Consider the following 63,813-nt stretch of genomic DNA (forward strand, 5'->3'; position numbering starts at 1 on the left):
TAGTGTCTACAAAGGAGTGTTACCAACCACCAAAGCAGAAGTTGCTGTCAAGAAAGTGTCCCATGAATCAAGGCAAGGAATTAGGGAATTTGTTGCAGAGGTTGTGAGCCTTGGCCAGCTCCGGCACCGAAATTTGGTAAATCTCTTAGGCTATTGCCGCCGCAAAACAGAACTAATCTTAGTCTATGAATTCATGCCCAATGGCAGTCTAGACAAGTATCTATTCAGCCAGACAACACCATGTCTGGACTGGAATCACAGATTCAGAATCATCAAAGGAGTGGCTACAGGCCTTCTTTACTTGCATGAAGAGTGGGTGAAGGTGGTAATTCACAGAGATATCAAGGCTAGCAATGTGTTGCTTGACAGTGAGTTCAATGCCAGGCTTGGGGACTTTGGCCTTGCTAGATTATATGACCATGGAACTGATTTTCAGACAACTCATGTTATGGGGACAATGGGGTATATTGCTCCAGAGCTCACAAGGAGAGGCAGAGCAACAACAAGCAGTGATGTGTTTGCGTTTGGAGTGTTCCTTCTTGAAGTTGCATGTGGCCGGAGGCCGATAGAACCCAATGTAGATGGAGATGGAGAGGATGTTGTTTTGGCTGAATGGGTGTTGGATAATTGGAGAAGGGGAGACATTCTTGCTTCCAGTGATGGCAGTCTAGATAAGCAGTATGTGGTGGAAGAGATGGAGCTGGTGCTGAAGCTGGGATTGCTCTGTTGTCATCCTATGCCCACTTCCCGGCCAAGCATGAGGCAAGCCATGCAGAACCTCAATGGGGATTCTCCTTTTATTGAATTTTCACCATTTTCATTGAGTGCTGATATCTTGGATTCCCATGCAGATGAAGGTTTTGATAACTACCTGGTTTCTTTTCCATCTTCAATGTTTTCTCTTCTTTCTCGTGGTCGGTAATGACAGTTTAATCCTGGACAAGAAAGTGTTGTTATTCTCTTGTATTCTAGATGAAGAGTTTGTATTGCCGGGCCACCCGAACTATTAAACTAGTGTGAATATTACCACCCATGTAGCAGGGGAATTAGTATTTTTTTTTCTAACTCAAAAATTGAATATTACCACCCATCTAGAGTAGAGTTCTCCACTGTCAACTTTGTTGACCTGTACCCCTTGTTGGTGGCTTTCGTCTTCATAGCTGTTTTATCTTCTCGATTTTTGTTTTCCTTATTATGTATCTTGTAGTACTTGTGCCTCACCTCCCGGTGAGAGTTTCATCTTCACTTTCTATCTGATCTGTATCTTTTTCGCAGATGTTTTATTTTTCGATAAATTTGTGGTTTATCCAGTTTTTATCAAAAACTTGTACATATTTATCAAAAGATTTTTTTGTGAGTATTTATAATTAATCAATCAAGAGGAAGATTGTGTGAATTTGAATATCCTGTTTGTAAAGAGGAAATCATTATTTTCTGAAGTTGAGTCTGGTTTTACACCGTATTTGTTGTATTGTGCTTTATGGTTTAGTTTAAATTCATATTTTTTTGTTTGTTTTGACCGATGTGGCCTTTTGTTTGAAAAAGTGGATTTTAGACTTTTGTTGCCTTAGCTTTTTAGACATTATCAAGTAAACGAAATTCTAATGCTTAGCACTTTGATAGAATTGAAGCCTTTCGGAAAATTCATAGTCTTTGGTGACACTGACATTATATTTATAAAACTAAACATTCAAGTGACGATTGGAAAATAACCCAACTCAAATAAGAACAAAATCAATCCCAAATTAATATTATATATATTTGTGCATGCATAAATAATGTGTTCCGTTGTGTGGAAACCAACCCAACCCAAAGAAAGAAGTCAAGCCTAAGAAAATGCGAGAATTTGTTATTTTATCATGCATAATAAATGTAAGAAAAATATGTGGTGCCAATGTTGGTATTGCTAGGTCATACATGAGAGTCTCATGCAATGGTCAGCAATTTGAATCCTTCCTCATGCATGGTGTGAATAGTAGCTTATACATTTTGTATCAATTTCCTCTAGTGCAACTTCCTTGTCTTGGACTGATCATTGATAGTCCTAGATGGCGACATATCAGTTAAAAAGACTACATATCTCGGAACCAAGGCCAATGGTGTATACTAAACCTCAAGGATTTCAACAATGCTTTACTCAACAAATGGTGGTAGAAGATAGTGAATAACAATTACTTGTCTAGGGCGCCAACCATCCATTTCAATTATTTCCAAAGTCCCTCCATCTACCACCTTCATCACAATTTCCTCAAGCAAAAGTCTTTCTTTTGGAATGGACTACTAGGCCGTCTTCCGCCTTTCTGCACTTACATTTCTCCTATCATCAAAGATGGATCCTTCACCTTATTCTGACTTGATTGGTGGGTTAACAGACATGCACCCAAGGACATTTGCCCCAACTTTTTTTTTTAATCATCTAACATACCCATGGGTTCTATTCGGTACTTTCTCCCATTTTTCTTCATGTCTCTACCGCCCTCATACGATCCTATTGTTCCTCACATCTGTTCGAGGGTTTCTAGACCTTTCATGGGTAAAGGGGGGCTTGACACCCACCAGGATTTTCTCAATTAAATCTTTCTATTGCTTCCTCAACGATGGTGGGTTATGTAATTATAAAACATTAATCACTTGAGAAAGTCCTTGCCCTTAGACGGTTAACATCTGTAACTGGTATAACTAGATGCTCACTCTTGCGAACCTTGCTACTAAAGGGTGCAACAAACTTCTAACATCTACTTTGGTGCTTTATCACTTAGGGATTAAAACGGTCAACCACCTCATCCTTCACTATACCCTTTTATTGCATGATTATGGAATCATTATGGGCAAATCTTTGGAATCTCATGATTTCCCATGTCTTTGATTGAACTATGGGCTTCCTAGAGGAACAACCTCAACTATGCTTTTAGGCCACTTGGAATACTCTAAGCCAAGCTATTGGTTGGAGCATTTGGCTAAAACAAAATAATTGTATGTCTAATTCCAAATTGCTGGCACTAATTGCAATTATTATTAAAATTAATCACATATTTCTTCTATGAGTTTCTATAATTCCTGAGGCGAAGCAAGCCAAGCTTGAGGACTCCACAACTCTAGTGAAAAGAAGCATGCAATTTACGGGATCCCACACAGTATGATCCTAGGGTCCAGATGATTAATGCCTGTTTCAGCTAAACCCTCATATCTCACCACTACACCTCTCGGTCGTATTGCTTGGATGGATCATGGATGACACCCTTTGTTATGCTCTTGGACGCTGCTAGATTCCACGTTTACTTTTTTTTTTATTTATCTTCCATTGTTGTCTGTTTCATTTGTGTTTTAAGTTGTTGTTGTCATTGCTTCCCTAGTTAGACTCCACTCCTATTGGAGGATGTCCCTCTTATGTTTTTGTTTATTTTTATTAATTGAAGCAGTGGTTTATCCAATAAAAAAGAAAAATGTCAATATATATATATATATATATTATAAATATTTTTTTAATATAAAATATTTTACACATTCCAAATACTTGGACTATTTTATTATTTTTATTTTTACAAAATTGAAAATATTGGGTATGTAGAGCTCTGATTGCGTGACACCCCCTGAGTAGGGATGTATTTGAGCCGAGCCTTTCGTGAGCGGCTCGGTGTTCGGCTCGATAAGTGCTCATTCATGTTCAGCTCATATTGTAAACGAGGCAAGCTTGAACATCATTTCCAAGCTCGATTAATAAACTAGCCAAGCTTGAACAACTGAAAGCTCGGCTCGTTTTGGCTCACGAACACAGTTCATGAACAAGCTTGTTTATAAGCTCGGTTGTGAGCTCGTTTATATATGTATATGTGTGTATGTATATGTGACTATATTGTTGTTGTCAATTTGAGTCACACATATAGGGCTCTAAACTACTATTCGAAGGCTTAGCTCGTTAAAAACTTAAGTCAGCTGGTTCATTAAGTTAAATGAGCTCATAAGACAAACGAGCCAAGCTTGAACATTACCAAGTTCGGCTCATTAAATCTTGTGAACAACTACTTTGTTGTATTATTAAAAGCTCGTTTATAGTATCATTTACAATTTTATTTGTAACAATCATTACTATAATCATTTATAATGTCATGAACAAGCTTATTTACCGGATCGTTAATAATATTACAAAAAATATATATTTATAGATAGTTGCATCACAATGTTTATGTTGTTATTATTGTAATTATTTGTTAACTTATTTAATGAAGATTTTAACAAGCTTGAACTCAAACCTTAATGATTCCAAAAACAAGCTTAAATTATTCTTTTACTAAAATGATCCTCAAACTCAAATCGAGTTGAGTCGCACTTGATAATGATTCATTAAATAAGCTTTAAATGATACTTTACTATATAAAAAAATATAGTCAAGCCTTAATCAAGCTAACAAGCCAAATCTAAGCTTTGAATTTTCTTAACAAGTTGAGCTCGAGCATGAAGCTCGAAATAAGCTTGGTTAGAACTCGAGCTCGGTTAAAATAGTAACGAGCCAAACTTGAACATGAAAAATGAAGCTCGAAGAAAGCTCGGCTCGGCTCGTTTACAGCCCTACCCCTAAGACACGAATCCAACTGATTGGGAGAGTAGGAGTATTTTTGTAATTAAAGTGCCCTAGAATTCTTCAATATATGGGCATTTCCTCGTAAGATGTATTATTCTGATATTGAAAAAGAAAAACCCTAATGCGACTGTAGACGTAGGCAATCTTGCCGAACCATGTGTCTTCTTGTGATTGTTTCTGCTTGTGTTTTTTCTCTCGATCATAGGCGGGAATTTGATTCCAAACAGAACATATTTATATAGTTAGGTTAATATACAATACATCTATGAGGAATTTTTTTTAATAAAATAGAAAAATCATAATTTATTAAAAATATTTTTTTTAAAAAAATAAATTGAAAATATGAGAAATGTAAATAATACAATAAATCTAGGTATAATACTCGAATTGGTCCATCTACTTTTCTCTTTGGTCCCTCTACTCCGAAATGCTCCCAACTAGTCTCTCTACTCTTGAAAATACATGGACTAGTTGGGTTATTTTCAAGCATAGAGGGACTAAGTGGGCCTATTTATAAGAGTAGAGGGACTAGTTGGGAGCATTTCTGAGTAGAGGGACCAAAAAGGAAGAGAGAGAAAAGTAAAAGGACCAATTTGGGTATTATACCATAAATCTGAGTAAGAGAAGAGATAATATATATATATATGGAAAAATCTCTTAGAGAAATCATCTCTCCATGGCAGAACCATCTAAGTAAATGCTTTTTTTTTTCTAGGTTTTCTAATCCAAATTTCATTATGCCCTGCATTGGATTGTTCTTTTTATCAGTACTATATGCAAGTTCATCTTGTTCGTTAATTGTGTTTGTTTTTTTAAAAAAAAATAATTTGTGATTTATCCATTTTATAAAAAAAATTTATCTCTCTCATTATGAAGTATTAAAATGATGGAGCACGGAGGTTTAGGGTTTTTTTTGAGAAAAGTGGATAAACCACATGCATTAAAAAAAACAAAAATAAACTAACCACAATGAGTGGAGAAGGAACAAAACGAAAGCCCAAAAGAAACAACGAGAAAAGAAAAAAAAAACAATACAAAAGCAAAAAGACAAAAAACAAACAGTTACTCAGGCCCAAAAAGGGTAGCTAGAGACCACAATGTCAAGAGAAACCACTCCATCAGAGCTTCAAACATCCCTGTCTGGCTGCCAAGAAACTCCAGGCTATGCCTAGCAGTAGGAACTGATCCTTCCAGTTTGGATCTTTTGGCATCTAGAGCTGCATAAATCTAAGAAAGAACATATGAATAACTTTCGACAGCACAGAACGATGCACAAAGTGAATGTTGTTAAAAATACGAACATTTCTTTCAAGCCAACATTCCATAACAAAGATCTAGCAATTAAGTCAGCATCATCCCTAAATGATTTTGGAAAAAGAGAGCACCAACTACCCCACAAATCATCAATAGAATGAGGCCTGGTATCCTTGTCTCCAAGAATAAAAAAAACATTTGATCAACTTCAATAATAGCTGATAAATATGAGAGAGAATTCTCTTGAAATAAAATTTCACTATTTTTAGTATTTTATTTCTTTCCCTATTTAGGGGTTGAGGATTTTAATCCTGTGTTCAAACAATAGTATGATTGAGGATAATCTTTTTTTAATAATTATATAAAAGATATTTTTTAAATAAAAAATTTTCACATTTTTAAAGAATATATGATCCATTCTAGCTATTAATAATTATAATAGATTTTTTAGATTTTTTTTGTTTTTGTGAAATAACTGATTATTATTTTTAAAAAAAAAGTTGTCAGACTCGGCATGAGCATTGACTCGGCCAAGGCCAGGGGTCAGGTGTCGATGGATTCGATCAGGTTGAATCGGGGTTGAACCGGGGTTAATAATAAAATAATAAAATATATTATAATAATTAATAAATATAAAAAATAATATAATCACTATTTTTCATAACTAAAAAAATATAATTAATCTAATTTAATATTTAAAATTTTAATTTTATATATCATTCTTAACTTTCTAAACCTATAAAATATTTTAAAAAAATAAAAATAAAAAATAATAATTCAAATGCATGTGATATATGTGAGTCCCTAGTGGTCATGCATCTAGAGACTTACATGACCACACACACACACTCTCTCTCTCTCTCTCTTTAAAATGATTTTTTTATTTTTAATCTTCATCTTTTCTTAATTACTCCCTCCATTCCAAAATACATGTCGTTTTAAGAAAAAAAATTTATTCCAAAATAATTGTCATTTTACAATATCAAGGAAATATTTATTTATTTTTTTCCAATTTCACCCATCTTCAATTTCCTAAGTTATATAAATGAAGAGAGTAATATTTATAGTCCCAAGAAATATATCTGGTTTTAAGAGAGGAATAGTTTAGTAATTTGATTGTTTTTTATGTTAAAATCTAAATAATTTAATGCTATCTTTAATTCTTGTGCAACATCCTTAAACGACATGTATTTAGGAACGGAGGGAGTATAATGAAAAGTTTGAGAGGTCAGTCATCTTCTTCCCACTCGAACTGAACCAAAGATTGTACAACGACCATTGTTATAGTTCCTCCTCCGTCACTCATATTCGCCACTTCTCACTGTGTGTTCACCATGGCGTGATAGACGATTCCATATGCCCCTCTCTCGCAATCTCTCCCCACCGTTGCTTCTCCTTCTCTTCTCTCTATTTTCCTCTCCTTCACTCTCTCAGCCTTTCTTTTTTTCAGTCATCTGTTAGAACTGGCCGGTTTAATCGGGTCGATTTAACTGGTTCCTGGTTAAACGGGTCGGGTCGTCCGGTTCTTAAACGGGTCAGTTGAAGCCCGAGTTTAAGGGCATGCTTGGACCAGCCTCATGGCTGGTTCCCGGTTTTTCTGATTGGACCGGTCAGGCCAGTCCAGATCTGACAACCTTGAAAAAAAGGAACATATACAAACTAAATTCTTTCTTACTTACATAAATATTTGAATATGTTATGGATATGCAATCAGTTGTGATTTATCTTTTCTTTTAGTGACAAGTGACGGCCATGAAAATTATTAATGAATAGTACATAAACATTAGTGTTATAATATTTTTATAGTATATTTTCAGTGTTGTATTTAGTATTGAATCAATACTACCTATGCAGAGGTTGCAACATTACTATAGTATGTATATAGTATTTTATAATATTTGTACAATACTTTATAGTATTTATATAGTATAGTCATAGGGGTTGTTTCTATAAAGGGATTCGACTGGATTTATTTATTCATCATTTAAGTAACAATCCACTATATTAGGCATTGGTTGTTTCTATTTTATTTAAGTTTTTTATTTTTAAATTACGGGAAAAGTCATCTTTGAAAGTCAACTTCATTGGATGGAATGTTTTTGCAACTTCTCTTATAAGTTATTACAATGTAGAAGCAACCACGGAACATTAATTCCACTCTTTGAACTTTTAAATATAATCCAACTCTTTTTCCTTTTTTTTTTAATAATAGACGACAAGCGCCCTTTTTATATGAATATAAACAGTACCGAACAGTACTGGAACCCGGATGTACAGTATAAGAATAGTATAAGAATCCCAACAGTATAATGAATAGTACTGTCAGGGGAGGGATTTGAACCCATGACCTCCTTCTTATACTTTGGTGTCATACTATTGGGCTATCCAATGGTTGACTTTTCATTTTTTTTCTTTTAAAAGGGGAATATATATATAATCCAACTTTAGAAAAATGCTATTTTCCCACCTTTCATAAAAAAAATGCTATCTAGACTTGACCACTTGTATAGTTGTATATGTTCTCAGGATCATCATGATACACTCTAAAATTTTCGAGTCAAATCCAACTTTTTTGACAAATGGTTGGTACACTGACCATTTGTGTCAAGGGTTATTTAAATAGGAATAGTACATTTACCGCCCGAACTTCTTCATAAATTACAGCGGTTAGTTTTTAAGGGCATGTATGTCATGTCATTGCAACACGAGGCGCACGTACAACGAATGCAACCAAACGACCAACGTTTGTCGCGGGAGATGGACAGACTACAGTGCAGCGCCACTTGCTATATTAAGTGTACCTGGACTTTTGCACATCATATGCTCGATAAAAAGCCTCAGAGAGAGGAACTCCTTCAATTCTTTGGAGTTGCTCTGCTTTTCTTTGCTATACATGGTATGTCTTCTCTCTCTCTCTTTCCCTCATGCATAGATTAATCTGAGGTGAATTTAATGTTGGTGAATTCTCTATAGTTGTTTTGATTTGTTTTGGATTGCTCTTTTTCCTATTAGCACTGAGTGAATTCTATGGAGTATGATGTAGTTTTTTAATGAGTTTATCCATTTGTGGTTGCTTTAATTTGCCTTCTCTTGGTGCTGTGTTTGTAATTTAACTAAATCTAAGAATTGAAGGAGATGTACATGCATTCATTTGGTTAAGGCATTTGACTCCCATTCTAGAGGTTAAGAGTTCAACTTCCTCCCTCCCAATGTGTGGTTGACGCATAAATAGATGTTGTGTGTGGTGGCTTACCCACATTATCAAAAAAGAAAAAGAAAAAAACACTCATTTTGTTGATGAATTTTGGTTTAACTGGTCTCTTTTCGATATAATAGGATGTTTTGTTAAGAAAAAATGAGAGATTAGAATGTCTTGTTGCGTTATAATAGAGCGTGGTTTATCCATTTTTTTAATAAAAATAGACTAGTTTTTACATTAAATCCTTATTTCATTTTTAATATATTAGATTAGTCTTTATATTATATCTTTATGTTATATAGTTATATCTAAGAATCCATTCTTGTTCATTACTTTATAATTTATATAGTCGTATCCTAACATAGATGCACTAGATACCTCTAGTGCCTTTGTTTCTGTGTCTTGATGTGCTGAACTTAAAGTTGGACTGACTTCCAAGTTGACTTACTTCATATTGAATGCTTAAGGCCATGCTACCTTGTCTACATAGAAGCAGAGTGACTCTTATCCTAAATTTATCTGACTACCCATTGAAGCAACCAACAGACCATACTTTAATTTAAAAGAGTGGGGTCCACAAACTTTCCCCCCTTCAAAAAAGTTTAGTCCTCTAAACTCTCACCTGACCGTCAGAACAGGTACGAGTATTTTTCTCACATCTCTGATTTTTGTGCCTTGGGGTTGTCTTGTTGGGTAGTGTGGGAGTGTTGTTTGGTGATGCATGTTAGAGGTTCTCTGTGTGTAGGTTCTTCTTGTTCTTTTAAGTTAAGAGACCTGGCAAATCTGCCAAAAACAGTAGGCAAACTTTTTTCAGAAGCTTGTCCTCTTGGTTCTTCTAGTCAAGCTTACTCCCTTTGCAGATTAATAGAATATTAATGGGTGCAAGGATGAGACCTTGGCCTCATGATATTTGTTTTCAATAATACATGAGCTCCAAACCGAGGTCTTTCAGCTGGAAAACAAAGGTGTGGTGTTATTCACTGATTTTTCAGGACTGTTGTCTTTAATTCCTACATGTAGTTAGCTCGTTGATTCCCCTATTTATATCCTAACATAACATATAAATACAAAAAAAGCTTTTAGACTATAGTCTTTGTCTGTCAATCCTCTTTAGACCATCAGTTCTAGCTCATATCTTTCTAGTAGGCTGCCTTTTCTTGTGCTGACCCATTGGTTTGATCAATTTCAGCCATTACCCATAAAACTTCAAAGAAGATAACAAACCGTCATCAAAGTGTCGGACAAACTTTTGCAAGATGGCTCTGAAAATTTTCTTCTGCGCTCTCATTTTGAAACTCGCATTCTCAGCAAGTGATCAATTTACTTACAATGGATTCAAAGGTGTAAACCTCAGCTTGGATGGGTTGGCAGGAATCACGTATGATGGTATCCTGAGGCTGACCAATTATACCATGCATGGCATGGGCCATGCTTTCTATTCTGTCCCACTGAGGTTTAAACAGTCTCAGGTTGATAATGTTGTCTCGTTCTCTACCACATTTGTCTTTGCCATCTCCCTTGAGCACCCCATGCTTGGTAGTGCAGGTTTTACTTTTGTTCTCTCACCTTCCAAAGTCTTGACCCATGCCTTATCTAATTATTTCCTTGGCCTAGTTAAGGATTTTTCGCCTTTGCAAACACTTTGCCAAATCGTGGAATTGGGCGGCCATCCCGGCGGATGGTTACTCGGGAGGGATCATAGTCTTATGGCTCAAACACCTTGGCAAAATTTCTCCAGTTGCCCACTCCAGAAGAGTTCTACATCTAATTTTTTTCATCTTCAGGGGATCATCCGTCGATTATTTCGGTGGTGTATAATGCGTTACATATCAAGTTACAGAGCAAGATTTGGAAAAAACTTTCGTGTATTCCTAAGCTGGATCTTCCTTGGATTGTTCTGGGGGATTTCAACGCTATCACTTCTTCGTCGGATCATCGAGGGAGTAACTTTGCTTATTATGCTAGAAAGGCAGATCTTTTCTCTAATTTCATTACTAATAATGCTCTGTTTGATGTCAGCTTCTCGGGGGCCTCTTTTTCGTGGTGCAATGGTCAAAGGGGGCTTGTGAGGCGTTGGGCTCGGATTGACAGATGCCTTGTTAACGACTTCTGGTTAGCTCGTTCTAATTCTATTCACATTAAATATCTTCCGAGTGTTTTCTCTGATCATCTGCCTATGCACATTTCTATTGCCAAAAATCCTCCCAATGCCCGTAAAATTTTTCGTTTTGAGAATTACTGGTTGGAAAATGCCAATTTTATCTTTGAAATCCGTAAATCTATGTCTAATAATGCTCACTCTAATCCTATGCATGCTTTCTATCATGTTTTAGCTCGAATTAGGAGGGGTATTTGTTCCATTAGACAATATGGTTTGGGTGCTCTAGATAAAGAAATTAAAAACATTGAAGTTCAGCTCCAGGCTTTAGAGGTCAATGATATGTTAAGCTCTAATTTTGACCTGGATGCTTTCAGGAGTATACAGAACAGATACAGAGCTTTGTTGAGACAAAATCACATTCGTTGGGCCCAAAAGTCTAGATTTAATTGGATCATTGGTGGGGATATGAATTCTTCCTTCTTTCACAGAAATGTGAGGATTCGTAGACACCATAATTCCATTTCTAGTATCTATGATCAGGATGACAATTGCCACACTGCTTCTCAACAAATAGAACTCACCCTTATGACTCATTTCACTAATCTTTGGAACAACCATGACTCAAGAGATCTTGACTGGTTTCTTGAAGCTCTTCCTACTGATCTTCCTTCTCTATCTTTGGTGCAAAAATCTTATCTAAACAAACCTGTGTCCAAGGATGAAATTTATCTAACACTTCTTTCTTTATCTGAGGGTAAATCTCCTGGTCCAGATGGTATGAATGTTGAGTTTTATAAATTCTTCTGGATGGATATTGAGAAGCATTTGGTACCTGCCATTTTGTATTTTTTTGACAAAGCTGTGATGCCTAAAGCCTGGGGCATAACTTATATCACTTTAATTCCTAAGAAAGAGCACCCAAAATTTGCCTCTGATGGGGCAGAACTTATATCACTTTAATTCCTAAGAAAGAGCACCCAAAATTTGCCTCTGATTTCCGTCCTATATCTCTTTGCAATGTTGCGTATAAGATCATTACCAAAATTCTTGCTAATCGTATTAAGGAGGTAATTACTTTCTTTATTGGGAATGAGCAAAGTGGGTTCGTGCCGGGTCGCTCTCCTGTAGATAACATTATTGTTGTTCAGGAAATTTTTCACTCCATTACTCAGGATAGAACCATCCCCCCTAGGATGATAGTTAAAGTGGATATTGAAAAGGCCTATGACACTCTCAATTGGAATGTTATTTTGGCAACTCTTATCAAAATGAATTTTCTTAGCAACTTGATTTCTTATGTCAGAACCTGCCTTGAAGCCACCTCTTTTTCAATTCTCATTAATGGTAAACCTTCATAGTGGTTTAGATCGTCTAGGGGGGTTAGACAAGATGATCCCTTGTCGCCATATCTCTTCATTTTGGCTGCTCAAAACCTTACTGCCATCTTAAATCAGGCTAAATCTCTTGGGCTTATCCCTGGTTTTTCAATGAATCTAAGACACAATTTTAATCACCTAATGTATGCTGATGACCTCATTCTTGTTACTAATGCTACCAGAAAATCTGCGAGGAATATGTGTCTCTATCTGAATATTTATGCTAACCTTTCTGGCTAACGTCCTAATAAAAATAAATCTGAGGTTTTCTTTCCTAAGTGGTTCAACAGTCGGGCTTCCTCTGGTATCTGCAGGATCTTGAGATTCAGGACTGGCACCTCTCCTTTTACCTACTTAGGGGTTCTGATCTCTCACAAACAGTTAGCCGTATCGCACTTCGATGCCATGATCAACCGCTTTAACTTGGCTGTTGCGGATTGGGGTAAGTCTAACTTAAATAAAGCTGGTAAAACAACTCTCATTAATAGCATTCTTATGGCCACTCCTGTTTATTATCTCTTTGTCTACCCCATTCCTGACTCGGTTCTTACTAAGATGTCCAAAATTGCTAGAAAATTTCTTTGGGCCAACCATGATCATGCTGGTATGCCTTTGGTTAATTGGGATACTGTTACCTCATGCAAATCTGAAGGGGGGGGGGGTTAGGCATTAGACACCTTCCTTTGGTCAAACATTCCTTAATGGCTAAAAAACTCCTGCATTTTCTTAATAATCATAACTCTCTATGGGTAGATATCCTCAACCTCAAATATGGTAATCATAATTTTTGGTCTATGGCAGCTCCACCAAATTGTTCTGCTTTCTTTAGAGGGTTGTGTAACACTGGCAATATTATCAAACCGTTTCTGTGGATCAATTGTCTCAATCCAACAATCACTTCTTTTCTTTATCATCCTTGGATGTTTGAAATTCCAATTGCTTATAAACCTGTCTTCCTTAATATGGATCTTGATGTGACTGATTGTTGTATTAATGATTTCATTGAGAACTCTATGTGGATCATGGATGCTTTGAATACTCTGTTTGGTCCAAACTGGAATTCGCCTATCATTTCTCATGGGAAGATTGTTACTGAGGAGAACAACCATTGGCTGTGGTTCCCAGATTCAAAAGGTAATAAACTCTCTTCTAATGTTTATAAATTTTTAACTAGCAACAAGGTGGAGGCCCAGGATTGGAGTGGGTGGTCTAATATTTGGAAATTAAACATTTCCCCTAAAGCCAAATATTTCATCTGGCTTTTGAACCATGGTAAGATTAAAACGTATGAATACCTCTATCGTCTGAATCTTGGTCCTCCTGATCCATGTGTTTTTCACGTGGCTTAGTTACGGAATCTAGCGATCACTTGTTTAGATTTTGTCCTGTCAGTTTAAGAATCTGGAGAATGGTGGAACACATTGCTAACATCAAGACTAATCTGGTGGATCTTCTCACCAGTGGGTCTTGGTTAGATTTCTTTCATGATGGTAACTCCAAATTTGTGGCTTCAATCATTGCTGCTACTATATGGCAAATTTGGAAATGTCGTTGCAATCTTATTTTTAGACAGGAAAGGCTTGACATTTTCAAAATTGCTAATTGGGCTGTGCTTCATGTGCAAGATTTTTTTATCTCCCCTAACAGTTTCAAAATGCAGAATCATTTCATGAACAACAGGACATCCTGGTTTCATGGGAATTTTCTCAGCAGCAGCATGGAATACGGCTACAGGTAATGGGGGTCTTGGCTTTGTTTTGCTTGATTCTAATGCTACTGTCTGTTGTGCAGGTTTTGATAAAAGTAATTTCACTAGTATTTTGGATATGGAAATAAAGGCTTTAAACCAGGCTCTATCTTACTCCCTGGAGGCAAGGGTCCGTGTCTCAAATGTTTACATTAGTTCGGTTGATTTATGGAATGCTATTCATCACTTGGAAAACTAAGCTGGTTGGCGTCATGCACATTCTGTCCTTCGTCTGTGCGAACTTCTGCAAATCTCAAATCATCCCAGAATTGAAGTCATCCCTCACCAGTGGAATCGCATTGCGGCTGCTTTGGCTGGTCACGGCATCAGATCGCCACATCTGTCTCTCTTTCACAGAGGTTTGGAGAAACCCAAATGGCTCATGAAGATGATCTCTCAAGCTGGCTTTTCTCAAGTTTGGTTGTCTTGTTGTATCTTAGCTTACTCTTCTTTCCTTTCTTTTGTCGTTTTTATTGTGTTTCTGTGTTTGTTTCCTGTTATTCTTTTCAAACGCTCTTGTGAACCTTTATTTTATTTTTAATAAAATTTAGCTACTCCGGTAGCTCTTCCCCCCCCTTCCCCCTAAAAAAACAAATCGAAGGAAGTGGATCATGTGGTTTTTGTGGCGGTTGAAAGAGCTAAAATCTTATACCATTAGTACTTCACATGCTGAAGTAGCACCTTGTTTAACTATTTTTCTTCTTTACTTTTCAAGAAATGTAAGCAAGCCATGAGTAGTATACCAACACTGGACCTTCGAGTCAGAAAGGTTATGAAATGCTCCTAAGAAAAATCTCTTTTATGAGTTTTTTTTTTTTTGAAAAAGTGGATGAACCACATTTATTAAAATAGAAAACATGCAAAATGAGCCAAAGCTCTACAAAAGCACCACCAGGAACGGTAAGAGGAGAAAGACCAAGGTCCTACAAAAGGAGAAAGAAAAAGAGAAAAGAGAGGGAAGACCCTAGAGGAGGAGGAGATCCTTTAGGGGTACATGACAGAAGTGCTAAGTCTTGCCCGGGGAAGGAGGCCTCAGCGGTAGAACAGACTGCTCAGCAACCCTGGGACTCAGAAACTCCAGACTTCTCTTAATCTTGGAAACGGGAACCTCAAGTTTTGCCTTTTTAGGCTCCGGCGCTGCATCAAACCGAGAAATTAACATGCGAATAATCTTCATAATAATGGAAACATACGAGAGACAATTGGAATTAAAAATGCGTGCATTTCTTTCAAGCCATATATTCCAATTAATGGCTCTCACAAGCAAATCCCAAAAAGGAATTAAGGGTTTGGGAATCTTTCTCCTCTAGTCTCCCCAGAGGTCCATGAGAGACCTAGGCGAGTGGCAAACCCCGAAGAGTTGGCCAAAGAAAGTCCAAATATGCAAGGCAAAGGGACAATGAAGAAGGAGGTGATCAGTAGTTGCAACCCCCGCATGGCACAACACACAGGTAGTAGTTTGAAGGAGTTACACCTGCGCAGTGCAAGATTCTCGAGGGTTAAGATTTTGTTATCCCAAGCTAGCCAGTTAAATAGATTAATCTTTTTAGGATAAACACTTTTCAGGATTACAGGAGTTTTGTGACAATGCAAGCCTCCACCATTCAAAAAGTTATAGAATGATTTCACCGAAAATTGACCATTAGTCGAAAAGATCCAAGATTTTCCATCCTTCTCATTGGAGAGGTGCGCTACAGTATTGTTAATAAGCGTGCTCCAATCAGGGAGGTTACTCAAGAGGGCCATAGGAAGTCTGCTCATAAAATCCCGAATTGAATCCTCCTTATACTGGGCAACCTGGAATAGTTGAGGCCAAATGTCTACTGGGGCACGCCCTTCAACCCAGTTATCCAACCAGAATAGTGTATTCGCCCCATTGCGGATCTGAAAAGATAAGTTTTTCCTAAAAGCCGGGAGGGAGTGCAGGACACCATTCCAAAAGAAGGATCACCGTCTACCATGCGTATGGAAAAGGTTCCACATTGGGAAATTTCTGTAGTAGTTGACACGAAGTATGTTCTCACCACACCAGTGTGAGCCTGAGACGATCTTCCACCACCATTTTCCAAGTAGGGCAGTGTTAAAAGTTTGTAAGTTCAGGATTCCCCACCCACCTTGTTCCCTAGAGCGACACAGACGTGCCCAAGAAACAAGCCTAATTTTACTCTGATGGTTATCAGGGCCAGTCCACAGAAAATCCCTGCGAATTTTGTCAATGCTCTTAGTCACCCATGAAGGAAGTCTGTAAATCGACATCCAATAAGTGGGGATGGTCGATAATACAGAGTTTAAAAGGGTGAGCCTTCCACCTAAGGAAAGTAGTTTGGATTTCCAAGAAACAAGCCTAGAACGGATTTTGTTAATGAGGACATCCCAATCTTGCCTTCTTGGTCTACCCCCGAAATAGGTAAACCCAGGTAAGTAATCGGGAGGGTCCCTGAGGAACAGTGAATCGTTTGTGTCAGGGCAGTGTGGGGTACAAGATTTTTTTGGGCAGCAAAAAGGCAAGTTTTATCAGAGTTTACCCTGAGCCCCGAGATACCCTCGAATAGATAGAGGATGAGCTTGATAATCCAAAGATCTTCACCACCACCATTCGTTAAAATAAGGAGATCATCAGCAAATTGCAGGTGGCACATCCTAGTGCCAGATTCTCCAAGCGCCACCCCATGAAGAACACCAGAGTGTAGCGCATTGTTAATCATGGTTCTAAGGACATCAACCACCAGGATGAAGAGGAGAGGGGAGAGGGGATCTCCCTGCCTTAACCCACGGCGATATCTGACATAACCACTTTGACTACCATTGATGAGAAATTTTGCTTTGGTAGAAATAAGAATCGAATTAATCCAACAGATCCATTTTTTGCTAAATCCCCTAGCTTTTAGAAGCTCCAAGAGGAAGTCCCAGTCAACAGTGTCAAAGGCTTTGGCAAAATCAACTTTGAGAATCAAACCTGGGAGCCTAAGCTTTTGCATGTAGAAAATAATTTCATTAGCACTAACGATGTTGTCAGTGATGCATCTCCCTTTAATGAACGCTGACTAAGTCTCATCAACCAAGGAATCAATCATAACTCTCAATCGATTTGCAAGAATCTTAGAGATGATCTTAAGCGAGGAGTTGATCAAGCTAATAGGGCGATAGTGTGAAGGGTTTTCTGGACTTTGATTTTTAGGGATAAGGGCGATGTTATCCCAATTGATTTTTTCCAAGTTAGCTCTTCCCCAGTATAAATCATAACATAACTTGAAAATGTCCAACTTGACAATTTCCCAATACTTCTGAAAGAAAAAGATCAGGAATCCATCCGGTCCTGGGGCTTTGTCTACATTTAATTCAAAAATAGCCCTTCTAATTTCATCTTGAGTAAAAGGATTATCAAGAGAGGTAATGTCATGATGATATTTAGGCCCAAAGAGATGGGGCCAATTTACTTTGATACGGAAGCTCTGGGGTAAGCCACAAAGATTTTGATAGAAGGCAGTGAATGAATCTCCAATACTTCTCGTATCACTAACTCTTGTATTGTTAAGGGTAATCCCAGGGATAAAATTCCTATTACGCCTACCATTAGCGATTGAATGGAAAAAACTGGTATTTTCGTCCCCCTCTTGTAGCCAGGTTACTCTGGCTCGTTGCTTCCAGTAAATCTCCTCAAGCTTAAGGATATGCATTAAGTCTGTTCTCAAATTTGAGCCTTTGGTAATTTCCTCATTAGTGAGAGGACGAGATTCATGCTGTTTCTCCAGGAGGTCTAACTCATGCAGTAGCGTCAGCTTCTTAAGTTTGACTGACCCAAATTCAGTTTTAGCCCAGTGCTTAAGTTGAATTCTGAGATGAGTGATCTTCTTAGCCAAGATGAAGGCCCCGCATCCGTGAAGATGAATTGAGTTCCACCAATCCCTAATATGATCCTGAAAGTGATCCGATGAACACCAGATCTTCTCAAAGTGAAAAGGATGTTGAATCGAGGAGTGATCTCTAGATTCAAGTCTGATAGGGACATGATCAGAGCACAATCTGGGAAGACAGTGTTGAATGGTTTTAGGGAAAAGGGAATTCCATTCTAGATTTGTAAGGAATCGATCAAGTTTAATCCAAATCGGATTAGCTTGGCCATTAGTCCAAGTAAAGCGTCTCCTAAAGGAAGGTGGTTCAATTAAGTGAAGATCACTAATGAGTAATTGCGCCTGTCTGATATCTTCCAAGTTAGGGCAGCCATTAGATTTGTCACTATGATTGAAAATGGAGTTGAAATCCCCACAAATAACCCATGGAACACCCACCCCAGGGTGACAATGGAGAATTTCGTTCCAGAAATCAGGTCTTAACTGACGTTAATTTGGCCCATACACAGTGGTACAAACCCAGTGTCTGTTATTAGATTTATTCCTGAACTCAATCGAAAGGCAGTAGATGCCCTGATGAGTCAAGTGACCCTCACGCAAATTACTATTCCACCCAATAATCATACCCCCTGCAGAACCTAATGCAGGGGTGAAAATAAATTGGTCTAGACAGGTGCCACCAACTGACCTCCAGATGGAAAAGTCAATGGTATTAAGTTTAGATTCCTGAATACAACAAATGTCTGCATGATGAATTTGTAAAAAGTCTCTAACTAGGAAGCATTTGGAGGGACTTCCTAAGCCTCTAACATTCCAGTTTACAATGTTCATGGGGAAACTAGTTAGGGCCTGTAGCGAGACCTAATTGAGAGGTTTCCGCATCTATGTTCGAAGATGACAATCTAGTAGTTTCAATCGTGCGTAAATAAGTAAGATAATCATCTTTATGGTGCAAAGAGTCTAAGGAAATATCACAAGCAGTACAGTAATTTAAAAGTTGCAGATCATTCCAATCATTAATTAGAAGAGGGGTAGAGGAAGTACCTTCCGGAGTCGTGCTGGGCACCCCTTCTTCTTAGTAGATCTGGGTGGTTATGGTACAAAACCAGCCTCCTCATTCCATCTCGAGGATGGTTTCTTCCTCCGTTCGATTCTTCTAGTACACTGAGAAGGATCTTCTGTTTGTCCAGATAGGAGAAGCCTTTTCACTTTCTCCTCGAAGTCTGATTCAGAGTCCTCCATTTCTTGGCTATCTAGACTATCTCTTTCATTTCCAGAACCCTCAGACAACTATGCAGCAGGGTCATGAAGATTTACATCAACATTAATCTCCTCACTCCATATCTCAAGATTTTCATGTTGGAATGACTCATCCACCGCTAGAGAGCGAGAAGAGAAATCCCTTGAAAACAAGAGTCCAAAGCCCATGTTGAAAAACCCAATTAAAATTAGGAGGAAGAGTGACATTAAGGGAAGGATGTGTAGGGTTGCAAAAGCAGTCCTTATCTTCACTAATGCACTAATTTGGAATCTGAGCATCAGAGGATACGGGCTCTAAGTGGGCCGAAGAAGCAAGGCCCAGACTTGCCAGTGCTGGCCCAGGAGCCAAATCCTGATCATCAGCATTCAAGTAATCACCCATCTCATTTTGGCCCAGGCTAACTTGACCCATCTCATTTTGGCCGAGTTTAGCTTGATCCACCTTCAAATGCATGGCGGGGTCCAGTTCATTAACCGAATCATGAGCCAAATTATCACGTGGAGAGGGCGGGCATGAACGTCTTTCTGCGTCTCCACGTGTCGAGCCGAGAACCTCGTCCCTGTCCTTTAATGCAGGTATGTCTGCCACCTTCTCGACAACCTCGACCAATACATGATCGACACCGCAATGGTCATCTGGGGTTGTGTGCATCGACCGGTCCACAGCATGCAGAGACGGTGATCCCGAGGGTGCAACCACAGTCAAAGGACTATCGGTCCGTTGCATGGCCGGCCTGGAGCAACCTGCTCAACCCGCCGGTCGTCGGAGATCCCGGGAGTAGCACCGTAAGCCGCTCTCACCGGACAGATCTTTGCGATTTTCTACGAGGCCCCGAGAACCATGCTCTCTGGTCAGGCCCGATCAGAGGAGCATCCTTCGACCCCGGGAGCAGTGCTTACTGGACGGGTCAACTACATCTGAGGCCGGGGTCTCCATGTCTGAACGCTTCTTTGAGACGAAGAGAAGTTGCTAGTTTTAGTTAAGTTAGCCGAATCGTCCGAGCAGGCATGAACCCCGACAACCTGCTTTCCTTTGTTCTCGCGGCAATGATTATCAGTTGAATTGTCTGGCAAAGGCCCCCTATGCTGCTCTACTTTCTCAGGCTGTGGAGTTTGAAGCACGTATTTATCTAGATCCCGACGAAAAGTCGGGAAAGGAATATGATTGTCAGTGATAAGCACCACGTATTTTCGCATTCCAAAACTCAGAAAAAACTCATGAGGGAGAACCACCCAGTGACGGCAACGGACGAGGACCGAGAGGAAGGATTTGTGAGGCTTACTGGGTTGCGGTATTGCCACTAGTTCTCCAATCGGCTGCAGAATCTCAACTAAAATCGACCATATCCAGGTGTGAATAGGGAGGTTCCAGATTAGCAGCACCTAAGCCTTGCTGGTCGCCAATCCCACCGAGCCTATCTTCGCCGACCAAGGCTTGATAGAGATGACACATGGCCCCATCTCAGAGTTAGGACTATGGCTATGCTTGCGAGAGCTAACAACTTCCCAGCCAGCCTGAGAGTCAATCAGTTCCCTGTCTGGGACCATCCGTGCCCCAACAGACAAACCCTGCTCACTCGAGGGACTAGCTGCAGCAACAAAGGTGGTACCCTCCCTGATCAAGCTACTACGTGGAGGAGGACGACCACTACCAGAAGATCTGTGCGTTCCATGATATCGGCCGTGAAGTAAGTTCCTATGTGACCACCCCCCCTCTACCTCCTCCAAGTCTGATGTGTCGGCCTTTATCACGAGCTCTGCCAAGGAGATCAGTATGTAACGAGTCACCCATCTTCCTCCGCCGTGACCGTCGCTCAGTCGCTCACGAGCTCCACTTCTCTTTCTCTGCCATGGGCAGGTTTTACCCTTTTGTCCACTAATAATAAAACAAGTAGAAACATCCAGGGAGAAGAAAAAAAAAATAACTGGCACAAATTTTTATGAGTTTTCTTGTGTTAAATATATGAGGTATCCTTTTTTTTATTCCTATATTGGTGTTTATGTTGTTTGAAAGTAGCAAACTTGTAATTTATGTGTAAGTTGATTATTATTATTATTATTATTATTATTATTATTATTATTATTATTATTATTATTATTATAAAAATCTATGAACAGTGTTTTTTATTGACATAACCACCCATCTTGGTAAAAGAAAATAAAAAATAAAAAATTTGGGGCTCTATGCACTAATTACCCATATTTTAATATTTAAATTAATATTTAAAATTAATATAATTAATTTAAAATTTATTAATTTATATTTAAAATCATTAATTAACATTTAATTATTATCTTATTAATATAATTAATTAAGTATAATAATTAATGTGAACGACAATATTCCATTCTACAAATGGAAAAATTTTGGTTAGTCTTTGTTAATAATAATTAATAAACATCAGGTAGGATCAGCCTCATCAGAGATCTCTGGTGTGACGGTGGGAGAGGAGTAGGTGGGATTGGCGCCGGTGGTGACGGTGGTGGCAGTGGGCCAAGTGGTGTCGGTGGCGACAAGGCTGCCACTTTATTTGTGACTAGGGAGACATCCTTGCGTGACCCTGAGATGTCGTATGCCCAAGCCGTTTCCTCGTCGTCTTCGGGTGATCGTATCCAGGTTAAGACGATGACTAGTAAGAGCTCGAAAGGTGGTGGCATCAAGCTCGTAGGTGCGAAGCACCCTCGCTCTCCAAGAAGTCCAACGTGTGGCCGTTGCTTCAGAACTTCACACTTGACGGCGGAGTGCAGACACCAAGTGGTATGTTTGAGATGCTCAGGTGTTGGACATCTGGCGGCTCGATGTCTGGTGGAGACGCATCACAACCCTCGTCGTAAACGGATTCATATCCGATCTAAGAGGATGGCCTTGCCTGAGAGACAAGAGGATTCCAAGGAGATGGTAGTACCTAGCATTGTGAGTGTGCCGAAGTTGCAAAGTGTAGCGGAGACTTCATTGCCGGGGAGGAAGTCATAACCTCATCGTGTGGCGCTCTCTCTCCCACTTTCACCGGAGGTCTCGGACATTTGGGAGGAGCTCGCGAAGGTGGCTGTGCTTTCCCTCGTGGACGGCTTCGTCAATGAGTCAATTATTCTGGAGGTCATGCCCTCTATCATCAACCTTGATCTTTTAGAGCCAATTACACTTTGAACGACGGCATGTTTCTGGTGCCATTGAAGAATAGAGAGGAAGTCAAGGAGGTTTGTAAACTGGGACAGTTCAAGGTGGTGACCAAGGACGGCCCTTGCACCCTTAAACTCTCTCTTTGGTCGACGGAGATAAGGGCTGATGGACGTGTCTCCGGCGAGGGACAATGGATGCATATTTGGAACCTCCCTCTTTATGGTTGATGCCGAGGTATCATTGAGGAAGTGCTGCGGGTGGTGGGGGAGTTAGTGGCGTTCTCTCAAGCGACGGTTTCGCACAAGCATTTTATCTCAGTGCTGGTGAGACGTAGAGCCGGAGTGTCTCTTCCTCTGGAGATTGACTTCAGTTTAGGTATGAGGAAGTACGTCGTGTTGATCAATGGTGAGCGTGGGACGCTACCCAAGTTTCACAAAGGTTTGGGGAAGTATGTGCTAGCATTGGAGGGGACTGATGCGGATACTGGTGCTTCTCTCGAACGCCGCTTCACTCATGAGATTTCATCGACGGAGAAAGGAAAAACCCAGAAGTTGGCATTCTCTACTGTGGTTGAGCACTACTCCCGCTCTCTTAACAAGGATGTGTGCCTTGAGCTGTGGTCGGATGGGGATCGGCCCACGATGATCCGTATCAAGTCAGATGAGGTTCACTGGAATAGTAGCAGGTTGGTTCCTCAGTCAGCGGTGGTCGAGCCTAGCTCCTACGCTGGATGTGAGGAGGACGCGCCTCGTCAGCAAAACTTCGGCTAACGGACCGCTGGACAATCAAATGTCCAGGTTCGGACCATTGGTCAGAGGGAAGCTCGGTCACCCGGGCGCGCAGGTTCTGTCGCGTAGAAGGTTTTGAGCTTGAGACAAGGGCGTGTCGAGCAGTGGCGAGTTAGGTCTCTGAGCAAGCAGGCTTCCTCTTCTTCGACAGGTGGCGTGAGGGGATTGCACAATGAGGTTTCGTCCGAGGTAGTAGCTCCCAAGGTGGCTATGTCGCGTGATTCCCCTACTGAGGTTTTGAGTTCACGCAACGTGGAGGGCTTGCATTCGTCCGAGGTGGTCACTCCACGTGAGAGGCAGGTATTGAAAGCTGTTGAGGGCCCAGTGGACTTGGATGTTGGGCTGAAGTTAATCTTGGGCCAAGAGAAGGAGCTTGCTAATTTTAATGCTTTCTCAAGGGACCCATTGTTGATTTGTGAGGTGGGCCAAGAGATGGGCCTGAAGGCGTGTGAGGATCCTGTTCCAACTCTGGTTGGCTCAACGGGTTCTGGGCGTGGTTCAGAGAAGTTTACTGACTTGGGGCCTAACGGGAGGGATGGGCCAGATATTGGGCAGGATCTGGATGCTAGTGATAAGTCAGTGAGCATTGTTTTGGGTGGGTATTATTATGCTGGGCCATCCTCTGTGAGTAACTCAGATTTTTTAGGAGTGGACTTTAGCAATGTGAATGTTCCCCCTTCCATGGTACCGTCTTCTGGGTTTCATTGGCAGTTTTTAGTAGGTGTTTGGGCCTTGGTTCTGGCTTTGGTTATCCCGGCTACCGGGGTTGAGAGGTCTGTGGAGGAGCTGAAGGATTTAGAAGGGATTGATACTCAATCCACGGATGGTGCCTTGCCTGACCATATTTCTGAGTCAGATGCTTCAGTATTAGAATTTGAAATGAACCTTCTCGAACTGTTGCCAGATCTTCCTGTTGGAAAGAGTTCTTCTACTGCTGATCAACCGAAGGGTACTAGAAGAAGCGGAAGGCCAAAGAAACCTCCCTCGAGGTTCGATGAGAAGGCGGAGCAACCTAAGTCCTCTAAAAAGAAAGTGTCAAGTGGGGAGGCGTTGGAAGGTACTTCTCTCAAACCTCTCCTTATTTCGGATTGCTCCAATGTGTAAATTGCAAATTATTGTGATGCTTGTGGTGTTGATTTTACTGAGTATGTGAATGAATGCTTTGATCATATTCGTTTGCTTGAAAGATCCCGTTCTGATAGGGGTGTGGCGGAGACCTCTTCGAAGGTCCGCAGTAACCAGTAGTTGTTCATGAATATTGTTTCTTGGAATGTTAAGGGTCTAGGAAGACCGAGTAAGCAGTTTTTGGTTAAAGATATTTTAAACTTGCATTTTGCGGATGTTTGTTGCTTACAAGAATCTAAGTTAGAGATGATTTCTTCGGCGCTTTGGCGTGAGATAGGGTGTAGCCGTTTGGACCATTTTGAGTCCCTCCCCGCTAGGGATTCGACTGGGGGCTTTGTTGTGGGTTGGAATAGTGTTCTCTTCACCGGTAAACTCGAAAGGGTTGGCTCTTTTAGTTTGACGATTGAATTTTGCTCAAAAAGCGACAATTTTACCTGGCGTTGCACTACGGTTTATGGGCCAAATGCGTGGTCTCGTAAAGTGGCGTTCTGGGAGGAACTGAGGGAATGTACTTGTTCGATGAATGTTCCTTGGATGGTTTGTGGTGACTTTAATGCAATCTTTGCTTTGGAGGATAAACCCTCAGGCGCCCCAAATTTGGATGATGTCTGACAGGCTAATGCCTTGATGTTCGACCTAGGCCTGTTGGAGCCCCCGTCTATCGGTCGTAAGTTTACTTGGACTAATGGGCAAGTGGACCCAATCTGGGTTAAGCTTAACCGCTTCCTTGTCAACTATGCCTGGGTGGATAACTACCCGAAGATCCTCCAGAAAAGTCTCCCTAGACTTGGATCCGATCATGTGCCTATTCGGCTTGAAGTGGGTACTTTTTGCTCTGTCCCAAGACCATTCCGTTTTGAACTGCCCTGGACAACTGCGGATGGTTTCCTGGAGCTTGTTTCTCAGTGGTGGACGGACCTTACTCCGATAGGTTGTGGTGCTTTTATTTTTGCCAAAAAAATGGCTTGCCTAAGGGGACAGCTGCGTCACTGGGCTAAGTTCTCTTTTGGGTCGATCAAACTGAAAAAATTGGCACTACTACATGAGATCGATGCGTTAGATATCTCTAAAAAGACTCTATGAATATCGGTTTCTGAATCTAGACAGGAGTTGATCCTTTTGGATAGGCTAGAAGAGATCCGGAAACAAGAAGAGATTTATTGGAGACAAAGATCAAGGCTGCAGTGGCTTAGGGAGGATGATGAAAATGCCAAATTCTTTCATGCTGTTGCGAATGGGCAGAAAAATAGGAACTTCATTCCTTGCTTACATCACGAGGGTGCTGCTTTGTCTAATTCCAAGGATATCGGTAGGGTTTTCACTGCTCGTTTTCTTCAGTAGTTTGGCCGGAAGAGGGATTATAGATTAAAGGTGGACCTCTTCAAACTTTTGGAACACAAAAGTCATGTCGACCTGCAGCATCTGGAACAGCCATTCCTCTTAGAGGAAATCAAGGAGGCAGTTTTTGACTTAGGAGGGGATAAAGCCCCGGGCCCTGATGGCTTTCCCATGCAATTTTTCAAGATCTTCTGGGAAACTATTTAGTTAGACCTACTGAGGTTGTGTGAGGATTTCTATTTTGGTAGGGCCAACTTAGAACATATCAACTGGGCTAATATTGTCCTCATTCCTAAGATTGATGCCCCAGAGTCGCCGGGGGACTACCGACCCATTAGTCTTATAAATTCCTCACTAAAAATCTTATCGAAACTGCTGGCTAACCATCTTAGCAAAGTGATGAAGGATCTTGTCGATCCTGATCAATCTGCATTCTTAAAAAGGCGATGCATCCTGGATAATATTGCCACTGCTGAAGAGTTGCTCTTCAGTATTCATAAGCGAAGATTATCGGGGCATATCTTGAAGGTTGATTTTGCCAAGGCTTTTGATCTGGTTGATTGAGACTTCCTCTTTGATCTTCTGATTGCTAGGGGATTTGGTGGCAGATGGATTGGTTGGATTTAGAAGATATGATTCTGCTCTCTTCTAAGGCAAACATGCTGGTGAACGGGTCTCCTAATGGCTACATTCGATATTGGCGTGGATTGCGACAAGGGGACCCGCTTTCCCCTTTGCTGTTTGTCTTAGTCACGGATGTGTTAAGCGCTATGTTCGCTCATGTGCTGAGGTCTAAAGTGTTGGTCCGTGTCTCATTGGGAGATTATTGGAGCAAGTGCAACCTACACTACGCGGACGACTTACTAGTGTTCACTACGGGAGGTATTAAGGACCTTAGGATCACTAAGCTGATCTTGCTTCTATTTGAAGGCATGTCAGGTTTGGCAACAAATTTTGATAAGACCTGTCTTTTCTCAAGTGTGATGGGTACTCTCCCAGAGGATCGGGTAGCAAAAACTCTTAACTGCGGTGTGGGGTTGCTGCCTGTCACTTATCTGGGGATTCTAATATCTAGGAGAAGACACCGGCGTCAGGATTGGGAAGGGCTTATTCTTAAAGTTAGAAGGCGTCTCTCCTCCTGGAATGTTCAACATTTGTCACTTGGTGGTCGACTTACCTTGGTGAACTTGGTTTTCTTTGCCCTCCCTACTTACTGGATGTCTATTTTCTGTTTACCGAGTTGGGTCATCAAGAAAATTGACCGGATCAGGAGAGATTTTCTTTGGTCGGGCCCTGACATTGCTAACCCGGGGTGTCGACTAGTTAGTTGGAAGAATATTTGTCATTCTCGGGAGCAGGGGGTTGGGGAATTTTGGACTTGCATAACTTCAGTCAAGCTCTCTTGGGTAAATGGTGGTGGAAGTTTGTTACTGATGCCAATTAGTGTGGTGCGCGGGTCATCAAATTTAATTACGGTTTTTCGCATTGGAATTTATTTTCTAATCCGTCTGGCCGTATCTCCTATTTTTGGAAAGGGGCATCTTGTTGCTTGCCGGCGTTTAGAGGACGTATTTCACAGGTTCTTAACGTGGGTGAGGAGACGTTGGTTACAAATGATGGGATGGCGGAGGGCTCGTATAGATGGATGCTCACAGGAAATGGTTTATTTTCTGTGAAATCTTTCTATAATTTTCTAAACGATGGTGGGTGGCGATGTCCGATAGCGAAATTCTTCTGGCGCAACATTTGCCCTCGGAAAAATCAACCTATTCAATTGGCTGGTGTGGAAAAATAGGATTCTCTCTCTTGAGAATTTGGCAAATAGGAGATGCAACAAGCTCCCAACGGCAACCTGTGTCCTATGTCATTCTGCTATGGAAACAGTTGATCATCTTTTTCTACAGTGTCCATTCGTTTTACACCTTTGGGATTATTTTGTTAATCTTCTCCAGTTGCCTGAGCTGCCTTCCACCATGGGCATCATGTGGGATTCGTGGCGGGCGTCGTTGCGTCCTGCAATTAGGATTTTGGGGGAATTAGTCATAAAAGCGCTTGTGTGGAATGTTTGGCTTGCTAGGAATGATTGTATTTTTAACGCCAATTTATTGCCTGCCCATGTGATTATTCTGAAAATTGATCACATGATACTCTTCTGGTTCTCATCTTTTTCAGCGGGCAACAAAGAGAAGTTGGAAGACTCCATGAAGACCATTCGCAGAAGCCTTGAGTTTCTGGGACCTCATGTTGTGAATCCGGAGGTGGTTACAACAGCTGAGGAGTCCCCATATCTGAGCACGAGCTAGTATTCTCTAGAGGAGTTGGAGGGAGCTTTATTCCCTCAGCTGGTTTGGGTTGCTGTTTTGTTTTGGCTTTGTATTACCACATCTAGTGGTTTTATCTATCTTGTATCTTTTTATCTTTAATGAATGTGGTTTATCTACTTTTTTTTTTTTTAAAAAAAAAAATTATTTGTTTACTTAAAAAAAGTCATTAACTCAAATATTTTGCTGCAAGATGTGCAATTATATTTAATTCACCCACTCTTCATGTAAAGCAGAGGAAGGCTTGAGAAGTCACTTCTTTGATGATTCTGAACCTTAGGTAGTTAGTTTATTAAATTCATATTCTTGGTCATTTGCATTAGTTTGAGGATTTGAGTGGGAGTATTTGATTAAAGTATTATTTAAAAAGGGTATAGTTCTAAAAGCTCCAAATCAAGTCTGAATGCAAAAAGGTTTGAAGTGTGGGCTAAGGTTATTAGAAAAAAGTACAGTGTGAACTTTTTAAAAATTGGAAGAATTTATGTATCCTCACTCAAGATTTTATATACAAATATTTTTTTTGAAAAATAAAAAATTCATAATTCATTAAAAAGAACATAAGTCAAATTTTACAAGTAAAGGATATTTATATTAGTTGTACAAAATTCTGGTATATTTTTTTTTCTATTTTAAAAAGTAATTATTAAGTTTTTTTTATGCATTTATTCCTAAGACTATTTTAACTATTCTAGATTTTCATCATTCCTCTTTTAGAATTTTATCCATTATTTCAAAACTGTATTAATTTTAATAATTTGACGGAGCCAGCTTCTTGGAAAGTGTTTTTTTGGTAAAGGAATGTGAATTTTTTAATTGTATATGTTTGTAATGTGATTTTTAAACTTATCGTTTCCAAACACAAATGAGTGAATGAGATTGATGTGTTTGAAGAGTGGTCCAAGAGGATGCATTGTTGTTCTGATTTTTTTAGATAAATCACAATCTATTAAAGAAAAGAGAAATAAAGACTGACTCTATTTTTTTTTTTTTACATGATTTAATAAAAAATAATTTTTTTTTGGATAGAATTGAATACTCCGGGAATGAAAATTCAAAGTCTTTGGTGACATTGACATAAAACCATATATTAAAAGACTTCTAAATAGCACATGCCTTGACTAAGCAAACTGATGGAGAACTTCCTAGTACACCGCACATAGAATACCATTATATGCCATTCACAATTTAAAAACTTTTGTAAATTTTCAATTTTCTTCTGTCTGTGGAATAGAGATTTTTTTTTTTTATTTTAATACAATTTCAATACAATTATCTTTTTTTTTTTTTATAAAGAAAAACATATTAGCTGTTTTTTTAATATTTGTTTTCTCAAAAATTTCAAAATTTAGTAAATAGATTAAAAAGGCATTAGATTATTTGATTTTAAATTATACTATTAGAAAATAAACCATTTATAAATTGTTTATTTGTGTTGTTTGTTCGTTGTTCGTTGTTCCAATTTTTCTAATAAATTTATGATTTATCCATCTTATTTAAAAAAAATTATAAATTATTTAAAAATCTAATAGAAATAGTTCATGCTAAAAAATTGTTCCTCTTTTCCCACTATTGGTGCTGTGTTCTGTGCAATTTGTATTACAACTATTTTATTTGATTTTATTTATTACATTAGCGACTCATATATTTTATTTTTTAAATAAATTTAGAGATCCATCTCCAAAAAAAAAAAAAATTAATATAAATGTGAAATAACATTGAGAATCATGTCACCACTGTAATAACAGTAAGGGGTAATTTTCTTGGTTGAGTACTAATCTTTGGTCATATATCAATTTGAGCACTAACATTCAAAACGTATCAAAGTGAGCACTAACATTTAATTTGGTTACACTTGTGAGGTTGTTGGGGTTTTCTGGTGAGAATTCAGTCATGTGGATACCAGACTCTACCTCATCTTCACTCGTGAATGCTGCCACATCAACAAGTAGGGGCGAAAAGGGGAAAAAGATGATCAGAACAGAGGATGAAGAGGCTGATGTGGCAGCTGACATGGAGGAGAAGTGCACATCTGGAGAAATTACTGATGTGGCATCCTCCGGGGGTGAAGATGATGTGAAGTCCGACGTCCACGTCACTGAATTCTCTCTGGAAAACACCAACAATCTAACCAATATAACCAAATTAAATGTTAATGCTCATTTTGATACGTTTTGAATGTTGGTGCTCAAATTGAAATATAACCAAAGGTTAGTGCTCAACCAAGAAAATTACCCTAACAGTAAGACTATTAATTCACATGTAATAGATCAAAAATTTGACTTTTCCCCATATTATAATTGAGACGAAATAATAAAAAATGTGCATAGGTGTACTTATCCATTTTTTTTTAAAAAAATAAAAATAAACCGCAGCTATATTAAGATAAAGAACAGTACAACCTACTCAACCCAAAAAAGTAGAGAAAATAAAATAAGTCAAAACATAAAACCAAACCACAAGGAGTGATCACAAGAACAACACAGTAGATACAACAATGACAAAAAGAGGAAACACAGCTCCTCGAAAACAAACACTGGAAGCCCCTACTCCCTATTCTGATCATGCAACTCCTCTGTTGCCGATGTCATCAGTGGCTCCTTGACACAAGGTCCCAAAAACTCCAAGCTGCGACAGATGCAAGACATGGAATCCGCAAACTTCGTCTGTCCACTAACCGCAGCTTCCACAGTGTCCCATATTATTAGGAAGAAAAAAAAATCATTAAAAATCATATGTATTCAATTTCATAAAATAAAATAAAATTTATGATTTATCCATTTTAATAAAAATTTTGCTAATATAAATATAAAGGAATATGTACATCTGGGACTGCCATAAATATCTGTTTTTTAGGTGCCCTATGGCGAGGGATATCTGGGACCGCCTTGCTCGCCTTTTCTTTTTCCCACGTATTCCCTCATCCTGTTCGGACCTTTGGGGTGCCTGGTACCGCGAGCTTAACCCTCGGCTCACCTTGTCATGTTCTTTGATTGCTAGAGTGTTCTTGTGGCAAATTTGGCTTGCTAGAAATAACTGTATCTTCAACTCAGTTTTTATTCCTATGCATGCTCTGTTTATGAAAATTTGTCATATGTACATCTCTTGGATTCCAGTGGTCTCTGCTAGGGAATTGCACAAGCTTGAGGAGTCTATTGCTGCGGTCCAGCGCTGCATCCAGTTCTCAGGCCTTCCTCGCGAGGAGTTGGCGCCCGATAGGCACGAGGAGCTCTCTGGCTAGTGTTCCTCTGTGGCTCTGAGTCTTGGTGGAGTCCCTCCCTCCTCCCTTCTGTGTCTCAGGGCGTCCTTTCTGTCCTTGTCGGACTGTCTTATCTTGTCTGTCTGTGTCCTTTTGCTTCCACTTTTAGTGGATGGTCTGTTTACCTTTTGTACTTTGTATTTGCTCTCTTTGTTAATGCATTTGTGGTTTATCCACTTTATCAATAAAAAATATATATATATATATATATATATAAAGGAATATAAAGGAATAGGAGAGATCACTTGTTCAAATTTTTTAGTTCAGATTTCACATCAAAGTCACAATAATTTGTATAATAATAATTTTTGCAACATGCCAAGTCCTTCCCGCGGGATATGAACAGCTCGCAGCGGTTAACCGCTTGCACTTAAATGTCTATGGACTGTTGCACATCATGTGCTCGATAAAAAGCTTCAAAGAGAGGAAATCACTTCTTCAAGTCTTGGGAGTAGTTGTGCTCTTGATTAGTAGCCACTGGGTCCTCTCTGCAATACATGGTATGTCTTCTCTCTTTCTCTCTTTCTCTCTTTCTCTCTTTCTCTCATGCATAGTTTAATCTGCCATGAATTTATTGTTGGTGAATTCTGTGAAGTTGTTTTGGTTTAGTTTAGATTGCTCCTTTTCCTCTTAGCATTGAATGGATTCTATGGAGCTTGCTTTGATTTTGATTTTGCCTTTGCTGTGTTTGTAATTTAACTAATTCTAAGAAGGAAGTGTATATGCTATCATTTGTGTTGATCTGGTTGGCTTACTTGGTTTGCAATAATATAGAATTGCCAAGCTATATACTCCATAGATTGTTGTCTCATTCTTGGGCTCTGATTTTCTTTTTGCAATTTTTTTTTTTTTTTATAATTCTTCCATTATGTTATACTTGGGACATCCATTTAGGGACTTGTTGTAGCTCTTGCTTGAGAAATCCTATTGTGTTGTAACTAAACAAGCTTTGAGGGTAGATACAGTTTGTAGTTCTCTGCAAAAGAAACTGTACTTGGAGAAATTAGCAGTCACTGGAAGCATAGGTTTGTCTTCTCAATTTTAAATTAGGGAATAGTGCGAGCGAGAAAGTCCACTGATTTTACAAGCAAATGAATAATATAGTGAGTAAGCACTGGTGCAGTGTCATGATACACTGCAGATGCTATGTAGTTAGTAAACTGTTTTTGTCTAATCAAATCAGTTGTAAAGCAATATGAATATATATATATATATATATATATATAGGTCTAGGTATCGATCTCCATAGGGATTGAAACTAGAGGATTCCGCGTCTACTATCAAACATAGTCTCAATTTCTTATGCTCCTCGTCCAGCTTGGATGAGTCTACAACTGTGGAATCGACTGAAGATACCTCATTTTCATTATGCTTATGCTGCCATGGACGGATGATCCGTTTAGGAGATTGTTTCCTGGGAGTCCTTTTTTTTTGGTCCCTCCCTCTTTTCTTTCTATCCAGTCATTCCTAATGATTAAGGGCGGTCTCTTCCTTTTGTTTTCTTTGTCTATTTCATATCAACTCTTTATATTCTCTCTTAGTTTGCTCTTGTAAGTATTCCTTTATCACATGGTGTTTCCACCTTCAACCGAAAAAAACAAAAGTATCATTCTCCATGAGCATGCTATTCCTCAAGTCCAAGTTTCTTTTCATCCATAAATCTCAAAATGAGATAATGGTGACCTGAAATTCCAAGAAATTGTCGTGGGATTGAAGTGCACCAGACACCTGTTGTCTTTGTTTCTTTGTCTTGATGTGCTCAATTCTAACTTGTACAAGTTTCCTGCTTGACTGGCTTAATATTGTCTGCTTGGGACCCTGCTGACTTGTCTACGGAGAACCATAGTCACAAGCATCCTCAATTCGGTAGGCAAATTTATATAAAGACTTGGGAAATCTCTTCCAAAAACAATTGGAAAACTTTACTCTGAAACTTCCACTGTTTGTTGTTCTATTCAAGCTTATTGACTATGCAAATTAATAAAGTTTTAATGGGTTCGAGAGTGACACCTTTCCCTCATGATATTTGTTACCAATAGTATTTTCTCATAGCTCCAGACTGAGGTCTCTCACCTTGGAAACAAAGAGTTTTGCCAACTCTTTAATGTTGTTACCCACTGAATTTTCAAGGTGGTTGTCTTTAATATCTATATCTAGTTATTTAATTGATTCCCCTATTCATATTCTAAAACTTAAACCCAAAAAAGCTGGTGAAGTTTTGAACTTGAAACAGATTTTAGACTATACTCTTGGCCGTCAATCCTCTCTGAAGCACTGGTTCTTCTTCATATCATTTTAGCAGATTGCCTTCAAGATGAGTACATGCTCTCATGCTGATCTATCCATTTGATTAATTTCAGCCATTAACCATAAAGCTTCGAAGAAGTTAACGAACAATGTCAGAGAGTCTGACAAACTTTTGCAAGATGCCTCTGAAAATTTTCTTCTGGGCTTTCCTTTTGAAACTCGCACTCTCGGCAAGTGATCATTTTACTTACAATGGTTTCAAGGGTGTGAACCTAAGCCTGGATGGTTTGGCAGGAATCACATCTGAAGGTTTACTGAGGCTGACCAATTCTACCATGCATGAACAAGGCCACGCTTTCTTTCCTGTTCCACTGAGGTTCAAAAGATCTCCAGCAAACAATGTTATTTCTTTCTCTACCACATTTGTCTTCGCCATTTTCCCTGAGCACCCAATGCTTGGTAGTGCTGGTTTTACTTTTGTTCTCTCACCTTCCAAAGACTTGACCAAAGCTTCGCCAAATTATTTCCTTGGCCTCGTCAACCCGACGAACAACGGAAATGCATCCAATCATATCTTGGCTGTTGAGTTTGACACTTGGTATAGCCCTGAAGCAAAAGATATTAACAACAATCATGTTGGAATTGACATCAATAGTTTTATATCTAACCAGTCAACATCTGCTGGTTTTACATCTGATTATGATGGCAAATTTCAGAACCTGATTCTTTTGAGTGGTAAGGCTATGCAAGTATGGATAGAATATGATGAAATAAATATGCAGTTTAATGTAACTTTAGCTCCTCTCTGGACACCTAAACCCAAGATTGCCCTCCTGTCTTCAACCATAAATCTGTCTGGCATTATTTTGGACAATATGTATGTGGGTTTCACTGCTGCAGTTGGAACTAGTTATTCATACCATTACATTCTTGGTTGGAGTTTTAAGATTGATGGTAAAGCTCCAGAGCTTAATCTATCGAACCTCCCCCCACTTCCTCAAACTTCAACATCATTTAAAAAGAATCAGAAGATTCTGTCACTATGGCTGCCCCTGGCCCTTTCAGTGTTTGTTCTAATAACTGCTGCTGCTGTCCTAGTTACAGCAGCAAAGAAGAAAAAATTCTCGGAGTTACATGAAGACTGGGAGCTAGATTTTGAATCCTACCGGTTCCCTTATAAACAACTATACACGGCAACTAGAGGTTTCAAGGATGAGTATCTTCTCGGAATTGGAGGCTTTGGTAGGGTCTATAGGGGAGTCCTACCAGCTTCTAAAGTGGAAGTTGCAGTTAAGAGAGTCTCTCATGAATCCAAGCAAGGAATGAGGGAGTTTGTGGCAGAGATTGTGAGCCTGGGTAAGCTCCGGCACAAGAACTTGGTTCAGCTCTTAGGGTACTGCAGGCGCAAAGGAGAGCTTCTTTTAGTGTATGAGTACATGCCAAACGGGAGCCTTGAGAAATTTCTATTCAGTGAAACCAAGCAAACTCTTGATTGGAGTCTGAGACTTCAGATAATCAAGGGTGTGGCATATGGTCTTCAGTATTTACATGAAGGTTGGGACCAAGTTGTGATCCATAGGGACATTAAGGCCAGCAATGTGTTGCTGGATGGTGATATGAATGGAAGGCTAGGTGATTTTGGACTTGCTAGATTGTATGATCATGGTATGGCTCCTCAGACCACCAATGTGGTAGGAACTCTGGGTTTTCTGGCACCTGAGCTTGCTAGAGCTTGCAAGGTTACAACCAGCAGTGATGTGTTTGCCTTTGGAGCTTTCCTACTTGAGGTTGTCTGTGGGAGGAGAGCCATAGAGCCAAATAAACAAGAGATGGAACAAGTTTTAGTGGACTGGGTGTTTACAAATTGGAAAATGGGAACCTTATATGAGACAAAGGACCCAAGGTTGGGAAAGGACTATGCGTTGGAAGAGTTAGATTTGATTTTGAAACTTGGATTGTTTTGTTCACATCCCTTGCCTTCCGCCAGACCAAGTATGAGACAAGTTACACAGATTCTAAATGGCGATGCACTTCTTCCACCACTACTTCCTTATCAATGTCATTTTAGTGATATTGATTCAGAGGTGAATAAAGGAGCTTCTAGTTTTGTGGCCATTGACAGAACCACACTGAAGCACTTTACGTATTGAATTAACACTTTGTTTCACATTGTTTGTTAAGAAAGAACCTCTATTTTCTTCAATATATATCAGTCTTTCCAGTTTGTTCCTAAATTCATGTTTAACTAGTTTGAAATCTGTATAATTGTAACTTGTAAGTTTCAATAAATTTCATTCTCGTTTGTTTGAATGATGTTAGTTGTGATTTATCTTAAAATGTCATTTTCGCGCCTTGCTTCTTCATGCAGTAGTTTCTAGAATAAGGGAGGCTAGTCACTTTTCTAAGGCCTCAACTATTCCATCTTACTGACAATCAAATATGTGCAGCTTCATCCTTCTCAGAGAACCAACAAAAGTTATCTTCAACACAGATGTCTTATTAATAGCCTGTAGGTGAGTTTTGCAGTGGTTATCATATAAAATGCAAAAGGAGCAGTATTGTTATATGAGACCTTATGCATCTGTGGGTTGTTCAGGAGGCTGCTGATGGTTCAACATGGATGCATGATGCAAGTTCGGTAAAGTTCATGCTCAAATCCAATTCTTTTTGTGGGCTCATTTTTTTCTTCTAATTAATCATAATCAATGCTTTTGCCTTCCAGATTCCAATTGGAAGCCAGTCAGTAGTTCAATAACATGTGGATTGCATGGAGAAAAAAGTTCCCAAGTTTATGGATTTTGAAGACTTGAGAACCGGAATTCATTCCCCAGAAGAGTTATATATTGTGATTTGGAGCAACCAATGAACCCGATGATATCTTGGTTTCTGAGAACGACAGTACTCTGGCTTCTACTACTACACATCACATCTTCTGCTGAAGACTACAATTTCACCTTCAATGGATTCCACAATGCAAATCTCAGCCTCGATGGCAATTCAAGCTTCTCTGCTAATGGGATCTTGCAAATCACCAATGCAACACAGCAATCCAAGGGCCAGGCCTTCTACCCTTCCCCGCTCCGCTTCAAGATGTCTCCATCCTCTGCTGCTCGCTCCTTCTCCACCACCTTTGTATTCGCCATTGTTTCCCAGTACCCTGGCTTCAGCAGCTATGGTTTCACCTTCTGCATCTCTCCAACCAAGGCGCTTGATGGAGAGTCTGGCCACTACATGGGCCTTCTCAATTCTACAAACAATGGACACCCAGGGAACCACATCATTGGTGTAGAGTTTGACACCATACTCACACCAGAATTCCAAGACATCGATGACAACCATGTTGGCATTGATATTCAGAGTGAGATTTCAAACAGCTCACACACTACTGGATATTATACAGGTAATACTAATGCAGACTTTCACAACCTGAGTCTTAGCAGTGGGCAGCGGATGCAGGTATGGGTAGAATATGACAGCAAAGTTTTGCAACTTAATGTGACTTTAGCTCCATTTCGAGTGCCAATGCCTAAAAGGCCTCTCCTGTCATTCAATGTTGATCTCTCCAGCCAAATATTAGAGGAGATGTATGTTGGCTTCACATCATCTGAGGGTGATGACCTTACTTCCCATAGCATTCTTGGTTGGAGTTTCAATATGGATGGAAAGGCAACTGATCTTGATCTTGACAGCTTGCCTTCACTCCCTCAGAGCAACACTAAGAACCATAAATCCATGCTCTGGACAGTCTGGTTGGCTGTGTCTGTGTCTCTATGCTTGTTAACAGCAGTTTTGATTATCAGGCATGTAGTGGCCAGGAGAGCCAAATTTGCAGAGCTACGCGAGGACTGGGAACAGGAGTATGGTCCTCATCGTTTCTCATATAAAGAACTCTTCCAAGCCACAGAAGGTTTCAAGGATAGACACTTTCTTGGATTTGGAGGCTTCGGTAGTGTCCACAGAGGAGTGCTACCCACAACCAAAGCAGAAGTGGCAGTCAAGAAAGTCTCTCATGAATCAAGACAGGGAATAAGGGAATTTGTTGCTGAGATAGTGAGCCTTGGCCAGCTCCGGCAAAGGAACTTAGTCAAGCTCTTGGGCTACTGCCGCCGTAAGGGAGAACTACTCTTAGTCTATGAATTCATGCCCAACGGCAGTCTTGACAAGTATCTCTTCAGTCAAACAACGCCATGTCTGGACTGGAACCAGAGGTTCAGAATCATCAAAGGAGTGGCTTCAGGCTTGCTCTACTTGCATGAAGAGTGGGTGAAGGTGGTGATTCACAGAGACATCAAAGCTAGCAATGTGTTACTAGACAGTGAATTCAATGCAAGGCTTGGGGACTTCGGCCTTGCTAGATTGTATGATCATGGGACTGATTTTCAGACAACTCATGTTATGGGGACAATGGGGTATCTAGCTCCAGAGCTAGCAAGGAGAGGCAAAGCCACAACAAGCAGTGATGTGTATGCATTTGGAGTGTTCCTTCTTGAAGTTGCATGTGGCCGAAGGCCGATAGAACCCAACGTAGATTTAGATGGAGAGGATGTTGTTTTGATTGAATGGGTGTTGGACAGTTGGAGAAAGGGAGACATTATTGCTTCCTGTGATGGCAGGCTACAAAAACAGTATGTTTTGGAAGAAATGGAGCTTGTGCTGAAGCTGGGGTTGCTCTGTTGTCATCCTATGGCCAGTTCCAGGCCAAGCATGAGGCAAGCCATGCAGTTCCTGAATGGAGATTCCACCCTCCCAGAATTCTCACCTTTTTCATTGAATCTTGATTTCTTGATCTCTCATGCAGATGAAGGATTTGATAACTTCATGCTATCTTGTCCATCTTCAGTTCCTTCAACTGTTTCTCTTCTTTCTGATGGCCGCTGATGCCTGCAGTTATTCTTTTCTTTTCTTGTATTAAGTAGTGATCTTTGGCTATGAAATTAGTTTGATAAATATGTTGTTGTTCTTCTCTTTTATTTAGTTATGTAATCTATGTGCAACTTTGTGGAGATTAAATGATAAAATCAGGCTGAAGGTTGAATGAAATTGCCTCTGTTCTTTCTGTTGCAAGGATTTGCACTGGTTTCTTATAAACTTTGTTTATGGACAATTAATCATGGCCTGCATTAACAGCAACACATTTAAGGATGAAAGACTGTCACATGCATTGAGCTTAGATTTTCGAACAGGATACTTCAAAGTCAATGCCCTATTTTGGCAGGGAAGTAGCTTAATTTGACAGGCATTTGGGTGTCAATTTCACACTCATAATAATCCCATTTTCAAGGGTCGCATGAGGCTTGTGACTTTAATGTAGTTTTAATTCATTTACTTTCCAAAAGGCAAATAGCTTATAAGAATTTTCAAATTAGCCCAGAATGAATAATTTGCACTTATTATTCTTATGTTTTTTTCCGAAGGTGAGTAAACCATATTCTTCCATTAAAGAGAAAAAAATGCATAAAACACAATACCTACAAATAAATAACAATAAACAAAAAACACATCCAAACGCAGTCCACTATGAGCAGAGACTAAAAGATGACCACAAAAACTTCACTGGTGGAATAGGAGTAACAAACACCAATATAGCTCACAACATAGAAATGATAATATAGTAAAAATAGGATAGTCTTCAACCATCTAAGGGAGGACTTAGAAGTAGTCTAGTTGTGGTAGCTCTCTACTAATATGATTTTTTTTCTCGATTGCTTGGTTCTGTATGTTGTTCAAAAAACTCTAAACTATGTTTTGCTAGCACAACTGAGTTTTCTGACAGGGTCTTCATCGCATCTGGTGTAGTTATAATCCATGATAGAAATATGTAAATTATTTTAACAATAATGGAAGAGCATGTAGTGTACTTATCACGGATAATACAAGCATTTCTCTCTAGTTAAATATTTCATGTTATAGGCCTAACTAGGAGATCCCTTGCTTCTCAGGTTGGATGGGGGAATTGGGCTCTTTAGCTCTCCCATAAGTCATGCATGGATCTAGGTGGGGAGTGGAGGCTAAACACCTGGGTAAAAAAAATGCCAAATATAATCAACTATGGGGCAGAAAGGAAACATGTGGTTTACTGATTCAATTGTTGCATAACAGAGACCACAGGTGGTGGTCTACAGCATGTTACATTTTCTCATAGCCAATTCTCTAGAGTGAGAATGTTCATGCTAACTATTTAAAAAGATTGATCTTTTTTTCGGGCAGGCACCTTTCTAAAAGGATTCAACTATGACATGTCGGTCAGATGTCAGGCACCACTACTTGTAATTACATTTTTTATATGTAACGGAGGTTTTTTTTTCCATAATATTTACATTGAATTTTTAAATACTTTTAATGAAGGACTTTTATAAAATATTTCCGAAACGATAAGCTATCGATCTTGAAGAACTTGATGTCCACATCAACACAGGCTAAGCTCACATCACATCTCTACGGTGACACTAAGGATAAATGATCTACATACTGATCGTTTTCTTAGTGTCATAGTATCATAGCGATTTTTTTTTTTTTTTAGGCTATCCATTTCTAGTGGATTGTCATAACCAGTCTCTCTATAGTCCTTTATTTAATTCTACTCCATACGACAAATTTTATTTTATTTATTTATATGTTTCTTTTATAAAATTACAAATTTATCCATTTTTATTTTTTAATAAGACCGAGCTACCTCTATTTGAATTGCGAACTATTTGAATATATATATATATATATATATATATCTCAGAGATTGAGGGGTAATTTAGTATTTTACAACAGAGCAAGGGGGTTGCTGGGTATGTACCGAGTAATATAACGGCAGCTTCGTTGGCGGGCGGGACTTCGACAGCATTTCTCTCTATTTTTTTTTTCTTCCCTCTCTTTCTTCTCTGCGCACGTCATCAGTTCGACAGAAAGTCTCAAAGAGAGGAAATCGCTGTAAGCCTTTCCGGCGACTCAAACATCCAGCTTTCTCGACATCCAGGGAGTGCATTATCTCTGGAATGCCTGGTGCGTGTTTCTCTTCCATTGATTCATAAAGCCGCATGTTGATTTGTTTTTCTACGCTTTTCTCTCCTTCAAATTCAGTATTGGATGCGTTTTATGGAGAATGAAGTATTGAGTTTTGTTTGCATGCTTGTTTTCATCATTTTGGTTATTTTGATGATGACTTTGCTGGTGCTCTGTTGGGAGATTTTTTTTTCATTCTACTGTAGATGTTCGCGTTTTAATTCTTGTGATATTGATTGGTCTCTGTTAATATAGAAGTTTCAACGCATTAGTTTGGGAACTTTCGGTGCCATGACTTTAAATACGGTTGTTGTCTTGGACTTTAGTTTGCAAAGGCTTGCAAGGTCACAACTAGCGGTGATTAATTTTTCTTTAGAGCTTAATTGCTTGAATTTTCTTGTGAAAAGAGACCAATTGAGCCAGAGAAACCTAATATTTGGCAGGTTTTTGTAGATTGGGTGCTTGCAAATTGGAGAAAGGTTAATCCTAAATTGGGGGAGCTTTGCTTAGAACGGAGTTAGATTGGTACTGAAACTTGGATTCCTTTATTTGTTCCTTACCTATAGCAAGTGACCAATTCATGAATGTTGGCATCTTATTCTTCATCTACTGGTTAATTTGATGTTCTATTGATTCAATAAAGCTCAAATATGCCTTATGATTTTTCCCTCCATGTCAAGTGGATTGTTTCTATTTAACTGTAGTTAGAATGAATTCTGACAATGGTTTTTATAAAATTCCTTCCACGATAAAAGTTAGTATGACTTAAAATCTCAGTACCCTCTCCCCTCAGTTGTGCCTGTTATATCTAGTTGATAATGCTAATTAATCTTAGGATATTTTTGTCTCATCGCTTGTATTCTAGTTTAGTATATTGATGGGGTTTGGGTTAGATTGGTTAACCTAAGCCTCCTTTTCTTTTTGTGGTTGCAATTTAGAACTGTTTGTTGAGTTTCTAGATCTAGTGATGGTTTCCAAGTTCTATTCTTTTGATGTTTGGATTGCATCTAAGGGTCTCTAAATTTTCCTCATCTATCTACAATCCAACATGAGCAGCCTCATCCTTTTAAAGAATTAAAAAATATTTTTGTTGTCAGATGGCACTTTGAAACATTTATAGCAATGATGGTATTGAACCATGAATTACATGTGAAGGTGAAAGTTTAGTTCTATTTTCCATATCCAAAATAAAACAATGGTTTTCCTCAGTTGCTTATGCCAGTGCAAAGTGCTAAGCAGCTAAAGAACATTTTTTTAGACTAGATTTCTGTTAAAATTAAAGCACTCTGACAGTAGTGAAGAGAACTCTAGATAAAATCATGAAGGGATATCTACAGACTTGGATAAGAATGTTGCGATATTTTTGAAAAAAAATATTGAATAGTTTTTAAGGTCTACATGTGAAGAATGTCTAAAAAACATTTAGAGATTACTTTGTCAAAAATCAGAAAGTTCTAGAACCTTGTACAAACTACTATAAGTACCCCTTAAGTTGTAACGTTTGAACACAAGTCTTGAATAAAGAAACCTTTCTCAAACTAGTCCCCCAACTCCTTAAGTCCACATTTCAAACTTTCACATTCAAATCTCATTTCAAAGTCTCTTACAACTCTACCCTCTCTGAACCTTACTTCAATCCAACATCCATACCCAAATCCTCACATAAAAAATTTATTATCTAGGAGGCATGCCATTCAAGTTGAAATTAATGGTATATATTGGTTGTTGAGACCATAATGTTGATACCTATTAGATCTCCATTTTTATATCCTCCATTCAAATTTTAAATTTTGAACCATAGCATGTGTCTGACTTCGTACCTAGTACTGAGAGTTAGTCCTGAGTGTTGCAAGTAATAAAGTTTATGCCTTGTGCATTCCTCTTCCTGAATTGCTGCATAATCATCTCAGTGATCCAATGATTGTCAAGAGTGAGGCTTCAAGAAATGAACTATCAGCCCTTCAATGTCAAGGGCATGTTTCTGTTCAGCCGCTGTTGATTGAATTCTTATGTTCATAACATTCATTGTGAGATCATCACATGTTTCTCCAGTAAATGTATAGTTTTATACAGTTAGCTAGTTGATTTTCCTCTTCTGATTCTGAAATCATTAATTGTAAAGATTATGCCTTTGGAAGTCAAACTGCTTGTAAACTCTAGTCTTGGGGACTGAGTCAATCCTCTCTGGAATGCTAGTTGTACTTCATATCTCTACAATTGATTGGCTATATGTATCCAAGGTGCCTACACATTATTGTGCTGACTAATCTGTGAATAATTTCAGCTAAAACCTCTGAAGCATTGTTGAAGATAACTAACAATTATCAAAGACCTTGCCGACCTTTTCCAATATGCTTCTGAAAATTTTCATCTATACTCTCCTATTCAAGCTTGCGTCCTTGACTGCTGGTGATTTTACTTATAATGGATTCAAGGGTGCTAACCTCAGCCTGGATGGACTGGCAGCATTGACACCCAATGGTTTGCTGAGACTGACCAATATTAGCAAGCATGATCAAGGCCATGCCTTCTCCAGCGTTCCACTTCAGTTCAAAAGATCTTCAATGGATACCGTCATCTCTTTTTCTACTGTCTTTGTCTTCTCCGTTGTTCCTGAGTATCCCATGTACGGCGGCCATGGGTTTGCTTTTGTTCTCTCCCCCTCCATGCGCTTGTTGCAAACTTTGCCAAGTTACTACCTTGGCCTCTTCAATGCAACCAACAACAGAGATCCATCCAATTACATCTTCGCTGTTGAGTTTGACACCTTAAACAACGCTGAAGTAGCCGACATTGATGACAACCATGTAGGCATTGACATCAATAGTCTGATATCTAACAAGTCAGCCTCTGCTGGTTTTACATCTGACGATGATGGGCAGTTTAAGAACCTGAGACTTTGGAGTGGTGAGCCAATGCAAGTTTGGATTGAATATGATGGTCTAAATATGCAGCTTAACGTGACATTGTCCTCTCTCGGGAAGCCAAAACCAAAGATTCCTCTCTTATCATCTACCATAAATCTTTCTAGCATAATTATGGACCATATGTATGTGGGATTCTCTGCATCAACAGGAATAGCATATTCGTACCATTACATTCTTGGTTGGAGCTTTATGATGAATGGAAAAGTTCCTGAGCTTAATATCTCAAGCCTCCCTCAGCTCCCTCAAACTATGACATCATCTAAGGATAAAACAAAGGCTATATCAATATGGTTGCCTGTATCTCTTTCAGTGCTTGTGCTAATGACTGTTGCTGCTGCAAGGATGATAATGGTGAGAAAGAAAAGATTCTCTGAGCTTCTGGAGGACTGGGAGCTAGATTTCGAGCTTCATAGATTCTCTTATAAACAACTATACAAGGCAACCAGAGGTTTCAAGGATGAGTATCTTCTGGGTGTTGGAGGGTTTGGCAGGGTCTACAAAGGAGTTCTGAAAGACACTAAAGTTGAAGTTGCAATCAAGAGAGTGTGCCATGAATCAAGACAAGGAGTGAGGGAGTTTGTAGCTGAGATTGTTAGCCTCGGTCAGCTTCAACACCGGAATCTGGTGCCACTACTGGGCTACTGCAGGCGTGAAGGTGAACTCATCTTGGTGTATGAGTACATGCCAAACAGGAGCCTTGATAAATTTCTATTCTGTGAAGGCAAATCAACTCTTAGTTGGAGTCGAAGATTTTGGATAATCAAAGGTGTGGCCTCTGGTTTGCTGTATTTGCATGAAGATTGGGATAGAGTTGTAATTCACAGAGATGTCAAGGCCAGCAACGTGTTGCTGGATGGTGATATGAACGGAAGGCTTGGTGACTTTGGATTAGCTAGATTATACGATCACGGTGGTGTTCCTCAAACCACCCATCTTGCCGGAACAGTTGGTTATCTAGCACCCGAGCTGTTTAGAACTTGCCGGGTCACAACCAGCAGTGATGTGTTTGCATTTGGTGTTTTCCTTCTAGAGGTTGCTTGTGGAAGGAGGCCAATAGACCGAGAGAAAGCAGACAACCAGGAGGTTTTGATAGATTGGGTGTTGGCAAATTGGAGAAAGGGAACAATTATGGAAACAAGGGATGAAAGACTGGGAGAGGAGTATGTGGCAGAGGAGTTAGAGTTGGTGCTGAAACTTGGATTACTCTGTTCACATCCTTTGCCAACAGCTAGGCCGCGCATGAGGCGAGTAACACATCTCCTGCATGGTGACATCCCTCTTGCTGATCCTCTGCTTAATCAATTAATTACCAAAGATTCAACATTTGTCAAGTATGAGGGGTCTAACGCATATGCCATGTCATTTACCTCCATGTCGAGTGAATCATTGCTATTTAGTGGCCGTTGATTGAATTGAACTCTTTCTGTTCACAATTTATAGTGTGTCATCATGAAATATCATATTTCCCATCTTTAATACATGTATGTATACATTTTTGCTAGTTGAATCTTAGCAAGTCAATTTTACTATTTTGATTGGATTCTACCTGTGGTTCATATGAAAAATCTTTCCTCCATTATTACTTAGCACTTTGGTACACTGTCTCTTTAGTCGTGTCTAACTTCTTCCTTCTCCTACTATGTTAATTTCTATTCAAGACATCGAAATGATACATGAGTGCTATGGTAAATGTGTGCAGTTGTTCTCTTTGCTTTAATTGATACAGCAAAGCTGAAGATTCAGTGGAATTTTATTTTATGGTTTCTCCAAGTTTGATTGATTATGATTTTTACGAGGAAAGTTTAACGTTGTTTGTCGGAACTTAATTAATTAAGCTTGACCAGTTATGTTTGTAGCATCACATTCACAGGAAGCTTCAGAACATGTGCCTTTCCCTGCAGGTTAGTTTGGAGTTAATGACTCAATCTGACAGCCATCCGTTTGTCTATTTTCTACTTACATCTCATTTTCAAGAGAACACATGTCAGTTGTGATTCCAAATGTAAAGACAAATACTTTATAAGAATTTTCAAAAGGGATAAAAATGAATGATTCTGCAGTCAAAAAAACCTTATTTTGATTTGTAGTCTAAATATAAATCGAATTTCTTTTTTTTATTGAAGATGATAATAATAGCCGCCTCTCAGTGAACCACTGCCACTAGACTAACGAGGATCGCTCATGTCATTCTGACAGTACTATAATGACCGCTGTGAAGTCTTTACCAATTTCCACAGGAAGTCATCTGCTTGAGGTCTCATACAGAGTCTATGGAAGTCTATCCAGTGGTTGATGATCTTGTAGCGCACTCCCTCAAAAGAGAGAAAGCCTGGTGTGTGTTTCCTTCCTCTTCCACTCATGCTTTGTTTCTTTGATGAAGTCTCATGTTACTAGCTTAACTGCTAGCTGCATCACTTCACAATCTGTGCCTTCTCTCTGAAGTTTATTCTTTTACTTAAGGTTGTTCCTGTTGATTTTTGTTTTCTAGTCCTTTCCTTTGTCATTATTTTATTTTATTTTATTTTATTTTGAAACCACATGCATTAATAGAGAAAGTTCCTTTGTCATTCAGCTATGGAAAGTTCAGTCTAAAAAGCACTGAATACATTCTATTAAGTGTTAAGCTATATTTGTGTTTTGTGGGTCATCATTTGCAGTAATCTTGATGATGACTTTGCTAGTGCTCTGTTTGGAAATTTACTGATTCTAATCTAGGAAAAGTAGATGATCCCTTGTTCATTGATATTGATATATAGGTTAATTGAACCATGTTGATATAGATATATCGTCAATGAGTACCGTCTCTAAGATATCTGCCTGTTATTGTTTCAGCTACGAACTGTCAAGCTTTAAAGAAGATAACTAACGATTATCAAAGACTCAGACGACCTTTTCCAGGATGCTTTTGAAAATTTTCATCTGGCATCTCCTTTTGAATCTTGCACTCTCAACTGCAAGTGATTTTACTTATAATGGATTCAAGGGTGCTAACCTCAGCCTGGATGGTTTGGCAACATTGACTTCTGATGGTCTGCTGAGACTGACCAATATCAGCAAGCATGAGCAAGGCCATGCCTTCTCCACTGTTCCACTTCAGTTCAAAAGATCTCCAATGGGTACTGTCATCTCTTTCTCTACTGTCTTTGTCTTCGCGATCACCCCTGAGTACCCCATGTTCGGCGGCCACGGGTTTGCTTTTGTTCTATCTCCTTCCATGCATTTGATCCAAACATTTCCGACTCGTTACCTTGGCCTATTCAATTCAAGCAACAATGGAAATCCATTGAATCACATCTTCGCTGTTGAATTTGACACCATTGAAGATACTGAAATGGCTGACATTAATGACAACCACGTAGGGATTGACATCAATGGTGGTATATCTAGTAAGTCAGAGCCTACAGGTTTTACATCTGATGATGATGGGCAGTTTAAGAATCTAAGCCTTGTGAGTGGTGAGCCAATGATAGCTTGGATAGAATATGATGGAATAAATATGCAGCTCAATGTGACAGTATCTCCTCTCTCTATGCCTAAACCCAAGCTGGCTCTCTTATCTTTTACTGTAAATCTTTCTAACGTAATTTTGGACCATATGTATGCCGGTTTCTCTGCATCAACAGGATTACCTTGCTCGTTCCATTACATTCTTGGTTGGAGCTTCAAGATGGATGGAAAAGTTCCTGAGCTTAATATCTCTAACCTCCCTCGGCTCCCTTCATTGATGACATCATCTAAGGATAAAACAGAGACTATATTAATGTGGCTTCTTTTATCTCTTTCGGTACTTGTGCTAATGGCTGCTGCTGGTGCAAGGACGATAAGCGTGAGAAAGAAAATATTCTCTGAGCTTCGTGAGGACTGGGAGCTAGATTTCGAGCTTCATAGGTTCTCTTACAAACAACTATACAAGGCAACCAGAGGTTTCAAGGATGAGTATCTTCTGGGCGTTGGAGGGTTTGGCAGGGTCTACAGAGGAGTTCTGCCAGACACTAAAGTTGAAGTTGCAATCAAGAGAGTGTGCCATGAATCAAGACAAGGAGTGAGGGAGTTTGTAGCTGAGATTGTTAGCCTCGGTCAGCTTCAACACCGGAATCTGGTGCCACTACTGGGCTACTGCAGGCGTGAAGGTGAACTCATCTTGGTGTATGAGTACATGCCAAACAGGAGCCTTGATAAATTTCTATTCGGTGAAGGCAAATCAACTCTTAGTTGGAGTCAGAGATTTTGGATAATCAAAGGTGTGGCCTCTGGTCTGTTGTATTTGCATGAAGACTGGGAGCGAGTTGTAATTCATAGAGATGTCAAGGCCAGCAATGTGTTGCTGGATGGTGATATGAACGGGAGGCTTGGTGACTTTGGATTAGCTAGATTATATGATCACGGTGGTGTTCCTCAAACCACCCATCTTGCTGGAACAGTTGGTTATCTGGCACCCGAGCTGTCTAGAACTTGCCGGGTCACAACCAGCAGTGATGTGTTTGCATTTGGTGTTTTCCTACTAGAGGTTGCTTGTGGAAGGAGACCGATAGAGCCAGAGAAAGCAGAAGACCAGCAGGTTTTGTTGGATTGGGTGTTGGCAAATTGGAGAAAGGGAACAATTGTGGAAACAAGGGATGAAAGACTGGGAGAGGAGTATGTCGCAGAGGAGTTAGAGCTGGTGCTGAAACTAGGATTACTCTGTTCACATCCTTCGCCAACAGCCAGGCCGAGCATTAGGCGAGTAACACAAATCCTGCATGGTGACCTTCCTCTTCCTGATCCTCTGCTCAATCAATTAAATACCAAAGATTCAGCATTTGTCAAGTATGAGGGATCTAACGCATATGCCATGTCATTTACCTCCATGTCGAGTGAATCATTGCTATTTAGTGGCCGTTGATTGAATTGAACTCTTTATGTTCACAATTTATAGTGTATCATCATGAAATATCACATTTCCCATCTTTAATTCATATACTTTTATTTTTGCTAGTTGAATATTAGCATGTGGCATGCCAGTTTTACTATTTTGATTGGATTCTAGCTGTGGTTCATATTAAAAATCGTTCCTTCATTATTGCTTTGCATTTTGGTACGCTGCCCCTAATTAGTTGTGTTTAACTTCATCGTTCTTCTATGTTAATACCTATTCAAGACATAGAACTGCTACCTGAGTGCCATATGAATCTATGGTAATTAAGCGTTTTCAGTTATTTCTCTTTTTGCTTGTTTTTAATTTTAAAAGGTTAATAAACCACATTCATTAATAACAAAAGAAAACCAAAAGAACAACCAACATTCCACTAGTTGTGGAAACAGAAAACGACATAAATAGAGAAATAGATAAAAGGGAGGAACAACGGGTCTCCTCTCTGACCCCAAACTGCCTCAAAGTCTACTCCTCCCTACCAACCTGATCCTCCTCCGACATGTGAGTGGCCTCCAGCCCCTCTGAGCGAGGTTCCACGAACTCTAAGCTGCGCCTGATAGCGGAAATAGGGGCAGTCAGCTGCTCTCTCAATTCCTCAGTAGCTGCAGAGAACCATGATAATAACAAATAAGCAGTCTTGATCATAATAGCATAAGGTTTTTCACATTTATCAGAAAATAAGCAGTCTTGATCAAAAAGCGAAAATAGGGGCTTGATTGTTTATATATTTATTTATTTTTGAATACGTGGATAAATTAGGATTTATTAGAAATGAGAAACAAGAGTCAGAAGATAGTCCAAACTGACAGAAACACAACGGAAGAGGGTCCACCAAATACAAACTCACAAGAAGTGGGTGGGACTACAAAATAGGAAGGCAGACTAAGAAAAATAACATGGGCCAGTGTTGGGGAGGCAAGCCTCCTCAATACAAAGTTGGCTTAACAGATTAGTCCTGACTGTCTCTCCTGGTTGCTCGCACTGTCCGAATGGAACCCTAAAAACTCTAAGCTTTTCCTCATTTAGCTGATTGAGTCCTCCAGCTTCGTGAAATTTTATTCTATGGTTTCTCACAAATTTGATTGATTATGATTTTTAGGAGGAAAGTTTAATGTTATTCATCATAAATTAATTAATTAATCTTGACCGGTTATATTTGTAGTCTTCGCCAGTCCAGCTTCTCTTTTCCTTTTCTGTGTTATTTTTGCTTTATTCTGAACTTTGCATTTCTCACGCCTGGTGAGGAATTTTTTTTGAAAAGTGGATAAACCACATGCATTAGAAAGGAGAAGTATAGACTGAATCATAAGAACCACTCAAACACACTACCCCCAAGGAAATAGAAAGAAGAGAGAAACAAAAGAACACAAGAACCACCAGGGGTGATCACAAAACCAAAAGACCGAAAAAGAAACAACCCTAGAGGAGGAGTCCTCTAGGGACAAGTCAGACTAGCAATCACTAAATCGCGCCAGTGTTTGGGAAGTTCTCAGGGGGGACACTCGGTGCCGGGTCTGTAGAGGAGAGAAACTCAAGGCTACGCTTGACCTTCGCCAAAGGTTCCTCCAATCAAGAGCTGCAGAAAACAACAGAAGAAGAATATGTTCTATTTTAACAATAATGGAAGCAATTGGAATATAATTAGAATTAAAAATGCGCGCATTTCTTTCAATCCAAATGTTCCATGTAACTGCACACACAATCAAGTCCCAGAGATAAATGAGCGGCTTTTTGATGTTTTTCCTCCACATGTGTCACGCCCCGAACCCGGCTCGCCGGACCCAGCGCGCAGACAAATGGCTGTAGATCCACAGGGCGTTAACCAAGTAGACCTGCAAGGCCTCAGAACCTGATTTAGGACAGACAAATCTATAACAACCCAACTGAGTTACAGGATTACCAACTCTACAAAGTACACAAAACCGGAATACAGAAATCCAAAATACAAAATATAGGAATACAGGGATAGACAATGATAAGAACTCAAAATTTACAACAGACAAGACAACATCTATAGACAATCTTTCAAGATCCACGCTGGTCTGTCACTCTTGATCTGAAAAGGATTTAAAGAAAATCCATGAGCTCACTAGCCCAGTAAGTAATCAAGAAATTGATCAAAAACAACAAGGTTTATAAATCTCAAATTCAAATGGCAAGAACAATTAACCTTTTCAACTCAAATTGAACAGAGTTTACAAATAAATAGCCTATTAGGGGTGAAATTCCCAAAAAAAAAATGTCGTTAACCAAAATATTGCATGTAAAAGAATTATCAGTTTTCAAAATTGTCAAACAAAGATATAGTAAATCATCAAATATGAGCATAGGTCTCCAAAGCATAGTTAGACTAAGCCAGAAATTTTAGAGGTATGTTTCAATTATACCGGATTTTCAGAATATTACAAGTTTTCGAAATAAAAATTTAAATAACTTATATAGTATAATATTCTAATAAAAGAATATATCCAAATATGTCATTCACCAACAATTGAAAACCAGAAACATGATCTCAAGATGCAAAAACTTCAAGGCAGGATAAAAAGTGTGCCTAAGATATACCCGGAAATTAAACACATAAATAGTACAATTGAAAGAAAAATCAAAATCAAAAGTCAAAGCAGAGATTAACAGGTTCCAGAGTATGTCTCCAAATTCATTGTAAATGCCAAAGGTCATTTGTTTATCCTTGGTGACAGACCCGAGCCAAAATAACAGAAATCATTTATTTACCCTCGGTGACCCGAGACTGAATACCAGGTGGCCGTTGATTATTTCACTGAACGGACACTGTGCGAAACTGTAGTCTCATTTTTCCAAAATTACTTGTCGACAAGATCAGGGTTTAACCCCCACTGACAGGGTTGCATATCGCTCATTTGGAGACCAAAATATTCAAATACAAAAAATATTTACAAGGTACAAATTCAGAAATCACCAAATTCCTCCGATTCCCAAATCCGCAGAAAATAAATTAAATTTCAAGATCCCACTTTTTGGGAGAATTAAAATATACGGAAATTAAAGATTAAGTAAACAAAACATTTAAAATTATTTAAAATACTAAATTCTTGAAACTAAAGTAAAACAAATATACAACTAAATAAATAATGGACATAATTTAAGCGGATCATACCAACGTCTGGATTAAGTACACAGTTCAAAACATTTAATATAGTCATCTAAATGAAATCACAATACTAGTATAAATAATAAATCAATAACCAAAACAAAGTGAAAAGTAATCATTAAATTAAGACCATTGAATAAAAATATCTAAACATACATATTCAAAAATAATAATTTCAATATTAACAAAAATAACAGATATTCAAAATAAAATAACAAGACAATTAATTTACCGAATAGAATAATTTCTCGAATACTAAAATACGGAATTACCAGTGGATTATTTATAATATTCATAGCAAAATAGTTTTGTAGGGCAAATTCGGAATTTTCAAAATATTCAATTCAAATACCCAGAATCACTGAAATACTAAGGTAGAGTTTCTAAAACATGCCAAACTTTATAATCCAAATATGATCAAATATTCCTTTAAACAAAAGTTGCAAGCTCCCACTCCTATGAAATTTTAAATATAGAATCAAATAATATTAGAACTTTTGAAATTAATACTTGTCAAAAATATTAGGTGCGGATTACTTACCTCGAAAATACTTTACTCCAAGACACAATGCGAAGACCCAAAGTCACTTCTCAAGTGGTCCTATAACCCAAGGATTGACAATAGTCAAAGAAAAATAAATACCAACTATGACCTAAGAAACACTCAGTCGAACAAAGGCACACCGGTGCAAGAGTGCATATAAGAAATGGTTAACTATGCACTAGATGACTAAATGCTCTCATGCAAACCCTGCCCACTCTTAAGGTAACAAGGGTGGGGATAGAGAGCATTCACATGGAGGACCGACTACATGAACATCACATTGAAATAACTATATGTAAACATAATTATAAATAACTAACTATCCAATAAAGTTGTAGGTCCATGCATAAGTATATATATATACACATGCAAATAGGGATATATATATATATATATATACCACCATAACCTGTGTGCAAAAGAAATAATACACAAGGTTATAAATATATGTATATATATATATATATATATATTTTCAAATGTTTCAATTTGTTACAAAAGTACCCAATATCACTTAGGCTAGAGATTCAAATTAGTATGAGTATGAGTATATATATATATAAATATATTTATTTGTAACATAAAAGACAAAATAAAAAAAAAAAGGTTTTGCAAATAGCAGTACATGCATATAGCACATGCATAAAACACCCACTCATGGTTGCCGTTCAACAATTTGAAATCAATACCTATATATATATATATATATATATATATGCAACTGCAACAACTCAAAGGATGGCAGGATAAAGTGTCAGAAAACTCCAAATAAATGTAAAAGCCTTGGCTTTAATATGCAGATCATGCACCAAATAAAACCACTATTATTTAAGGCATCATGACAACCATCACCCCAGTATTTACAAGCACTACAACATCTAATAATCAAATAGAAAGAAGGCTAGAAGATTACTTGGAAGAGTGAAAAACGAGGCAAAGAAATCTATGCGGTTGTGTTCACAATCTCATCATCGGTGGCTCGCCGGAGGTTTTACGGTCCAGCCAGAATCACAAATATATCTTTCTCTCTTTGGTACACATACACACCCACAAAAGATGGGTAGAGGAAGAGATTTCTAATGGGTTAGCTCAACAGCAGGATGGCAAAAGCAAATAAAATATGAAGGACAAGGCTTCCCGAATTCAAGGCTTGCATGGAAATGAGGCCGGGAATCTTGGCTTGAAAAACTTTTACAAATGAATGGAGACAAAGTTGGGGCCCACAACATGCCCCACAAATCACCAAGCGTCCTAGGAACACTCCTAAGATCCAAAAGTTGGCTAAAAAAATTCCAAATGTGTGAAGCCATAGGGCACTGGACAAGGAGGTGATCAGCCGACTCAATATCAGCGTGACATAAAACACACGTGATCGAGTGAAAGAGGTTATTATCACACGCTAACCAGTTAAAAAGATTTATTTTCTTTGGGCATGTCCTTTAAGGATAGTGGAAGTCCATCCACATCTTAAACTTCCATCATTCAGAAAGTTGTAGAATGATTTAACAGTGAAGGGAAAAGATTTGGCCAGATATCTGCTGGTGCAGGTCCATCTACCCAGTTATCCAGCCAAAACAAAGTAGAGGCACCGTCATGAATGATAGGAGTAAGATTTTTTCTAAAGGCCGGTAATACTTGGAGAATACCATTCCATAAGAAAGATCTTCTAGCGAAGTGCTTGTGGAAAAGATTCCAAGAAGGGAAGTTCCAAAAGTAATTTGCTCTGAAGACTATTTCTCCACACCACTGCAGCTCATTGATGATTTTCCACCACCATTTGCCAAGCAAGGCATTATTAAAGGTGGTTAGGTTTAGGATACCCCAACCACCTTGCTCACGAGATCTGCAAAGTCTTGACCACCCGACCAGTCTCATTTTTGCTTTATGTCCATCTGGTCCTAACTAGAGAAACTCTCTTCTAATTTTGTTTATACTACTGATTACCCAACAGGGTAATTTAAAAATAAACATCCAGTAAGTCGGGATAGCAGAGAGCACAGAATTTAGGAGTGTAAGTCGTCAACCAAGAGAAAGCAATTTGAATTTCAAGTTGCTAGCCTATTACAGATTTTACCAATCAGGATATCCCAATCTTGTTTTCTTGGGTGACACCCTGAGATCGAAACCCCCAGGTATACCAAAGGCAAAGTGTCAGAAATACAGTGTAAAGTGCTTGCCAGGTGGGGCGAGGGTTCCTAGTTTCTCTTAGCGGAGTACAAACAAGTTTTGCTAAAGTTGACCTTGAGTCCTAAGAGGTCCTCTAATAAGTAAAGAATTAGCTTAATGATACGGAGATCCTCTTCCCCCCTGTTGTCATAACTAGAAGGTCGTTAACAAATTGGAGATGACACATCTTCTCCCCTTGATCTCCAAGCGCAACCCTATGAAGGATCCCTGAATTTAGGGCATTATTGAACATGGTGCTAAGCACATCCACCATCAGGACAAACAATAATGGTGAGAGTGGATCCCCTTGTCGAAGACCCCTGCAGTAGCGAACATATCCACATTGAGTTCCATTTACAAGGAAAGAAGCCTTTGAACTCAAGAGGATAGCTTGAATCTACCCCGTCCATTTTTCGCTAAAACCTCGGGCACGAAGCAAATCCAAAAGGAAGTTCCAATCAATTGTATCGAAGGCTTTGAAAAAATCAACTTTGGAAATCAAACCCTGAAGCCGAAGTTTTTGTTTATAGAAGATGAGTTCTTGGGCTGTAGAAATGTTATCAATAATACATTGACCCTTAATAAAGGTCGACTGTGTCCTGTCAATTAAGTCACCAATCTTACGACTGAGTCTGTTTCCTAAAACTTTAGACACAATCTTAAGGGTCGAATTAATGAGACTGATTGGATGATAATGGGAAGGATCAATAGGAGATTGGCATTTCAGAATTAAGGCAATGTTGGCCCAATTAATTCTTTCCAGATTAGTATTCCCCGAGTAAAAGTCATCGCAAAGTTTGAAAATGTCAAACTTAACAATATCCCAGCACTTCTGGAAGAACAAGATTGGGAATCCATCCGGTCCAGGGGCTTTATCCGCACTCATACCAAAAATGGCCACCCTTATTTCCTCCTGTGAAAATGGGATATCTAAAGTAGTTAGGTCATGATGAAATTTTTGACCAAGAAGGCTAGACTAGTTAAGGTGGAATTGATGTTCCTGGGTCAAACCAAAGAGAGGTAAATAGTCGCCAATCCTCTCATTATCCTCAACTCTTTGTTTATCATGCCAAACCCCAGGAACGAAATTTCTGTTCTTGCGGCCATTGCCAACAGAGTGAAAAAAAACTTGTATTTTCATCCCTTTCCTTGAGCCAAGTTATTCGCGCTCGCTATTTCCAATAAATCTAGGTGAGGATTTTAGTTTGCTTGCTTTTTTTCTGTGGTTGTTTTTTTTTTTTTAGGTTTGTCATGTTTTCTTTTTCTCTTTTTAATAAAGTTGTGGTTTATCCACTTTATTTAAAAAAAAAAAAAACAATGTCAGAACATGTGCCTTTCCCTGCGTGTCAATTTGGAGTTGATGACCCAATCTGGCAGCCATCCGTGTGTCTATTTTTCTACTTGCATCTCATTTTCAAGAGAACACGTCAGTTGTGATTCCAAATGTAAAGACAAATACTTTATAAGAATTTTCAAAGGGGATAAAAATGAATGATTTTGTAGTTAAAAAGTACATTTTCTTTTTATTGAAGATGATAATAATAGTTGCCTCTTTTTTTTACACAAGACTTTTCATCTCAAGAGGTGATTTTTAGAACAACATCTCTTATTGAAATCTTGCCTCTCATGTTGTCTATACCAGATTGCTCTAGCACTCAGGACAATGAGAAAACCTGGACTTTAAAGAGCAATAGATGTTTTTTTGTACGTTCTTTTTGTAAGTTTTTCATGAATGGTGGAACTCGTAGTGCTCTATACCCTTCCATTTTGAAAATTGGAATGTTCGAGCAAAATAACTTTCTTTTGCTATCTAGGTTGTAAGGATAAAATTCTAACTCTTAGTAATCTAGTAAAAAAGGTTGCAACATACAAAGCACTACTAATACTTGTGTTTTGTGTCACAAAGACTTAGAAACAGTAGATCACCTCTTACTTAGGTGTGAATTTGTTGAACGTATCTGGGTGTTCTTTGAGCAAAACTTAACTTTACAATCACATTCTCAATCTCTTTCAGAGGTTTGGACATCTTGGATTCCATCCGTAATGGCTCTGCAACGAGCATTGTGGGACCTTCTTTCAAAAGCAATTTTTTTAGAACATTTGGCTCAAAAGAAACAACCGTGTTTTTAATTTTCATGCTCGTTCTTCATTTTCACTTATTGCTAAAATTATTCATATGTTTCTCACTTGGAGTTCTGTGGCTAGGGACCCACATCTTCAAGTACCTATTGACTCAATCCAGAATCTTAGGCGCTCCCTTGTCTTCCTGAACTGGTGACCAGTTGAGCATGCCAACACCATGATAGAACCACCTCAGGAGTGATCCACTATCATTGGCAGCATGAGCAGACCTTTGTCATCTTTCGGCGGACTTCGTCTTCTTAGTTGTTTCCTCTTCTCCTAATCTTGTTTTTTTTTCAGTGTGTGGACTTTAGAAGTGTATCACCCCTAGAAATACATTGATGACCTCCTAACTCTGTTTGGTCATAGCTTTTTTCCCTTGTGTTTTCTTGTTCGGTTTCTTGTTTTTTTCTAGTTTGTTATCTTTATGTACTAGTTATTTTTTATTTTAATAAATTAGTGGTTTATCCACTTTTATAATAATAATAATAATAATAATAATAATAATAATAATAGCTGCCTCTCAGTGAACCACTGCCATTAGACTAATGAGGAAAGTTCATGTCATTCTCACAGTATCGGTGTCAAGTCTTTAAAGATTTCCGCAGCAAGTCATCTGCTTGGGGTCCCATACAGAGTCTATGGAAGTCTATGCAGTGGTTGATGATCTGATGTCGCACCTCCTCAAAGACAGAAAGCCTAGTGTGTGTTTCCTTCCTCTTCCACTCATGCTTTGTTTCTTTGATGAAGTTTCATGTTGCGAGCTTAACTCCTAGCTGCATCACTCCACAATTTGTGCGTTCTCTCTGAAGTTCATTCTTTTACTTAAGGTTATTCCTGTTGATTTTTGTTTTCTAGCCCTTTCCTTTGTCATTCAGATATGGAAAATTCAGTTTAGAAAGCACTGAATACATTCTATTATGTGTTAAGCTATATTTGTGTTTTGTTAGCCATCATTTGTGGTAATCTTGATGATGACTTTGCTAGTGCTCTGTTCGGAAATTTACTGATTCTAATCTAGGAAAAGTTGATGATCCCTTGTTCATTGATATGATATATAGGTTAATTGAACCATGTTGAGATAGAATTATCGTCCGTGGATCCCGTCTCCAGGATATCTGCCTGTTATCATACTGACTAATCTGTGTGAATCGTTTCAGCTACGATTTGTGAAGCTTTAAAGGAGGTAACTAACCATTATCAAAGAGTCAGACAACCTTTCCCAGGATGCTTTTGAAAATTTTGATCTGGCCTTTCCTTTTGAATCTTGCACTCTCAACTATAAGTGATTTTACTTATAATGGATTCAAGGGTGCTAACCTCAGCCTTGATGGTATGGCAACATTGAATTCTGATGGTCTGCTGAGACTGACCAATATCAGCAAGCATGAGCAAGGCCATGCCTTCTCCACCATTCCACTTCAGTTCAAAAGATCTCCAATGGGTACTGTCATCTCTTTCTCTACGGTCTTTGTCTTCTCCATTGTCCCTGAGTACCCCATGTTCGGCGGCCACGGGTTTGCTTTTGTTCTATCTCCTTCCATGCATTTGTTCCAAACTTTGCCGATTTATTACCTTGGCCTATTCAATTCAAGCAACAATGGAAATTCATCCAATCACATCTTTGCTGTTGAGTTTGACACCATTAAAGACCTTGAAATGGCTGACATTGATGACAACCACGTAGGCATTGACATCAATAGCGTGATATCCAACAAGTCAGCCTCTGCTGGTTTTACTTCTGATGATGATGGCCAGTTTAAGAAGGTAAAACTTTTGAGTGATGAGCCAATACAAGTTTGGATAGAATATGATGGTCTAAATATGCAGCTTAACGTCACACTGTCTTCTCTCGGGAAGCCAAAACCAAAGATTCCTCTCTTATCATCTACTATAAATCTTTCGAGCATAATTTTGGACCATATGTATGTGGGATTCTCTGCATCAACAGGAATGGCATATTCGTACCATTACATTCTTGGTTGGAGCTTTATGATGAATGGAAAAGTTCCTGAGCTTGATATCTCTAGCCTCCCCCGGCTCCCTCGAGCAATGACATCATCTAAGGATAAAACAGGGACTATATTAATGTGGCTTCTTTTATCTCTTTCGGTGCTTGTGCTGATGGCTGCTGCTGGTGCAAGGATGATAATGGTGAGAAAGAACAGATTCTCTGAGCTTCGTGAGGACTGGGAACTAGATTTCGAGCTTCATAGATTCTCTTATAAACAACTGTACAACGCAACAGGAGGTTTCAAGGATGAGTTTCTTCTGGGCGTTGGAGGGTTTGGCAGGGTCTACAGAGGAGTTCTGCCAGGCACTGAAGTTGAAGTTGCAATCAAGAGAGTGTGCCATGAATCAAGACAAGGAGTGGGGGAGTTTGTAGCTGAGATTGTTAGTCTTGGTCAACTTCAACACCGGAATCTGGTGCCACTACTGGGCTACTGCAGAAGTGAAGGTGAACTCATCTTGGTGTATGAGTACATGCCAAACAGGAGCCTTGACAAATATCTATTCAGTGAAGGCGAATCAACTCTTGGTTGGAGTCAGAGATTTTGGATAATCAAAGGTGTGGCCTCTGGTCTGCTGTATTTGCATGAAGACTGTGAGCGGGTTGTAATTCACAGAGATGTCAAGGCAAGCAATGTGTTGCTAGATGGTGATATGAACGGAAGGCTTGGTGACTTTGGGTTAGCTAGATTATATGATCACGGTGGTGTTCCTCTAACCACTCATCTTGCGGGAACAGTTGGTTATCTCGCCCCAGAGCTGTCTCGAACTTACAGGGTCACAACTAATAGTGATGTGTTTGCATTTGGTGTTTTCCTTCTAGAGGTTGCTTGTGGAAGGAGGCCGATAGAGCCAGAGAAAGCAGAAGACCTGCAGGTTTTGATAGATTGGGTGTTGGCAAATTGGAGAAAGGGAACAATTAAGGAAACGAGGGATGAAAGACTGGGAGAGGAGTATGTGGCAGAGGAGTTAGAGTTGGTGCTAAAACTTGGATTACTCTGTTCACATCCTTTGCCTACAGCCAGGCCGAGCATGAGGCGAGTAATACAGCTCCTGCATGGTGACATCCTTCTTCCTGATCCTCTGCTTAATTAATTATATACCAAAGATTCAGCATTTGTCAAGTATGAGGGATCTAACGCATATGTCATGTCATGTACCAACATGTCAAGTGAATCATTGCAAGTTAGTGGCCGTTGATTGAATTATTTTATTTTATTTTATTTTTTTTTTTGAAAAGGTGGATAAACCACTTCAATTAAAGTAGTAAAAAAGTAACAAACAATTCCTTCAACCAGCAAGGAAAAACAAAAGGAAATGACAAAACAAGAGAGAGGAAACCTCCAACGGTGGACTCTAAACACCAAAAGAAACAACAACAACAAATAAACTAGGATGACCCATAGAAGGCTCGTAGAAGAGGAAAACAAGGGCCATCCACCACCAATAAAAGCACACTACCAGCTAGCCTTTTGTGTGGTCAAGAACCACCTCTGATGACGATGAGACACCAGTTGCCTCCATTTGTCGGTCTAGGAACTCTAGACTGCGCCAAATGGCAGAAATAGAATCCTCCATCTTCACTCTAGGACCCTCAGCAACTACAGATAACCAAGATAATAGCATATGATCAATTTTCAATAGTAGAGCATGCACAGGCAAATTAATATTGTTGAAGATGCAATTAATTCTAGCAAGCCAGATGTTCCAAACAATCGCTTTCAAAATTAAGACCCCTAAGACTTTCAAGGCCGGCCGCAAAGACAATCTCCACGTACTCCAAAGAGCCTGCAAGGACCTAGGCAAGTCCGGTAAGTGGAGCAGCCCCACAAAGAAAGCCCACATTTGGCTACCAAACGGACATAACACGAAAAGATGGTCCACCGATAGATGGCAGAATGACACAAGACACAGGTCGCAGTTGGGAGCTGGTTACAGCGTCTACTGACAAGTTTTTCAAGAGTTAGGATTTTATTATTCCAGGCGAGCCAGTTGAAGATATTAATTTTCTTAGGGCACGGCTTACTCTAGACCACTTTAGTCAAAGGGCATCTAAGCCCCCCATCCAGCAGGAAACAATAGAAGGATTTAACCAAAAATTTGCTATTTCCTGAGATCAACCACAATTTTTTATCCCCCGCTTCCCCATTCGTCCCCCGTAGTCTCTCAATAACCTATAAGAACTCTACGTCTGTTGAGAATGGAGCCTGATCAAGTAGGAAACTCTTCTCCCGAACAGTGCTATTCGGCCACTGTGTCTTGCTAAATTCCTCCGGCCAAGGAAACCTCGGGGCACGTCCATTAATCCAACAATTCTTCCAAAATAAAGTCTCCAACCCCGAGTGTACCCCCTTGGATAACACAACCTCTCAGTGCTGGGAGGCAGCCCAGCACCTTTTTCCAGAAGAAGGAAATTCTATCCTCTTGCCTAGGGAACATGTTCCACCGTGCCATCACGTAATTGAATTGAATAACATCCGTGCTACACCAAGAAGGATCCGTCATGAATATCCTCCACTACTTCTCAAGTAGAGCCTGGTTGAAGGTACACAAATCTAAGATACCCCAACCATCGTGGTCCTTAGGCAAACAAAGAAACTTCCAACCAACCAGTCTACATCTCGGGTGATCGATATCTGGTTCTAACCATAAAAAATCTCTTCGGATCTGATTAATCTCTTTGATGACCCAGCATGGAAGCCTAAACAAGGACATCCAGTAAGTTGGAATCACAGAGATGACAGAATTAACCAGCGTAAGCCGCCCCCCTAAAGATAAGTGAGTCACTTTCCACGAGGATTGCCTTCTTCAAATCTTAGAGATAACCCCTCCAAATCTTGTTTCCTTGGCCTTCTTCTAGAGATTGGAATACTCAGGTACATAATTGGGAGTAAACCCCTCTCACAATTTAAGGTTCCAGCCGCCTTTGGCTCAGGTAACTCACCCCGAAGAAGATGAGTATAGACATGTTTTGGTGAAGTTAGTGGCTAACCCTGATACCCCTTCAAACACCAGTAGAATCAGTTTAACAATTCTCAGGTTTTCTAACCCACCCATGGTTAACACCAGCAAATCATCCACATAATGTAGGTTGCAACGGGTGGGTTAGAGAAATCAACTTTCAAGATGTGGCCAGAAATCCTTCGTTTGTGAATACTGAAAGTTAATTCCTCAGTAGTTGCAATATTATCCAAGATGCAGTGACCTTTTAGGAAAGCCGACTATTCAATGTCCACCAGATCATTAATGACCTTACTCAGCTGGGACGCCAAGAGTTTTGAGATAATTTTTAAAGAAGAGTTTATCAGACTGATGGGTTTATAATCTCTCGGGCGTTACTACTTTGGGAATAGGGATGGCAAAACCCGATCCGCCCCAAACAGGGCGGTTTTTGTCACGCCCCGGCCCGCGGGCTTGGCACGTGACAACTTGTCACGCCCCGAACCTAACCGGGCACGTGGCAACCGCCACGACGACAAGAAGTGGGTCCCACAATGGCCCCACTTTCAGGTCGCCGTAAGGCTCAATATAAACCTGTTATCACAATTATATAACTAGAAGACAACATAATAAAAATATCACAAATAGGGTTCCCCGATGACTAGGAACCCTAAACACAAAGTAACAACAATAACGAGCACAAACCGGGGTTTTTAAGATACAACCCGAAATATAAATACAAGAACCACATATAAGGTCAAGTCTAGTGGATCCATAAAGGGTCATGCATACTATAACAAACCTAAACAAGAAGTGCAGATAGACCACTCTCTTTCGCTGACAGACTAACTCCGTCCAACGTCGCGATCCGAAAAAGATAAAAAGGGGAGTGGTGAGTACGAGAGGTTACCCGAGTGAGTGGTGTCGACATAGATGTAACGAGTGATAAAAATATTTCAAATGGTAATTCGAAGAAAAAAATAATAGCATATAAAAAAATCGGGTTCAAGTATTCAACATATTAACAAATAACACGAGATTCATCAATAGGAAAAAGCAAATAACATTTTAAAAACATAATGAACATAGTCGCAAAAAAATACAGTGGCCTAAAACAATTCCCACACTAATCGTGGCGCGACTAGTCGTGGAACCACCAAGGAGTTTTTAAAAACTTTTTAAAAATTTAAAAGAGTTGCCTTTCCTTGGTGTTGGCATCGAGATCCCCGTGTGGTGACCCCGGGTTTCTCACATAGCAGAACCCCCCATCAATGGCTCCGCGCACCTCTTGACCCAGGGGTAAACCCGAGGTTAACCACGCCGCCTCCCATCGGGCCGGACCGTGGAACCCCACTGCTGCAGTGTCGGACTAAAGTCCGCCCGTCACCATTAAAACTGAATGCCACATATAATTCTTTCCAATTTCCAATTCAAAGAATCCATCGCACAATGTTTAAACCAGAAAATATACATTAAACCATGTTCCATTTGCATACAAATGCGGAAATATACATCAAGCCATATCTCATTTGCATATAAATCTGAAATGTACTTTTAAACCATATCTCATTTGCATATAAACACGGAAATGCAAGTAAACATGTTTCTTTCAAAAATAAATAGGTATAAGCATTCTAGGTTTAACCATTTCAAGTAAATTAGTACTCAAAAAATATATATCGGGAAACCAATTTATCATCAAATTTATGTGATAAAAACACATGAACAAATACTTTAGTACTCTTATTAAATCTATGCAATTAGAAATTTAACCACTCACAGAACCCGTCGTCTCGTCCCGGGGACGCCCTCTATGATTAGCGAGCTCCTTCCCTTAGAGGATGCTTCGCCACCTAGATCTAGCGAGGAATTCAAATTCTAACGAACATAAGAATGATGACCAAAGAAAATGCATGAAAAATACAATTTTTACATGTCTATCACGGAACCTTAGGGTTTTTAGGGCAAAAACATCGTCATTTTGGATCCAAAAGCGACATCATAATGGAGTAAAACTAGTTCCAATGAGTTCGAGGGTAAGAAGAGCTTCAATGTGGACCAAAAGAAATACCGAGAAAAAGGCTCAAAATTTTTCGGTGCTACGAGTAATTTCGAAATTGCTACGATGAACTTGAACCTTATACTATGGTTTTCTCCCAATTTACAACCCTAAATCGAAAAATTTTTCTTCTACAACATCCTCATACATGCATTATAAATCATTGGCTTCAATTTAAGCCTATGGATCATCATATTCATGGAGAAATCGAAATTTTTTTATATTTCTAAAAAAACAAGGAAATACGGGTAAAATACAAAAACAAAAAAACATTGGATATAAGGCTTACGGATTCGGGAGTGAGAGAGGAATAAATTTGGTATTGAAGGTCGCGGAAATTCTCGCGGAAAGATTTTTGTTTCTAAATTTATGCTTCGGTCGAACAAGAAGAACAAGAAGCAAGGAAGCAAGAAGGAAAGGCTTAGAAGAAAGAAAGAAAAGAATGGGC

At 39.2% G+C, this 63,813-nt stretch overlaps 5 protein-coding genes across 15 annotated transcripts in view; all 5 read left to right on the plus strand.

Annotated features, from left to right (window-relative positions):
* The window catches only part of LOC120274590 (L-type lectin-domain containing receptor kinase SIT2-like), a 6,695-nt gene extending 5,486 nt beyond the window's left edge, over window positions 1-1,209 (plus strand). For both annotated transcript variants that reach the window (XM_039281132.1, XM_039281133.1), the window contains one exon: window positions 1-1,209. This exon is cut by the window's left edge and continues 1,205 nt beyond it. In XM_039281132.1, the coding sequence (XP_039137066.1) occupies window positions 1-922 (922 nt within the window). In that variant the 3' untranslated portion in view covers window positions 923-1,209.
* Window positions 1,210-31,568: 30,359 nt separating this feature from the next.
* LOC120274592 (L-type lectin-domain containing receptor kinase SIT2-like) lies at window positions 31,569-38,627 on the plus strand. 6 transcript variants are annotated; one of them, XM_039281135.1, is made up of 4 exons: window positions 31,615-31,816; window positions 36,011-36,076; window positions 36,160-36,201; window positions 36,286-38,627. In XM_039281135.1, exon 4 carries the CDS (start codon window positions 36,426-36,428, stop codon window positions 38,439-38,441), a length of 2,016 nt encoding a protein of 671 aa, XP_039137069.1. In that variant the 5' UTR covers window positions 31,615-31,816; window positions 36,011-36,076; window positions 36,160-36,201; window positions 36,286-36,425; the 3' UTR covers window positions 38,442-38,627. The 6 variants fall into 6 exon arrangements, with proteins under 6 accessions (XP_039137074.1, XP_039137069.1, XP_039137072.1 ...); XM_039281138.1 differs by having other exon boundaries at window positions 36,160-36,196; XM_039281136.1 differs by having other exon boundaries at window positions 36,011-36,072.
* A 1,787-nt stretch (window positions 38,628-40,414) lies between these two features.
* LOC120274776 (L-type lectin-domain containing receptor kinase SIT2-like) lies at window positions 40,415-45,326 on the plus strand. 3 transcript variants are annotated; one of them, XM_039281310.1, is made up of 3 exons: window positions 40,415-40,556; window positions 41,000-41,081; window positions 42,841-45,326. In XM_039281310.1, the coding sequence occupies exon 3, from the start codon at window positions 42,908-42,910 to the stop codon at window positions 44,888-44,890; it is 1,983 nt and encodes a 660-aa protein (XP_039137244.1). In that variant the 5' UTR covers window positions 40,415-40,556; window positions 41,000-41,081; window positions 42,841-42,907; the 3' UTR covers window positions 44,891-45,326. The 3 variants fall into 3 exon arrangements, with proteins under 3 accessions (XP_039137244.1, XP_039137245.1, XP_039137243.1); XM_039281311.1 differs by having other exon boundaries at window positions 41,010-41,081; XM_039281309.1 differs by lacking the exon at window positions 41,000-41,081.
* A 495-nt stretch (window positions 45,327-45,821) lies between these two features.
* Window positions 45,822-48,420, plus strand: LOC120274777 (L-type lectin-domain containing receptor kinase SIT2-like). The gene is made up of 2 exons (XM_039281312.1): window positions 45,822-45,943; window positions 46,316-48,420. The coding sequence occupies exon 2, from the start codon at window positions 46,383-46,385 to the stop codon at window positions 48,363-48,365; it is 1,983 nt and encodes a 660-aa protein (XP_039137246.1). The 5' UTR covers window positions 45,822-45,943; window positions 46,316-46,382; the 3' UTR covers window positions 48,366-48,420.
* An 8,625-nt stretch (window positions 48,421-57,045) lies between these two features.
* Window positions 57,046-59,550, plus strand: LOC120274554 (L-type lectin-domain containing receptor kinase SIT2-like). Of its 3 annotated transcripts, none has more exons than XM_039281096.1 (2): window positions 57,046-57,186; window positions 57,418-59,550. In XM_039281096.1, exon 2 carries the CDS (start codon window positions 57,584-57,586, stop codon window positions 59,459-59,461), a length of 1,878 nt encoding a protein of 625 aa, XP_039137030.1. In that variant the 5' UTR covers window positions 57,046-57,186; window positions 57,418-57,583; the 3' UTR covers window positions 59,462-59,550. The 3 variants fall into 3 exon arrangements, with proteins under 3 accessions (XP_039137030.1, XP_039137031.1, XP_039137032.1); XM_039281097.1 differs by having other exon boundaries at window positions 57,517-59,550; XM_039281098.1 differs by having other exon boundaries at window positions 57,046-57,151; window positions 57,517-59,550.
* Window positions 59,551-63,813: the final 4,263 nt, after the last annotated feature.

This window comes from Dioscorea cayenensis, chromosome 13 (assembly GCF_009730915.1).
Source record: "Dioscorea cayenensis subsp. rotundata cultivar TDr96_F1 chromosome 13, TDr96_F1_v2_PseudoChromosome.rev07_lg8_w22 25.fasta, whole genome shotgun sequence".
Lineage (NCBI taxonomy): Eukaryota > Viridiplantae > Streptophyta > Magnoliopsida > Dioscoreales > Dioscoreaceae > Dioscorea > Dioscorea cayenensis.

Excerpts from the sequence above, each read along its gene's own strand:
- LOC120274776 (XM_039281310.1), top strand. The coding sequence starts at position 42,908 with ATGCTTCTGAAAATTTTCATCTATACTCTCCTATTCAAGCTTGCGTCC.
- LOC120274554 (XM_039281096.1), top strand. The coding sequence starts at position 57,584 with ATGCTTTTGAAAATTTTGATCTGGCCTTTCCTTTTGAATCTTGCACTC.
- LOC120274777 (XM_039281312.1), top strand. The coding sequence starts at position 46,383 with ATGCTTTTGAAAATTTTCATCTGGCATCTCCTTTTGAATCTTGCACTC.
- LOC120274592 (XM_039281137.1), top strand. The coding sequence starts at position 36,426 with ATGAACCCGATGATATCTTGGTTTCTGAGAACGACAGTACTCTGGCTT.